The sequence below is a fragment of the Aquarana catesbeiana genome, linkage group LG06, assembly GCF_042186555.1.
Source record: "Aquarana catesbeiana isolate 2022-GZ linkage group LG06, ASM4218655v1, whole genome shotgun sequence".
NCBI lineage: Eukaryota > Metazoa > Chordata > Amphibia > Anura > Ranidae > Aquarana > Aquarana catesbeiana.
This window is the reverse complement of record NC_133329.1, coordinates 23,551,140-23,623,228: the sequence shown is the minus strand read 5'-3', so window position 1 is coordinate 23,623,228 and position 72,089 is coordinate 23,551,140. Positions and strand designations below refer to the sequence as shown.

At 42.5% G+C, this 72,089-nt stretch overlaps 1 protein-coding gene across 1 annotated transcript; it reads left to right on the top strand.

Annotated features, from left to right (window-relative positions):
• Positions 1-36,677: 36,677 nt before the first annotated feature.
• LOC141148228 (uncharacterized) lies at positions 36,678-66,970 on the top strand. The gene is made up of 11 exons (XM_073635476.1): positions 36,678-36,843; positions 38,773-38,799; positions 39,713-39,742; positions 47,654-47,797; positions 50,345-50,610; positions 50,689-50,811; positions 52,881-53,058; positions 56,287-56,448; positions 61,228-61,242; positions 63,288-64,235; positions 66,540-66,970. Exons 1-11 carry the CDS (start codon positions 36,780-36,782, stop codon positions 66,749-66,751), a joined length of 2,169 nt encoding a protein of 722 aa, XP_073491577.1. The 5' UTR covers positions 36,678-36,779; the 3' UTR covers positions 66,752-66,970.
• Positions 66,971-72,089: the final 5,119 nt, after the last annotated feature.

Genomic DNA, 72,089 nt, shown 5'->3' with positions numbered 1-72,089 from the left:
ACTCACTGATCACTGGCCGGCTGCAGAGATCCACTCTCCTCTCCGACAATTTCCGTGTGAGGAGAGGAGAGCCAATTGCCTAGAAAACGGCTCTCTATTTACATCACATGACGGCTTTGATTCGACACAGCCGTCATGTGATCAGGAGGGCCAATCACAGAGCCCTGCGGCCGATCGGAGATGCGCCGTGTTTAGGCACACGCACGATCCCCCTCCTTCTGAGGGATGTTCCTGAACGTCCACTCTGAAGGAGGAAGCGACCACCTGGCCGTATATGTGCAGTGGCCGGGTGGGATGTGGTTAAAGAGCAACTGTCATCTCTGTCCTGCAGCGGCTCCTCCTTTGACTCGCTGTTGACTCACTGACAGACCCATTCACTTTAATGGGACGGCTGGTGATGCGGCAGTGACACAACAAGTTGAGGGACGTGGCGGCAGCAGGCGAGTGGATGCCCGCTAACAGGCACTGCCATGATGGATCTGAGATGACAGGTGCTCTTTAAATGTAAGGAACCATTTTTGCTGGTAGTTAGAATCTTTGATATTTGCAAACAAAATGAAGGTTTCCTATTTAGAATAATAAGCTGTCAGGTTAGTAAAACAGCGATATCAGAACCGAGTTAATCATACAGTTTGTAGTGTATATAGATATGCAAAACAATGGGATAAGTAATATTCCTGAATTTTGTTCATGGTTACTGTGACATCAATGCAGTGCATATCTCAACTTGCAGAGTTTGGATTCATTGAATGAGTTTACCAAAAAACGAAAATATTGCAGAATATACAGCCTCTTTTTTTTTTTTCCTATTCTTTCCTATTCCTATCCATCTTAAAGCGGGATTCCGCCCCTGAAAAAAAAAAAATTAAAAGTCAGCAGCTGCTAACACTGTAGCTGCTGACTTTAAATAAGTACTTACCTGTCCTGGGTGCCCGCGATGTCGGCCGCCCGAGGCCGACCCGTCCCTCGGCTCTCGGGTCCCGGCATCGCCATCCTAAGTAAGGGAAACAGGCAGTGGGGCCTTGCGGCTTCACTGCCACTTTCCTACTGCGCACGCGCGAGCGGCGCGGCGCTTTGTGAAATGCATGGTTTTCCATTTTATGAACAAGAAAATAATGACGTTATGCTGTTGGGCTGGTATAATAATGCTATGGGGCTGGTATGACATTTTTTCCAGGTTTTTTTTCCTAGTCCGGCCCTGGTGTCCTCACACCTCCTGTCATCACTACCAGGGGTGTTGGACAAGAGGTACCAGAGAAGCCCCCTCTACAGCTCGATCTCCAGCAGGTATGTGAAACTCTTATCTCCAAATGACAACAACTGCCCTGAGCTCTTATCAGACTTGGCTTATACTGACCCTGCACACATAGGCTGTATGCATCCAGAAAAGTACAGAAACATGATTAAAGGTTCTGTTCCACCCAGGACACTTTGGAAACTTCAAATCTCAGGTCCCAATTTGGTATTACAAAACCCAGAAAAGCTTAAAGCACTGCTTCCTCCACTCATAACAAACACCCTGGAGCTTTGCATCAAGTCTTATTGGGAAGCCTATGTCATTTCTACCTACATTTCCTAAATTCACTTAGTGGCAGGGCCGTGCAATGTCACTATAGTTACAACTGGCCATGTACAGCTCCATCGAAAGCATGTGGATAAATACATTGATCCAATTTCTTCCATAGGCTACCAAGGCGCTATGTGGCTTCCTGACTGGAGTCCTTCTCTTTCTGGCTGTTCATAAAAGAAACTGCCAGTTATTTTATAGTTTTTTTTTTGCCTGGGGATTAAATTTCTATGTAGTGTGGGGGGCTTTTTTGGACAGTGTATACATCAGTGTCCTGCTGGTCTACATACTATCCATGTTCTATTGGGTTGTACTTTTGTGGCCTTCCTTTCTACTCTTTCCCATCATACTAGTTGGATAAGAACCTTTTTACTCCCAGGTTTTTGGTACTCCATATGGCCATTTGCCTCAGGCCCCTGGATTAGTAGGCCATCATTCATGGTGATTTTGTGGCATGAATCTTGAAGAAAACCACAGTCGTGAAACAATTCGATCTTAAGCGACATACTTGACTTAATGTATTCTATGAGATTGTGACCATCTCACATAGGTAAAGTCATACAAGCTATATTCAACAATTCTGTTTTACAGTACAGTAAAACCTTTGGTTTGAGAGTAACTTGGTTTGAGAGCGTTTTGCAAGACAAGCAAAATGTTTTAATACATTTTGCCTTGAAATACTAGCGATGTCTTGATATAAGAGTAGCGTCATGTCACACCTGAGTAGGGATGAGCCGAACACCCCCCGGTTCGGTTCGCACCAGAACCCGCGAACGGACCGAAAGTTCGCACGAACGTTAGAACCCCATTGACGTCTATGGGACTCGAACGTTCGAAATCAAAAGTGCTCATTTTAAAGGCTAATTTGCATGGTATTGTCCTAAAAAGGGTTTGGGGACCCGGGTCCTACCCCAGGGGACATGTATCAATGCAAAAAAAACTTTTAAAAACGGCCGTTTTTTCGGGAGCAGTGATTTTAATGATGCTTAAAGTAAAAAAAAAAAAGTGAAATATTCCTTTAAATATCGTACCTGGGGGGTGTCTATAGTATGCCTGTAAAGTGACGCGTGTTTCCCATGTTTAGAACAGTCCCTGCACCAAATGTCATTTTTAAAGGAAAAAATCTCATTTAAAACTGCTTGCGGGTTTAATGTCATGTCGGGTCATGGCAATATGGATGAAAATCAGTGAGACAAACGGCATGGGTACCCCCCAGTCCATTACCAGGCCCTTTGGGTCTTGTATGGATATTAAGGGGAACCCCGCACCCAAATTAAAATAAGGAAAGGTGTGGGGCCACCAGGCCCTATATACTCTGAACAGCAGTATACAGGCGGTGCAAACAAGACAGGGACTGTAGGTTTGTTGTTAAGTAGAATCTGTTTGTAATTTTGAACATTTTTAACGTGTTTAGCTCCAGCCAAAAAATCTTTTCTAAGCTTTTTGGAAAACATAGGGAAGGGTTATCACCCCTGTGACATTTGTTTTGCTGTCTTTCCTCCTCTTCAGAAGATTTCACCTCACTTTTTTGTCCCAATGAAAAATGTTTTTTGAAAATTTGGGTTTTTTTGTGGAACAAGGATTGGAAAGCATCAGTGGAAAGGAGAAATTGTTTTCCCATATTAACTCTTACAGGAGAGAATTTCCCTTCCTAGGGGTAGATTTCATCTCACTTCCTGTTGTCTCCTTCCGTTTGCAAGTAGGAGTCGTTTGTAAGTTAGATGTTTGAAAGTAGGGTCCTGCCCTATATACTCAGCAGAAATTTGGGCCTTAGGTGTTGCTGTGGCCACAACACTGTAAGCCCTCACAGGGCCCTGCTGTGAAATATTAGATCAAGAATTGTAATTACATGCCCCTGTTGAACAGGAGCTGAAAAATTAGGCCTTAGGCACTGGTGCTGGTGCCACAACACTGCAACCCCTCACAGACACTCTAGTTGGAACGCAGGAACGAGCCCTGCTGCAAATTATTGCTTCAAAAATTGTAATTACACGCCCCTGTTAGACAGGGGCAGAAAAATTGGGCCTTAGGCACTGGTGCTGGTGCCACAACACTGCAACCCCTCACAGACACTCTAGTTGGAACGCAGGAACGAGCCCTGCTGCAAAGTATTGCATCAAAAATTGTAATTACACGCCCCTGTTAGACAGGGGCAGAAAAATTGGGCCTTAGGCACTGGTGCTGGTGCCACAACACTGCAACCCCTCACAGACACTCTAGTTGGAACGCAGGAACGAGCCCTGCTGCAAAGTATTGCATCAAAAATTGTAATTACACGCCCCTGTTAGACAGGGGCAGAAAAATTGGGCCCTAGGCACTGGTGCTGGTGCCACAACACTGCAACCCCTCACAGACACTCTAGTTGGAATGCAGGAACGAGCCCTGCTGCAAAGTATTACATCAAAAATTGTAATTACACGCCCCTGTTAAACAGGGGCTGAAAAATTGTGCCTTAGGCACTGGTGGTGGCGCCCAGAACCAAAAATGTTCTTACAAGCTATCAGCGTGATGATTGAGGAGGAAGAGGATAATTACTCAGGGATAGTCACTCAGCATCAGCATAGGCAGTCTTTGAAGGGATCTGAGATTTCAAAAAAAATTATTCGGTTACATCAGCATCAGGTGCTTGGTAGCTGGTGGTGATCCAAGACTCATTCATTTTTATGAAGGTCAGCCGATCGACCGAGTCGGTGGACAGACGCACCCTGTGATCGGTTACCACGCCTCCAGCAGCACTGAATGTGCGTTCCGAAAGAACGCTGGATGCAGGACAGGCCAGTAGCTCAATTGCATACTGTGCAAGCTCTGGCCAGTGATCCATCCTCAAGACCCAGTAACCCAGAGGATTTTCGGTGGGAAAGGTGTCCAAGTCTGATCTTGCCCCTAGGTATTCCTGCACCATGTAAAACAGACGCTGGCGATGGTTGCTGGAACCGATCATACCTTGGGGCTGCGGACCAAAAAATTGTCTGAACGCATCGGTCAGACGGCCACCTTCTCCACCGCTCCTTCTTTGACTGACCGAAGCCTCAGCAACACGTTGTCCAGAAACAGGAGTTTGTAACCTCCCAGTCTCTGGGAACGCGTTGCACAGACCTTTCTGCAAGGCCTCCCGAAGATGTTTCATCCTCTGCTCCCTCTGCGATGGCAAGATAAGGTCCGCAACCTTACCCTTGTAACGTGGATCAAGGAGGGTTGCCAGCCAGTATTGGTCCTTCTCCTTGATACCACGAATACGAGGATCCTTACGCAGGCTTTGCAGGATCAGGGAGGCCATGCAGCGTAGGTTTGCTGAGGCATTCGGTCCGGAGTCCTCTGGGTCACTAAGAACGACATGGTCCGCAGCCACCTCCTCCCAGCCACGTACAAGTCCATGTGTTTCTTGGGACTGATCCCTTAAAGACTGCTGCTGATGCTGAGTGCCAGGCTCCACCTCCATACTGACACAATCTTCCTCCTCCTCCTCTTCCTCCTCGTCCTCTTCCTGTGTGATCGGCGGGCACGCAGGAACACTGTCTGGATAAAGGGGGCCTTGAGAGCTAAGGAAGTCCTCCTCTTCCTGCCTCTGTTCTGCCTCAAGTGCCCTGTCCATTATTCCACGCAGCGTGTGCTCCAACAGGTGGACAAGGGGGACAGTGTCACTGATGCATGCACTGTCACTGCTCACCATCCTCGTGGCCTCCTCGAATGGTGACAGGACAGTGCATGCATCCCTGATCATGGCCCACTGGCGTGGGGAAAAAAAACCAAGCTCCCCTGACCCTGTCCTGGTGCCATAGTCGCACAGGTACTCATTGATGGCCCTCTGCTGCGTGTGCAGCCGCTGCAGCATGGCCAACGTTGAGTTCCACCTGGTGGGCATGTCACAGATTAGGCGGTTCTTGGGCAGGTTAAACTCCTTTTGGAGGTCCGTCAGCCGAGCACTGGCATTATATGACCGGCGGAAATGCACACAGACTTTCCTGGCCTGCCTCAGGACATCCTGTAAGCCCGGGTACCTGCCCAAGAACCGCTGCACCACCAAGTTAAGGACGTGAGCCAAACAGGGCACATGGGTCATTTGTCCCTGTCGGAGGGCAGAGAGGAGGTTGGTGCCATTGTCGCAAACCACCATTCCTGCCTTAAGTTGGCGTGGCGTCAACCACCTCTGAACCTGCCCCTGCAGAGCTGACAGAACCTTTGCCCCAGTGTGGCTCCTGTCCCCCAAGCACACCAGCTCAAGCACCGCATGGCATCTTTTGGCCTGCGTACTTGCGTAGCCCCTTGAACGCCTACGGAGCACCGCTGGTTCCGAGGAAGAGGCCATGGAGGAAGAAGAAGAGGAGGGGGTGGAGGAGAGAGGTGTGTCACAATCAGCATTTTGGAGGCGTGGTGGCAGAACAACCTCCAACACTACTGCACCTTGTCCTGCATCCTTCCCAGCTGCCAGCAGAGTCACCCAATGCGCCGTGAAACTTAGGTAACGTCCCTGTCCATGCCTGCTGGACCATGAGTCAGCGGTAATATGCACCTTACCGCTGACCGCCCTGTCCAGCGAGGCATGGACATTGCCTTCCACATGCCGGTAGAGAGCCGGAATCGCCTTCCGTGAGAAAAAGTGGCGTTTGGGTACCTGCCACTGAGGAACCGCACATTCCACAAACTCACGGAAGGGGGCAGAGTCTACCAACTGAAAAGGCAGCAGTTGAAGTGCTAGCAATTTTGCCAAGCTAGCATTCAACCGCTGGGCATGTGGATGGCTGGGAGCAAACTTCTTTCGGCGGTGCAGCAGCTGGGGCAGGGAAATTTGCCTGGTACAATCTGACGTCGGTGTACCAAAAGCAGATTGCCCACAAGTACTTGGCTGTGACACACCTAATTCTACACCTTCATTCCTCTCACTGCAGGTCTCAGAGAGGACTGAAGGTCTAGTGGGGTTGGAAATCTCAGCTGATGAGGAGCAAGGAGAGATCCTCTTTGTTCTTTGGTGTGGGTCTTTTAGATACGCTTGCCAACGAACTGCATGGCAGGTCAACATATGTCTGGTCAAGCATGTGGTACCCAAGCGGGAGATATTTTGGCCACGCGAGATACGCTTGAGACATATGTTGCAAATAGCAGCGGTGCGATCTGATGCACTCGTCTCAAAAAAGGCCCACACCAAAGAACTTTTTGAATAACGCGCAGAGACTGCAGCGCCCTGCACATGTGGAGCTTTGGGGTGTGATGCAGTCAATGTGTTGCCCTTAGGCTGGCCCCTGGAGGGCATCCTGCCTCGTTGGTGATGTGCTGCCGCCTCCTCCTCCTCCTCCTCCTCCTCCTCCTCCTCTCTCCTATCAGGCACCCACGTTGAGTCAGTGACCTCATCATCCCCTCCCTCCTCATCACTGGAGCAAACCTGGCAGTATGCTGCAGCAGGGGGAGCATGACTGCCAGATTGCTGTCCTTCTTGGGCACCCCCTCTGTCCGCGCTCATGTTACTGCCTTCATCGAGCTCAGTATCGTCATCAGAGCCTTCCAAACGCTGGGCATCCTCCTGGAGCATGTACCCAACACTGTGGTCAAACAGTTCGAGGGAATCCTCATGAGGACATGGTGGAGCTAGGGAAGGAGTCACTGATGACATTGAGCTGAGGGAAGAGGCCGCTGCTTTGCCAGACAAAGCACCCTGGGCATGGGTGAGAGAGGATGAGGAGGATGAGGACGGCTTGGTCATCCACTCGACCAAGTCTTCCGCATGTTGCGGCTCAACATGGCCAGCTGCCGAAAAAAAGGCCAAGCGTGTCCCATGGCCACGTGCTGATGAGGATGCACCGTCTCCACGACCAGCACTAGACACAGAGCCTGCTTGCCCTCTCTTATTGGCTTGTGACTGTCTGCCTCTCCTTCTTGGCCTTCCAGACATACTAATGGCCTGTAGCTGCACTAAGCTGGGATAGAACACCTGTAATTTTCTTCAAGTAGCTTTATATACTGTAACCAGACAAGCCTGCCTGTCAGTAGGAAGATAACAGGAACGGATCTAGCTGAACACTGTGAGCAGGACGCACTGTACTAAATGTAAATAGTCTAGCTGCCTGACCGTGGTACTAATAGGATCAAATAGAACACCTGTAATTTTCTTCAGGTAGCTTTATATACTGTAACCAGACAAGCCTGCCTGTCAGTAGGAAGATAACAGGAACGGATCTAGCTGTACACTGTGAGCAGGACGCACTGTACTAAATGTAAATAGTCTAGCTGCCTGACCGTGGTACTAATAGGATCAAATAGAACACCTGTAATTTTCTTCAGGTAGCTTTATATACTGTAACCAGACAAGCCTGCCTGTCAGTAGGAAGATAACAGGAACGGATCTAGCTGAACACTGTGAGCAGGACGCACTGTACTAAATGTAAATAGTCTAGCTGCCTGACCGTGGTACTAATAGGATCAAATAGAACACCTGTAATTTTCTTCAGGTAGCTTTATATACTGTAACCAGACAAGCCTGCCGGTCAGTAGGAATTTAACAGGAACGGATCTAGCTGAACACTGTGAGCAGGACGCACTGCACTAAATGTAAATAGCAGGAACGGATCTAGCTGAACACTGTGAGCAGGACGCACTGCACTAAATGTAAATAGTCTAGAAGATAACAGGAACGGATCTAGCTGAACACTGTGAGCAGGACGCACTGCATTAAATGTAAATAGTCTAGATAGAAGATAACAGGAACGGATCTAGCTAAACTGAATACAGTGTATATATATATATGCAACACCTGGGATGCATATATATACACAATACACTGTAAGTGCAGCTAACTGACTGACTGTTCTGCCTAATCTATCTAACTCAAATCAAATAACACTGTCTCTCTCTCTCTCTATCTCTCAGCACACCGGAACACACACTACACAGGGCCGCCGTGCAGGCGGCCTTATATAGTGTGGGGTGTGTACTAAATGCCCTGAGCCGTAATTGGCCAAAGCCACCCTGGCTTTGGCCAATTACAGCTCTCTCTACTGACAGCGCTGTGATTGGCCAAGCATGCGGGTCATAGTGCATGCTTGGCCAATCATCAGCCAGCAATGCACTGCGATGCCGCAGTGAATTATGGGCCGTGACGCGCCACACGAATTTAGCGCGAACGGCCCATAACGTTCGCAATTCGGCGAACGATCGAACAGCCGATGTTCGAGTCGAACATGGGTTCGACTCGAACACGAAGCTCATCCCTACACCTGAGTATAAAAAAGAAGAGGAGCCTCTAAGTGTAGCATTATGGTTACATTTAATGAAGGTACAGCATTTAGCAACGTATTGCTACACTTAGAGGTGCCTCTCTTCTCTTTTATACCTTGTAAAAAAATGCTTTGCTATAGAAGTGCTTTGGATTACAAGCATGTTTCTGGAATGAATTATGCTTGCAAACCAAGGTTTTAGTGTATATTAAAGGTGTTAAAATTTACAAAAAGTGACCAGTCGCAAAGCCAGGTACCAATGGCATGCTTCCATCCCGGGTTATTTGTATAAAGAAACAAAGAGGGGGCAAATGGGACTTTAAATGAAGAATGTCATTGTCAAGTAAAATAATGAATACATGTGAGTAGGGATGAGCATAGACTGTTCCCCGTTTGCCGAATTTGCGAACGATATGGGCCGTTCGCGCCAAATTCGTGTGGCTCGTCACAGCCATAATTCACTGCGGCATCGCAGTGCATTGCTGGCTGATGATTGGCCAAGCATGCACTATGACCCGCATGCTTGGCCAATCACAGCGCCGTCTGAACAGAGAGCCGTAATTGGCCAAAGCCAAGGAGACTTTGGCCAATTATGGCGGCTCAGGGGATTTAGTACACGCCCCACACTATATAAGGCCGCCTACACGGCGGCCCTGTGTAGTGTGTGTTCCAGCGTTGAGAGAGATAGACAGAGAGACAGTGTCATTTGATTTAAGTTAGATAGATTAGGCAGGACAGTCAGTGAGTTAGCTGCACTTACAGTGTATTGTGTATATATATATGCATCCCAGGTGTTGTGTATATATATATACACTGTATTCAGTTTAGCTAGATCCGTTCCTGTTATCTTCTTACTGACAGGCAGGCTTGTCTTGTTACAGTATTTACAGCTACCTGAAGAAAATTGCTGGTGTTCTTTTGATCCTATTAGAACCACAGTCAGGTAGCTAGACTATTTACAGTTAGTGTAGTGCGTCCTGCTCACAGTGTTCAGCTAAAGCTACAAGTTAGTTTAGTGTGACCTCTGCACAGTGTTCATCTAAAGCAATAAGTTAGTGTAATGCGACCTCCTCACAGTGTTCAGCTAAAGCTACAAGTTAGTGGGGTGCGTCCTGCTCATAGTGTTCAGCTAAAACTACAAGTTAGTGTAGTGCGACCTCCTCACAGTGTTCAGCTAAAACTACAAGTTAGTGGGGTGTGTCCACCTCAGTGTTCAGCTAAACCTACAAGTTAGTGGGGTGCGTCCTGCTCACAGAGTTCAGCTAAAACTACAAGTTAGTGGGGTGCGTCCTGCTCACAGTGTTCAGCTAAAACTACAAGTTAGTGCTGTGCGTCCTGCTCACAGTGTTCAGCTAAAACTACAAGTTAGTGCGGTGCGTCCTGCTCACAGTGTTCAGCTAAACCTACAAGTTAGTGGGGTGCGTCCTGCTCACAGTGTTCAGCTAAAACTATAAGTTAGTGCGGTGCGTCCTGCTCACAGTGTTCAGCTAAACCTACAAGTTAGTGCGGTGCGTCCTGCTCACAGTGTTCAACTAAAACAACAAGTTAGTGCGGTGCGTCCACCTCACAGTGTTCAGCTAAACCTACAAGTTAGTGGGGTGCGTCCACCTCACAGTGTTCAGCTAAACCTACAAGTTAGTGGGGTGCATCCACCTCAGTGTTCAGCTAAACCTACAAGTTAGTGGGGTGCATCCTGCTCACAGTGTTCAGCTAAAACTACAAGTTAGTGCAGTGCGTCCTGCTCAGTGTTCAGCTAAAACTACAAGTTAGTGCAGTGCGTCCTGCTCACAGTGTTCAGCTAAAACTACAAGTTAGTGTGGTGCGTCCACCTTACAGTGTTCAGCTAAACCTACGAGTTAGTGGGGTGCGTCCTGCTCACAGTGTTCAGCTAAAACTACAAGTTAGTGCTGTGCGTCCTGCTCAGTGTTCAGCTAAAACTACAAGTTAGTACATTGCGTCCTGCTCACAGTGTTCAGCTAAAACTACAAGTTAGTGGGGTGCGTCCTGTTCAGTGTTCAGCTAAAACTACAAGTTAGTGTAGTGAGACCTCTGCACAGTGTTCATCTAAAGCTACAAGTTAGTGCAGTGCGTCCTGCTCACAGTGTTCAGCTAAAACTACAAGTTAGTGCTGTGCATCCTGCTCACAGTGTTCAGCTAAAGCTACAAGTTAGTGCTGTGCGTCCTGCTCACAGTGTTCAGCTAAAACTACAAGTTATTTTTTGCGAGCTCTGCACAGTGTTCAGCTAAAGCTACCTGTAGAAGGTTGGTGGTGTTCTCATACTACAGGCAGGCAGTTGATTTTGCTAGCTGCAGTATCAGTACATATATATATATATATATATATATATATCCCAGCTTAGTGCAGCTACAGGCCATTAGTATGTCTGGAAGGCCAAGAAGGAGAGGCAGACAGTCACAAGCCAATAAGAGAGGGCAAGCAGGCTCTGTGTCTAGTGCTGGTCGTGGAGATGGTGCATCCTCATCAGAACGAGGACGTGGGACACGCTTGGCCTTTTTTTTGGCAGCTGGCCGTGTTGAGCCGCAACATGCGGAAGACTTGGTCGAGTGGATGACCAAGCCGTCCTCATCCTCCTCATCCTCTCTCACCCATGCTCAGGGTACTTTGTCTGGCAAAGCAGCGGCCTCTTCCCTCGGCTCAATGTCATCAGTGACTCCTTCCCTAGCCCCACCATGTCCTCCTGAGGAGTCCCTCGAACTGTTTGACCACAGTGTTGGGTACATGCTCCAGGAGGATGCCCAGCATTTGGAAGGCTCTGATGATGATACTGAGCTCGATGAAGGCAGTAACATGAGCACCGACAGAGGATGTGCCCAAGAAGGACAGCAACCTGGCAGTCATGCTCCCCCTGCTGCAGCATACTGCCAAGTTTGCTCCAGTGATGAGGAGGGAGGGGATGATGAGGTCACTGACTCAACGTGGGTGCCTGATAGGAGAGAGTAGGAGGAGGAGGCGGCACATCACCAACAAGGCAGGATGCCCTCCAGGGGCCAGCCTAAGGGCAGCACATTGACTGCATCACACCCTAAAGCTCCACATGTGCAGGGCGCTGCAGTCTCTGCGCGTTATTCAAAAAGTTCAGTGGGAAGAATAGTGCCCCATCATTGGTGCCAATGGGAGGAATAGTGCCCCATCATTGGTATCAGTGGAAGGAATAGTGCCCCATCATTTGTGCTAGTGGGAGGAATAGTGCCCCATCATTGGTGTCAGTAGGAATAGTGCCCCAAGGCCGCAGTTTGGAGACCACTAATACAGAGTATTGTACTATATAAATCGGTGGAGGTGAGAACTGTTCCATCATATATGGGATTATTACATCACTAGTATAGATGACGGTCTACTGAGCATAATGAAGTCATAATACACAGAGGGGGAGAGTCGGCCTCCCTGACACATAATACTATATGAATGGAGATCAGAGAGACTCCACCACTGCAAGACACCATTACATCACAGCTCTGCAGTAGGGATGAGCTTCGTGTTCGAGTCGAACCCATGTTCGACTCGAACATCGGCTGTTCGATCGTTCGCCGAATTGCGAACGATATGGGCTGTTCGTGCCAAATTCGTGTGGCGCGTCACGGCCCATAATTCACTGCGGCATTGCAGTGCATTGCTTGCTGATGATTGGCCAAGCATGCACTATGACCCGCATGCTTGGCCAATCACAGCGCCGCCTTAACAGAGAGCCGTAATTGGCCAAAGCCAAGGAGGCTTTGGCCAATTATGGCTCAGGGGATTTAGTACACGCCCCACACTATATAAGGCCGCCTGCACGGCGGCTCTCTGCAGTGTGTTCCGGTGTGCTTAGAGAGAGAGAGAGACAGTGTCATTTCATTTGAGTTAGCTAGATTAGGCAGGACAGTCAGTCAGTTAGCTGCACTTAAAGTGTATTGTGTATATATATGCATCCCAGGTGTTGCATATATATATATATATATATATATATATATATATATACACTGTATTCAGTTTAGCTAGATCCGTTCCTGTTATCTTCTAGACTATTTACATTTAGTGCAGTGCGTCCTGCTCACAGTGTTCAGCTAGATCCGTTCCTGTTATATTCCTACTGACAGGCAGGCTTGTCTTGTTACAGTAAATACAGCTACCTGAAGAAAATTGCTGGTGTTCTTTTGATCCTATTAGTACCACAGTCAGGCAGCTAGACTATTTACAGTTAGTGCAGTGCGTCCTGCTCACAGTGTTCTGCTAAACCTACAAGTTAGTGGGGTGCGTCCGGCTCACAGTGTTCAGCTAAACCTACAAGTTAGTGGGGTGCGTCCACCTCACAGTGTTCAGCTAAACCTACAAGCTAGTGGGGTGCGTCCTGCTCACAGTGTTCAGCTAGATCCGTTCCTGTTATCTTCTTACTGACAGGCAGGCTTGTCTTGTTACAGTATTTTAAAGAAAATTGCTGGTGTTCTTTTGATCCTATTAGTACCACAGTAAGGCAGCTAGACTATTTACAGTTAGTGCAGTGCGTCCTGCTCACAGTGTTCTGCTAAACCTACAAGTTAGTGGGGTGCGCCCTGCTCACAGTGTTCAGCTAAACCTACAAGTTAGTGGGGTGCGTCCACCTCACAGTGTTCAGCTAAAGCTACCTGTAGAAGGTTGGTGGTGTTCTCATACTACAGGCAGGCAGTTTATTTTGCTAGCTGCAGTATCAGTACATATATATATATATATATATATATATACATATATATATCCCAGCTTAGTGCAGCTACAGGCCATTAGTATGTCTGGAAGGCCAAGAAGGAGAGGCAGACAGTCACAAGCCAATAAGAGAGGGCAAGCAGGCTCTGTGTCTAGTGCTGGTCGTGGAGACGGTGCATCCTCATCAGCACGTGGCCATGGGACACGCTTGGCCTTTTTTTCGGCAGCTGGCCATGTTGAGCCGCAACATGCGGAAGACTTGGTCGAGTGGATGACCAAGCCGTCCTCATCCTCCTCATCCTCTCTCACCCATGCCCAGGGTACTTTGTCTGGCAAAGCAGCGGCCTCTTCCCTTGGCTCAATGTCATCAGTGACTCCTTCCCTAGCCCCACCATGTCCTCCTGAGGAGTCCCTCGAACTGTTTGACCACAGTGTTGGGTACATGCTCCAGGAGGATGCCCAGCGTTTGGAAGGCTCTGATGATGATACTGAGCTCGATGAAGGCAGTATTATGAGCACGGACAGAGGGGGTGCCCAAGAAGGACAGCAATCTGGCAGTCATGCTCCCCCTGCTGCAGCATACTGCCAGGTTTGCTCCAGTGATGAGGAGGGAGGGGATGATGAGGTCACTGACTCAACGTGGGTGCCTGATAGGAGAGAGGAGGAGGAGGAGGAGGAGGAGGAGGAGGAGGCAGCACATCACCAACGAGGCAGGATGCCCTCCAGCCTAAGGGCAGCACATTGACTGCATCACACCCCAAAGCTCCACATGTGCAGGGCGCTGCAGTCTCTGTGCGTTATTCAAAAAGTTCTTTGGTGTGGGCCTTTTTTGAGACGAGTGCATCAGATCGCACCGCTGCTATTTGCAACATATGTCTCAAGCGTATCTCGCGTGGCCAAAACATCTCCCACTTGGGTACCACATGCTTGACCAGACATATGTTGACCTGCCATGCAGTTCGTTGGCAAGCGTATCTAAAAGACCGGCACCAAAGAACAAAGAGGACCTCTCCTTGCTCCTCATCAGCTGAGATCTCCAACCCCACTATACCTTCAGTCCTCTCTGAGACCTGCACTGAGAGGAATGAAAGTGTAGAATTAGGTGTGTCACAGCCAAGTACTTGTGGGCAATCTGCTTTTGGTACACCGACGTCAGATTGTACCAGGCAAATTTCCCTGCCCCAGCTGCTGCACCGCCGAAAGAAGTTTGCTCCCAGCCATCCACATGCCCAGCGGTTGAATGCTAGCTTGGCAAAATTGCTAGCACTTCAACTGCTGCCTTTTCAGTTGGTAGACTCTGCCCCCTTCCGTGAGTTTGTGGAATGTGCGGTTCCTCAGTGGAAGGTACCCAAACGCCACTTTTTCTCACGGAAGGCGATTCCGGCTCTCTACCGGCATGTGGAAGGCAATGTCCATGCCTCGCTGGACAGGGCGGTCAGCGGTAAGGTGCATATTACCGCTGACTCATGGTCCAGCAGGCATGGACAGGGATGTTACCTAAGTTTCACGGCGCATTGGGTGACTCTGCTGGCAGCTGGGAAGGATGCAGGACAAGGTGCAGTAGTGTTGGAGGTTGTTCCGCCACCACGCCTCCAAAATGCTAATGATTGTGACACACCTCTCTCCTCCACCCCCTCTTCTTCTTCCTCCATGGCCTCTTCCTGTGCTTTGTTCTCGGAACCAGTGGTTCTCCGTAGCTGTTCAAGGGGCTACGCAAGTACGCAGGCCAAAAGATGCCATGCGGTGCTTGAGCTGGTGTGCTTGGGGGACAGGAGCCACACTGGGGCAGAGGTTCTGTCAGCTCTGCAGGGGCAGGTTCAGAGGTGGTTGACGCCATGCCAACTTAGGGCAGGAATGGTGGTTTGCGACAATGGCACCAACCTCCTCTCTGAACTCCGACAGGGACAAACGACCCATGTGCCCTGTTTGGCTCACGTCCTTAACTTGGTGGTGCAGCGGTTTTTGGGCAGGTACCCGGGCTTACAGGATGTCCTGAGGCAGGCCAGGAAAGTCTGTGTGCAATTCTGCCGGTCATATAATGCCAGTGCTCAGCTGGCGGACCTCCAAAAGGAGTTTAACCTGCCCAAGAACCGCCTAATCTGTGACATGCCCACCAGGTGGAACTCAACGCTGGCCATGCTGCAGCAGCTGCACATGCATCAGAGGGCCATCAATGAGTACCTGTGCGACTATGGCACCAAGACAGGGTCAGGGGAGCTTGTTTTTTTTTCCCCACGCCAGTGGGCCATGATCAGGGATGCATGCACTGTCCAGTCACCATTTGAGGAGGCCATGAGGATGGTGAGCAGTGACAGTGCATGCATCAGTGACACTGTCCCCCTTGTCCACCTGTTGGAGCACACACTGCGTGGAATAATGGACAGGGCACTTGAGGCAGAACAGAGGCAGGAAAAGGAGGACTTCCTTAGCTCTCAAGGCCCCCTTTATCCAGACAGTGTTCCTGCGTGCCCGCCGATCACACAGGAAGAGGACGAGGAGGAGGAGGAAGAGGAGGAAGATTGTGTCAGTGTGGAGGTGGAGCCTGGCACTCAGCATCAGCAGCAGTCTTTAAGGGATCAGTCCCAAGAAACACATGGACTTGTACGTGGCTTGGAGGAGGTGGCTGCGGACCATGTCATCCTTAGTGACCCAGAGGACTCCGGACCGAATGCCTCAGCAAACCTACGCTGCATGGCCTCCCTGATCCTGCAAAGCCTGCGTAAGGATCCTCGTATTCGTGGTATCAAGGAGAAGGACCAATACTGGCTGGCAACCCTCCTTGATCCACGTTACAAGGGTAAGGTTGTGGACCTTATCTGGCCATTGCAGAGGGAGCAGCGGATGAATCATCTTCGGGAGGCCTTGCAGAAAGGTCTGTGCAACGCGTTCCCAGAGACTGGGAGGTTACAAACCCCTGTTTCTGGACAACGTGTTGCTGAGGCTTCGGTCAGTCAAAGAAGGAGCGGTGGAGAAGGTGGCCGTCTGACCGATGTGTTCAGACAATTTTTTGGTCCGCAGCCCCAAGGTATGATCGGTTCCAGCAACCATCGCCAGCGTCTGTTTTACATGGTGCAGGAATACCTAGGGGCAAGATCTGACTTGGACACCTTTCCCACCGAAAATCCTCTGGGTTACTGGGTCTTGAGGATGGATCACTGGCCAGAGCTTGCACAGTATGCAATTGGGCTACTGGCCTGTCCTGCATCCAGCGTTCTTTCAGAACTCACATTCAGTGCTGCTGGAGGCTTTGTAACCGATCACAGGGTGCGTCTGTCCACCGACTCGGTCGATCGACTGACCTTCATAAAAATGAATCAGTCTTGGATCACCACCAGCTACCAAGCACCTGATGCTGATGTAACCGAATAATTTTTTTTTAAATCTCAGATCCCTTCAAAGACTGCCTATGCTGATGCTGATTGACTATCCCTGAGTAATTATCCTCTTCCTCCTCAATCATCACGCTGATAGCTTGTAAGAACATTTTTGGTTCTGTAATTGCAATTTTTGATGCAATACTTGGCAGCAAGGCTCGTTCCTGCGTTCCAACTAGAGTGTCTGTGAGGGGTTGCAGTGTTGTGGCACCAGCACCAGTGCCTAAGGCCTAATTTTTCAGCCCCTGTTCAACAGGGACATGTAATTACAATTCTTGATCTAATATTTCACAGCAGGGCCCATTTCTGCACCCACCAAGAGCGAGTGAGGACTTAGTGTTGTGGCACCACCACCACCACCAAAGGCCCAATTTTTCTGCCCTTGTTCAACAGGGGCATGTAATTACAATTCTTGATCTAATATTTCACAGCAGGGCCCATTTCTGCACCCACCAAGAGCGAGTGAGGACTTACAGTGTTGTGGCACCAGCACCATCACCAGCACCAAAGGCCCAATTTTTCTGCCCCTGTTCAACAGGGGCATGTAATTACAATTCTTGATCTAATATTTCACAGCAGTGCCCTGTGAGGGCTTACAGTGTTGTGGCCACAACAACACCTAAGGCCCAAATTTCTGCTGAGTATATAGGGCAGGCCCCTACTTTCAAACATCTAACTTACAAACGACTCCTACTTGCAAATGGAAGGAGACAACAGGAAGTAAGATGAAATCTACACCTAGGAAGGGAAATTCTCTCCTGAAAGAGTTAATATGGGAAAAACATTTCTCCTTTCCACTGATGCTTTCCAATCCTTGTTCCACAAAAAACCCCAAATTTTCAAAAAACATTTGTCATTGGGACAAAAAGTGAGGTGAAATCTTCTGAAGAGGAGGACAGACAGCAAAACAAATGTCACAGGGGTGATGCCTGGAGCTAAACACGTTAAAAATGTACCCGTTCAAAATGACAAACAGATTCTACTTAACAACAAACCTAAATTCCCTGTCTTGTTTGCACCGCCTGTATACTGCTGTTCAGAGTATATAGGGCCTGGTGGCCCCACACCTTTCCTTATTTTAATTTGGGTACGGGGTTCCCCTTAATATCCATACAAGACCCAAAGGGCCTGCTAATGGACTGGGGGGTACCCATGCCATTTGTCTCACTGATTTTCATCCATATTGCCAGGACCCGACATTACATTAAACCCGCAAGCAGTTTTAACGGGAAACACGCGCCACTTTACAGGCATACTATAGACACACCCCAGGTACGATATTTAAAGGAATATTTCACTTTTTTTTTTTTTTACTTTAAGCATCATTAAAATCACTGCTCCCGAAAAAATGGCCGTTTTAAAAAGTTTTTTTGCATTGATACATGTCCCCTGGGGTAGGACCCGGGTCCCCAAACCCCTTTTTAGGACAATACCATGCAAATTAGCCTTTAAAATGAGCACTTTTGATTTTGAACGTTCGAGTCCCATAGACGTCAATGGGGTTCTAAAGTTCATGCGAATTTTCGGTCCGTTCGCAGGTTCTGGTGGGAACCGAACCGGGGGGTGTTTGGCTCATCCCTACATGTGAGTAGGTAAAATGATTTGGATTTAATTTAAAGTCAATGACCCCTAGGGGTAGTCCATGATTTAGAAGCACACAATAACAATAAAGTAGTATAAATACAGATATATTCAAAATAAATTAATATATTAGTGGTAATGATCAACAAACAGTATAAATACAAATATAATCAAAATGAATACACTGGTAGTAATGATCATCAGAGAATCTGGGGTGCAGACAAAATCAATGGAAATACATGAATGCAGTTCATAACAGAAATACATAAATTAAAATTACCAATCAAAATCACAAAATCACATGGAATGAGTAAAAACTCAATAAGGCAAAGTAATTAATTTTGTAACTTTGCCTTATTGAGTTTTTAATCATTCCATGTGATTTTATGATTTTGATTTTGTGATTTTGATTGGTAATTTTAATTTATGTATTTCTGTTATGAACTGCATTCATGTATGTCCATTGATTTTGTCTGCACCCCAGATTCTCTGATGATCATTACTACCAGTGTATTCATTTTCATTATATTTGTATCTATACTCCTTGATGATCATTACCACTAATATATTAATTTGTTTTGAATATATCTGTATTTTTTTAAATCGATATTTTTTTATTGAAAGATTTTTTGCATATTTTTACAAAAATATAAAACATATAAACAGAAAGAAAAAAAATATCAAAAAGTTAAAAAATCACTTAGACATTACTTTCTTCAATTTAAGTTACAAATCAGATGTAAGTGGGTTATTCATAGTTGAATAACTTAAAAGTGCGTTTCATACAATCAACTGTATTCTCATATAAAATCCATACTATGTATTGGGGTGAGGTGCACCGCTCCCTTTCCCAAGCACCCCAACTGGGAACATCTGTGCTCAGGGAGAGAGCCGTACCCCCCCATTGTTCCCTATTGTGCAATGTCCTCAAAAAGGTAGGTATCTTGGTGTCAGTCCAAGCATTAAATTACAATGTATAAGATAAGGAATAAAAGTAATAACAATAATGATAAAAAAAATAAAAAATAAAAATAGATTAACATAAATTTAGGTAGAAAGAAACATACTCACAGTCAGAACATTCTTTCCCTTTGGGTATTGTAATGAAGCGTATAATTAAGTCATTTAATTTTGATGTGTTTTTGCGTACCAGTTTATCCATTTCCCCCAAGTTTTATTTGCTTTGTTATGGTTGTTTTGGATTGATGCATATATCATCTCATACGCTGCGTGGGTGTTGGTTGTGTTTATTGCCTCTTGTAGAGACGGAAACTGGATGTCTCTCCAATGGCGCATTATTGTTAGTCTGGCGGCTAAGAGAATGCTGACTACAATAGTTCTATCTCCTAGTGGTATTAAGTCAATGTCCAGGGATAGCAGTGCTGTGCCTGGTGATATATATATCTTACTATTCATTATTTGAGCAATCGTATCCTGCTGTATTCCTCTCCAAAAGTGGAGGATCTTAGGGCAGGACCATAGCATATGATATAATGTTCCCACCGCCCCGCATCCCCTCCAGCATGTGTTAGTACTCTGTGGAGAAAATTTTGCTATTCTGTGGGGGGTTAGATACCATCTGAGAAGGATTTTTTGTGACAATTCCCACAGGTTTACACTTTTGGTTGCAGCGTACGTGATGTGTAGTGCCTCCCTCCATTGGTCTAGTGAATAAGAGAACCCCAAATCTTTCTCCCAAGCTAACATATGGGTTGTTTTAGACAATATGTTTTTGTTGTTCAGTAAGTTGTATAATAATGATATTCCTTTAATCTTGGTCATAGGGTTGGTGTAATATTGGAGCGCTCTCCAAGGCATCTCCAATGACGTGTTCATATTGGTGCCTAGTAAGTGTGTAATCCTTTGATATGTGTAATATTCCGAATCAGCTACAGTAGATTAAATTCTATTTGTAGTTACCTAAATGTTTTAGGTGTCGGGCCAATCAATACATCTGCAATATTGTTTATCCCATTTGCAACCCAATGTGAGATATGCAGATCCTGAATAATGTGGGTTAAGCTTTGGATGGGTAATTCTAATGTTGATGTGGTCAAGTCCGGATGTGAGATCTTTGCTAGTGCTGCCCATGCATGAAGAGATGCTACTATAGTGGGAGAGATCCCTAAGTGCTGGAGGTTATGTTGTGAGCTAGCCAGAAGGAAATGATAGAGATTGCCCCCTGTAATTTGTAGTTGTTCCAGTTCTTTCCATCTGGTGTTGGGGTGGTGGGGGAACCATGCTTTAATTTGTGCCAGAATCGAGGCAGTATAATAATCTTTGAGAACTACCAATCTTACTCCACCTGCTTTTGAATATATCTATATTTATACTACTTTACTGTTATTGTGTTCTTCTAAATCATGGACTACCCCTAGGGGTCTTTGACTTTAAATTAAATCCAAATCATTTTACCTACTCACATGTATTCATTATTTTACTTTTAGCCCGGGTTCACACCTATGCGAATTAGATGCGGCTTACACCGCATCTAATTCGCAGGACATTTTAAAATACATTCATATGAATGTATCTGGTTCACATATGTGCGTTGCATTCGCACTGCGCATTGCACAAAAAACGTGTGCGTTTTTTGGGCATTGCGGTGCGAGCTACAAGCCTATTATCTCCTATGGGAACGCATCTGATTCGCAGATGCATTGCGTTCTGAACAAGGATTTTCTCTTTCTCCTCACTACACCTCCCCCTCTCCCCCTCCCCTCCCTCCCCCTCTCCCTGCTCTCTAATCCTGAGCAAAAACGCAATGAATCTGTTGAACAGGAGATTGTTATCTCCCCAGTGAAACCTGAGATTCAATTCGCACCGCACATGTGTGAAACCAGGCTTAATTGACATTCTTCATTTAAAGTCCCACTTGCCCCCCCCCCCCCCCCCCCCTTGTTTCTGTATATTAAAGGTGTTACTTGAATTGCTTTTAAGGTCCTATTTTACATAAGAGATATAATGAAGTTGTATGTTGAGCCCATTGAAAGGTCTGTGGGTTTGTTGTCTCAAGGTAAAACAAAAAAAGTCCCACTATTATCCCTCCCCTCCTTTTTTCTTCAGTTTAGGAGGCCTGGAGGTGTTCTTTCTTCTTTGTTGTCAGACAGATCCTTCTTCTCTCTCCCACACGTGTCTCTGCGTGAAGATTCAGTTTAGACAGATATGGTTACAAAGTGAGCGGGGCAGTTTTTCAATTTTTTAACATTCACATATTACTTTTCCCTTTAGGCAATAAATATGTAACATAAACAGGTTTGTTCAATCGAAAAGAGCATATGATTGCAAAATTTGCTGGCAGAGGTTTGAAACTACAAAGAGGAAGTTTATCTCGGCATAAAGACATTGAGAGGGAAGTTTGGCACTGCTTCCGCTAAAGTGAATAATATGAACCCTACTTACTGGATGGTAGCCAAAGTGTTGAGCTAGACTTTAGGAGGGATAATCATACAATTGCTGGTTAATGCTGGCCACGTACAGGTCCAGCTAAAGCATGCGGGTAAACACTCCAATCCAATTTCCTCCAAAGTCTAAGCTGCATTCTAGTATACAAAATCCATACAATTTTTCACTCCCATTTGAGTAGAATAAAACGTACTCAAGCATATTTTTATTTTTGAACAGGTGAACAAGAACAACCTCCCGTGCTCCATTGTAGTGTGGCGTTCAGAGACAGATGTACCACCACTGTTCCACTCCAGAGAAACGTTAGGCCACCATGCTTTGCTGCCCTCTTAGAACTGGGGAAGTCCCGAACTCAAATGAACTAACAAAAATAGGCAAACAGTGGGAAAACCAGCCTAGTGCATTATCTTTGCAAACAATTTATTAATTTAATAGAAACAACTGTTATGCCCCGTACACACAATAGGATTTTCCGATGGAAAATGTGTGATAGGACCTTGTTGTCGGAAATTCCGACCGTGTGTGGGCTCCATCACACATTTTCCATCGGATTTTCCGACACACAAAGTTTGAGAGCAGGCTATAACATTTTCCGACAACAAAATCCTTTGTTGGAAATTCCGATCTCGTGTGTACACAAATCCGACGCACAAAGTGCCACGCATGCTCAGAATAAATTAAGAGACGAAAGCTATTGGCCACTGCCCCGTTTATAGTCCTGACGTATGCGTTCAGAACAATCGGATTTTCCGACAACTTTGTCCGACCATGTGTATGCAAGATAAGTTTGAGCCAACATCCGTCGGAAAAAATCCATGGATTTTGTTGTCGGAATGTCTGAGCAATGTCTGATCGTGTGTACAGGGCATTATGCTCACAAACACAACTTTATATAAACTCATCAATGATTCTCAAATCCAGAGATGTTAGTTCCTATGCACATACTCTCTTTCATTGGAAGACGCCACTCTGGTTGAATATGGCTGATGCGTTTCAAGGGGAGTCCCCTCTTCATCAGGGCCAACTAGTCCACTACCTATAGCAAGATTTATATACCTCCTTGCTATTGTGAAATATAAGTTCTGATCATCTGATCCTGTGGACTGAATGCCACAGGAGGAATTCAGTCCACAATTTAGAATTCAGAGGATTTCCACGCACGCGCCCCCTAGCGGCCACAGGGTGAAGCGACGTTACATAACATTGTTTCGCCCGGCTGTGCCATTCTGCCGCAGTACAACTGCAGCGGCTGGTCGGCATGTGGTTAATCATCTATAAAATCACTGCTCCTGGAAAAATGATCATTTAAAAAAAACATTTTTGCATTGATACATGTCTCCCAGGGCAGTACCCGGACCCCCATACCCCTATTATGGCCAATTACTTGCATAGAAGCCCGCAAAATGGGCACTTTTGATTTTTCCTGTTCGCCTCCCATAGACTTCAATGGGGTATGCCGTTCGGGTTAGGACTTTTCCCCCGGGAGTTCTGCTGCAAACCGAACAGAGGGTCCTTTGGCTCATCTCTACCTCCTATCTTTTACAGCCAAGGACGCTGCTTCTGTTTGATCTATAACCTCCATGGTGCTGAACGTGTGATCAGTTATGACACCAGCCAATTGATGGTTTGACAGTTTGGTTGAGGACACAAGCAAATGTGACAGTTAGCAATCCAGGAATGTAACAGTTTTTTGAAACCATTAAATCAATTGGTTTAGTTCCACTTTATGATTTACTGCTGTTCAGGGGCTCCAAACTTCAGCAAAATGTCGGCCTCCACAAAGAGGAAACAGGAACAATGCGGGAGGCAATTTACTGCGTACGCTAATTTTGGTAGCATAATTATTACATAGTTACATAGTAGGTGAGGTTGAAAAAAGACACAAGTCCATCAAGTCCAACCTATGTGTGTGATTATGTGTCAGTATTACATTGTATATCCCTGTATGTTGCGGTCGTTCAGGTGCTTATCTAATAGTTTTTTGAAGCTATTGATGCTCCCCACTGAGATCACCGCCTGTGGAAGGGAATTCCACATCCTTGCCGCTCTTACAGTAAAGAACCCTCTACGTAGTTTAAGGTTAAACCTCTTTTCTTCTAATTTTAATGAGTGGCCACGAGTCTTGTTAAACTGTCTTCTGCGAAAAAGTTTTATTTCTATTGTGGGGTCACCAGTACGGTATTTGTATATTCAAATCATATCCCCTCTCAAGCCTCCCTTCTCCATGGAATACACGTTCTTTGCTAAAGAACATTATTTTTATCAAGTTTCTTTGGGTAAAGTTCTTTAACCGTTAATTGTTTTAAAAAGTCCTTCAAGGAACTTTTGTCCCAGGCACAACTCAATACACGTCCAAGAATTTATAATCTAATGAGCACTCCATTTGTCGCTATCAGAGAGGTAGCAGCCTAGCACAAGAACGGGGTCCACCAATACTATATTTCAATGGTGAATCTGTTTCTTTGAAGGAAAAATCACTTTACGGTGGATCCATGGAAACCAACTTTCACTTCTATTGGTCTAGCGCTATCACACACATATCTGACATCACTCAGATGAAGGTGAAAACATCCTGGGAAAGCATAGCATCCCAAATCCCATGTGAATGCACCCATTGAGAGTGCTGTAGCATCTTATATTGGCATCCTCAATCTTCCCAGGATCTTCAGTGGTACCTACAGGAAGCATCTGGAAGACCAGGAATAAGGTTAGCATTTCTTTACATTTTTCTTTTAACTTTATTTTTTATTGTTTCATTTAGCTTTTTTAATGGAGGATGAGTGGTTGTAAGATATGCCTTCCAAGGTCCACCTTAAAAAAATACTTTACAAAAGTATGGTCTACGTAAAATTCTACATAGATTTTTGGCATCTGTCAATGGGAGGTAAACATTGGCTTGCAGTAATATAAGCACTTAAACACACAAAAAGTTTCCACACTTTTTTAAACTCTTTTTATTAGGAATTTCAAAAACAAATAAAACTTATAATTATACTAAACTGCAAGGTCAGCCGGCTTACCAGACAGACTAGTCACATGAAACTCTCAGACACGACCGATTACTACTCCTCCTGCCCTCACAGTTTCTAAGGAAAATGTAAAAGTGCAGAAGCTTTTTGAAGACCCCTGTACAAAAGTAATGCAATAGTGGGCATAACTTTTTAATTAACTTACTGTACATAGGTCGTTCAAATTTCACATGTTGGTAAAGTAACTCTTCTTCTTCTTCTTCTTTTTCATTGCAGGTAAATAATGGATCCCAAGCAGAAACAATCAATGATGATGGAGAGGTTCAGGTTGTCTGACATCCACAGAAGGCTACAGAAAGCTTACAGAGATTACACCATTGGCAAGAGCATTGGGAGACCATCAATGTCAGACAGCCTGTACCTCTCTTTCGGAGGATTCAATGGCTTCTGCTTGGAATCTATTATTTACCTGCAATAAAAAAAAGAAGAATAGATATTAAAGAGAAAGAGTTACTCTTTCAACATGTGCAATTTGAACAAACTATGTAAGTTAATAAAGCGATGCCCACTTTTTGCATTACTTTTGGTACAGCCCCAGTATATGCCAACATCATCTAAATGACTTTACCTCTTGTACTGCTGTACTGTTCCCACTTAAGGACTGGGCCATTTTTTGCGATACAGCACTGAGTCGCTTTAACTGACGATTACGCGGTCGTGCAATGTTGTACCCATACAAAATTGATGTCCTTTTTTTCCCACAAATAGAGATTTCTTTTGGTGGTATTTGATCACCTCTGCGGTTTTTATTTTTTGCGCTATAAACAAAAAATCGACAATTTTGAAAATAAAACACTATATTTTTTACTTTTTGCTATAATAAATATCCCCCCAAAAATTTAAAAATAACTAATTTTTTCCTCAGTTTAGGCCAATATGTATTCTTCTAGATATTTTTGTTAAAAAAAATCGCAATACATGTATATTGATTGGTTTGTGCAAAAGTTATAGCGTCTTCAAAATAGGGATGGATTTATGGCATTTTTATTATTTTTTTGTTTACTAGTAATGGCAGCGATCTGCGATTTTTAGCAGGAATGCAACATTGTAGTGGACAGATCGGACACTTTTGACACTTTTTTGGGACCATTGACATTTATACAGCCATTAGTGCTATAAAAATGCATTGATAACTGTGTAAATGTCACTGGCAGGGACGAAGCTAACACTAGAGGGTGATCAAGGGGTTAAGTGTATTCCCTGGGAGGTGTTTCTAACTGTGGGGGGAGGGGACTGACTAGAGGAGGAGGAGGAGAGAGATCACTGTTCGTAATCACTAGGAACAGCAGATCTCTTGCTACTTCCCTGTCAGAACAGGGATCTGTCTGTTTACATTGACAGATCCCCTTCTGGATCTCTGTGGAGTGATCGTGGGTGGCCGGCGGACATCACGGCCATGTGCATCGCCTCCGGTGTCAGCGCCCCCTATCACTCCTAAAGCGGCCGACGTACACCTATGGCAATTCGCGCAGGAGAGCCAACCTGCCGCAGTATAATGACGGCGGTTGGTCCTTAAGTGGTTAAACATCAATAAAGAAACATTGTAAATAAATAAGTATATATATAATTTTTATTTAGTGTACATTTTTCTTAGCATAAGCTTGGTCCGCTTGAAGCTAGGCATGTGCAGAACGGGAAAATTTGTTTTGTTTTGTTTCAGATAGATTCGTTATGTTACTAATTTCATTTCATTATGGAATTCGTTTAGTTTGGTTTTCTGAATTTGTTTCATTTTGGTTAAATTTCGTTTTCATTAAAATTTGTTTCATTTATGAATTTTTTAACAAATTCCAACTTTTTAGAACGATTAGAATTTGGATTGGTCGAAAAATGATTGCCGGCCTATGTTAATGAGTATCGGGTACCTGTGATGTCATGTGAGGTCAGAAGGGGGTGGTGCAGTGTTGCCAACCGTCAGTATTTTTACTGGCAGCCAGTAAAAAACAGGCAATTTTCTCCTGCCAGTAAATGCCAGTAAAAGTAAAAGGTTGCCAGTAAAAAATATGGCTGTGACGCTCTGCTTGGTCTGGAGCCGGCCGAGACCATCCGAGTGCCTTTTAAAGTGTGATCGGGCGGCTCTGGCGGAGGTGATGCCTGAGCATGTCGTGTGATGTCATGGTGCAATAGAGCCAAGCAGAGCGGCCAGAGCTTCGTGTGTGGGTCTGCGGTATGGGAGCAAGGCAGGCTGGGACCGGGACCGTCAGTGCTGTTTAGACTGGAGGGACCGCTTGGTTTGGAAAGAGACTGTCACTGTGATTCAGGAGGGGACGTGTTGTGTCAGTGAGGTGTCATCATCATCTGTGCTGGTGCACACTGCTGTCAGTGTCACTGCGACAGTCAATTCTATGTATGTGCGCCTTCCTATTTTAATTTCTTGCCCTCCTGAGTCCTGTCCCTGAGCCACTTACTTACTATATCGAAAATAAAATAAGAAATATGTTTTTTGCCTTATTGTCTACCTTAAATCATATGATAATTGTATATTGTATTTGTAGCCTAAATACTCTCATTTGCATTTAAAACTGTAATTTTGTAACTTTTGGTAATGTCTGTAAAAACTTGGCTGTGCAGTAAATGTTGGGTGTTGTGTCAGTAAATTTCAATCTGGTAGGTTGGCAACACTGGGGTGGTGCCACCTGGTGACGTACCCGTGTGGTCCCACCCTTGCTATAAAAAAAAGCTGTCAAACCCAAACAGAGCTCATTCGTCTGGAGACCTCTTAGGAGGCGAAGCGTTTTTTACATTTTTTTCTATTTTTCAGTCGACGGGTGGCGTGATTGACGGTGGATTACATCGCGGGACACTATTTTTTTTTTTTTCTTTTAATAAAGGATTTGTCAAAAACTCTCTTCTGTTTTTCTTACATTTTCACACTTTTTGTGGTGAATGGGTACCGGGTACGATGTTTGGATCTGGGGGCCCCCTTAAGAGGCCCTTGTCCCCATCAACATGGGGACAAGGTGCTTTGCGATAAGGGTGCAGAGCCCCCCCTGCCCCAAAGCACCCACCCCCCTCATGTTGAGGGCATGTGGCCTGGTATGGTTCAGGAAGGGGGGGGTGCTCGCTGTCTGGTATGGGGGTCTGATATGGATTCTGGGGGGACTCCACAGTTTTTTTTACATTTTGGCGTGGGGTTCCCCTTAAAACACATACCAGACCCAAAAGGCCTGGTATGGACTGGGGGGGGGGAGGAACCCTATGCTGTTTTTTTTTTACATTTTTCTATTGCCGGGTAATTGCCGGCATTCTTTAACACATACTCTGTCAGTGGGGAAGCCCGCTGACAGATGAGAAATCATGGTTGTTAAGAACGCAGGCGTCTGGCTTCTCGGCCTGTTGCTTAAGAACCAGCTATTTCTTCACACAGAATTCAAATCGATCACTCGTTTTTTGACTGATCCAAACTCTAATTGTTCTAAAAAATTGTAATTTGTTAGAAAACGAATAAACAGCAAATTTCAATGGATTTCAACAAAAAATGTTACTATTTGTTTCTATTTCATTTCGGAAATTCGGATGTATCGGAATCTTCAAATGAAATAGTAATGAATAGTAACGATTTTCGTTGAAATCTGTTAAAATAGAGGGGCAGGAGGCGGAGCCTAGCAGAGCAGACATGCATTGTTAGAGCTCCACACCGCTGAGGAGAGAAGAGAAGGACAAAGCGGAGCCTGCAGGCTCAAAAGGTATCCATTTGAACATTTTTGCCCCAGGGAACAAACTGTGAAAGTTTGGGCAGGAAATATGGTACTGGGAGGAAACCGTGGCAGAAATAAAAATCACCTCACAAAGAGCTCACAGGCACTCACTGCAGCTGAAGCAGCTCCAGTCACCTCACAAGATACAGCATCAGGGCGCTCTCACAGACAGAAAATGTCACAGCAAGACTCTCCATTTGAGTCAGATACAGAACAAATCCTCTCACAAACTTCTCCACAAGCCTCCTCAGCATCCTCAGCAATATTATTACAATTTGAAAAGATGCTTCATAAGGCTTTAAAACAAACATCAGACCAAATAACAAAAAGCCTAACCAAAGAAATAAGAGAGCTGGGAAACCGCACCGCAGCCTTAGAAATAAAAATGGATGAAATTGAAATTACAACCCAAGAAAATATAACAGAATTGGAACAATTAAAAAAAGAGAATTTAATACTTCAAACTAAGCTTGAAGATTACGAAAATAGAGCCAGACGTTCAAACTTGCGCATAAGGGGAATACCTGAAACTGTGACAGACCTGCAATCTACTATTACTGCTCTATTACAAGAACTAAAGCCAGATATCCCTATTGAACGTTTAGAACTGGACAGAGTACACAGAGCCCTCACAGCCAAAAAGAAAGATGGACCCCCACGTGATATAATCACAAAATTTCATTATTACAGAACGAAAGAACAAATACTAATTGCTGCAAGAGAAAAAAAAGAACTTAATTTTCAAGGACACAATTATCAAATTTTTGCTGACTTATCCCAACTTACTATTACTAAAAGACGATCCATGAAACCCCAACTAATGGAACTGCAACGCCACAACATTATGTATCAATGGGGCTTCCCCTTTTCAGTCAGATTTAACTACCAAGGTACAATTTACAGAAGCAGATCAGCAGATGAACTACAACAAACCCTTTTAAAATTAAATCTGACAGAACCCACAAGCAGCAACACTCCCACATGCAGAAGAATGGCGTCATCTTCACCTTCAGGCAGCACCCAGAAAATTTCAGAACAAAATGGGAATCATCATTCTCACAAAAGAGGCCGTTATGCCACATCATCCATGGACCAAGAAGATTCAATGGACTGACATCCTAATTCCTGATATCTCTTCATTTATTATACTAAGAGATGGTTCTCTATAAAAAACCTATATTTATAACTGAATGTAACTGCATTCTGATAGTCACACACTGTATGGGATCATGTTACATTCCAGTTATATTTCTTATTACTTCTGATTCATATAGCCTTAGAATATATAAGTGAAATAAGGAAATTCTTGTTCAGTTATATATTATCAGGTAATAACAATAGATTTATTACTTTTTAGGACAAACATGTTCAATAATCCAGAAGTAATGGAAGCTTTTTCTTTCTTTTCTTAAAACAAATATATTATTACCTAACTAGTTCCTAGAATTATGTTTTTGTTTATTCTAATCTGAAGCAATACAACCTTAATTTTATGAGTTAACATATCTAAACAGTTACATATGAATAAAATATGTAATTGTTTACTCTAAAAGGGTTAAAATCCCAAAATAATTCAAACTATCTTCATCAATACCAAAGTTATTAACAGTACCTTTCTAACTGAATTATTTAGCCTAGGGCAAGACTAACCATATACAACCACCCTGGAATAAATAATTTCAACAAAAACTATATTCTGCACTCCAATTAATGAAACATCATTTTGATGTCTTTTGACATAGCACTTCTCTCCTGTAAGCGGAAGATCCGTGTACCCCCATTAGCCCTCCTCATTCTCCCAACCATATTATGTGGGAGTGTGACGAAGGCACTTATTCCCCTGAGAGAGATATTTATTCTCTTTCACGGGTAAATTGTGATTACTTGCAAAAAATAATTTATACAATGTATCATCTAATCTCATATGTTTTTTGTTTACTCTTTACTCCAGAATTCACTGGTTTCTTTTCTATCTATTCATCTCTTCAGTCCACACAGGTTGATCTGCGCAGTCAGCTCTGCATAACAAAAAGTAAGTCAAAACTATTTGATCTATTGCCATGGCACCACTGAATATACTTTCCCTGAATGTTCAGGGAATAAATGTCCCTCAAAAAAGGACCAAAGCCTTCCGTACTTTCCATAACAAGAAGGCTCACATAGTATGCCTCCAAGAAACACACTTCACCAAAGATTCTACTCCAAAATATATTTCTCCTTTTTATCAACAAATTTACACGGCTTCTGCCTGTACCAAGCAAAGGGGAACTCTAATTGCATTTCACCGATCCACACCATTCACCTTATCATCAGAAATTAAAGACCCAGAAGGTAGATACCTGATACTCATGGGTTATATAATGGATACAGCAATCACGGTGATTTCCTACTACGCTCCTAACAAACAACCTACACCATTCCTCTCACATATATTACAAGTGATTAATACACACAAAATAGGAACAGTGATAATGTGTGGGGATTCGAACCAGGTCCTCCTCCCATTTCTAGATAAATCACCTTTTACACCATCCAAAATAACCTCTAGATTACCTTTTTCTCAACTTCTTTCCAAATACAATCTGGTAGATTCATGGAGAGAAAGTAACCCAATGAAAAAGAAATTCACTTATTTCTCGCACCCTCATCAAACCTTCACCAGAATAGATCATATTTTTCTAACAATAGGAATGATACCAGAAATTATTGCATCAGATATAATTCCGATTCCGTGGTCTGACCATAATGCAGTATACACTACTATAGCCTCAGCCATACCAAAAGCGCATGACCCAACGTGGTACTTACCGGACATAATGCTCAAACACCCACTACATCAGATGGCCATTGAACAAGCTTTAAAGGAATACATATCAATTAATAATACAACAGACATCTCCCCAATAACACTGTGGGAAGCTCATAAGCCTGTCTTGCGTGGTACAATACAAAGACAAATGGCACTATTTAAACGGGAACGCAAAAATCTAGCAAAAAAACTAGAACTCAATTTTAATGCAGCCTACATATCATTTCAAGATAATCCATCTCAGAGTACAAAATCTCATCTGGAAAAATCTAGATTGGAATACGATCTATTTCTCACTGAGTCAGTTGATAAATCCCTCAAACGCTCCAAACACAATTTCTACATGAATACAAACAAACCAGGTACATATTTGGCTCGGGCACTAAATTCAACTAACAAATCTTTCAAACCAATACGTTTGAAATTATCAAAAAATGTTTACACTTGTAATCCAGTTAAAATAGTCCATAAATTTCACTCACATCTCGCAACTTTATACAAGACAAACAATGAATTTAATCCTACAGAAGCTGAATCCTTCTTCTCAAAAATAACCTTACCTGAGTTATCTCAGAATCAAAAAAGCAGTTTGGATGAGCCTATAACTATAGATGAAGTTGCTAATGCCATAAAAGACCTAAAACTTAACAAAAGACCAGGCCCAGACGGCTACTCAGCTTTATACTATAAAACATTCTCAGAAATACTCTCTCCCATTCTCACTGAAACTTTTAACAAACTTCTAGATGGACATTCTTTTTGGCAAGAAACACTAATGGCAATTGTTTGTATGATCCCAAAACCCCTTTCTGATGATACTTCCTGTGTGAATTATCGGCCTATCTCTCTGTTAAACCTCGATATTAAATTATTAGCAAAAATAATAGCAAAACGCCTCAATAGCATTATAGGAAAATTAATACATAGAGATCAAGTAGGCTTCATGCCAAATAGACAGGCAGGCGATAATATACGCAGGGCAGTGTTATTGGCACATATTGCTAAAAAACGTAAAATCCCTTTATGTTTTCTATCTCTCGATATTAAGAGGGCATTTGACACAGTATCCTGGCAATATATGCAATATTCATTACAAAAATGGGGTTTTGGACCCCACTTTTTAACATGGATCAAAGCATTATATAATAAACCCAAAGCCTATATAAAATATGCTGGATACAAATCTGAAGCCTTTAATATCGAAAGAGGTACCCGACAGGGTTGCCCATTATCTCCCTTATTATTTGCCCTTATACTCGAACCCATGGCCCAATACATCAGAACAAACCAAACTATAACTGGCATTGAAGTAGGAGGTATTACACACAAATTATGTATATTTGCAGACGATATATTACTTTTTCTATCATCACCACAGGTCTCTGGTCCTAACTTAATACCAGCTCTTGATGGATTTGCAGCCCTATCCGGCCTTATGATTAATCCTAAGAAATGCCTAGTGCTTAATATTTCACTCACAAACATGGAATTGATCCCGGCTAGGGCTGCACTCCCATTCACATGGGCAGAAAAATCAATCCCATATCTTGGAATTCATTTAACAGCATCTCGTTCTGACTTATTCTCAACCAATTATCCTCCTGTATTAAGACAGATCACAAATCTAATAAAACAATGGTCGCAACTTCCTTTATCCTGGATAGGGAAGATTAATGCAATCAAAATGACTATTCTACCCAAATTGCTTTATCTATTCAGAGTCCTCCCTATTCCAATTCCTTCCTATTTTTTGAGAATAGTACAAAAAAGAGCAACTTCGTTTATATGGGGCTCTTCTAAACCACGTATACCTATACACACACTACATCTTCCCAAAAATAAAGGAGGCCTGGGATACCCTAATTTTACTAACTACTACAGAGCAGCACATTTGGCCAGTCTGTCCAAATACCATGCAAAACAGGAAATCCCATTATGGGTATTTATAGAGGCTTCAGAAAATGACCCTCTATTAATATCAAATTTATTATGGCTTGATCCTAAAGACCGCTTTAAAATTCATAATCCCATAACTAAACACTTCTTATCTCTCTGGGATAAACTAAAAACCAAATATCAGTTACAATCTCCACACAATCCTCTCCTTTCTTTTATCAGAAATCCGGCCTTTTATCCGGCATGGATCTACCCAAATTCTTTTAAAGCTTGGACAACATCAGGCATTCAGACACTAAATGACTTCATAGCATCTAAATCATTCCTTTCATTCCCATCGCTTAGAGAAAAATATGATCTACCAAACTCTGAGATATTTAGATATCTCCAAATCAAAAATTTCTATACACCATTCCTAAAGGGGGATACACCATTATCCCAATTATCCATTTTTGAATCAATCTGTACAAAAGATCCATTTGCTAAAGGTACAATTTCATCACTTTATAATCAATTATATGGAGTAGCAAATCTTAATAGACCCTCTTACGTTCAGAGGTGGGAGGAGGACCTGGGACGAACTTTAGAAGACACGGACTGGTCTAATATATGGCTCACATCTAAGTCATCTTCACCCAACATCTTGGCACTAGAGACAAATTATAAAGTCCTAACTTGCTGGTACCTTGTACCCGCTAGAGTGGCAAAATATTCACCTAATACCTCAACTCTTTGTTTTCGAGGATGCCCAGAAATAGGCACATATTTACACATATGGTGGACGTGCCCAGTAATCCAAACCTTCTGGAAGGAAGTCTTCGTGATTGCATCTAAAATATTTAAAAAAATAATACAACCAGATCCATATTTAACTTTACTTAATCTAAAACCGGAATGGTTAACACTCTCTCAATTCAAACTTATGATCCAACTAATAACGGCTGCAAAACAAACAGTGGCCAAGGCATGGAAATCTCCTACATTGGTACTAGCAGAAACAATTCACAGAATGAATAATACAATGTCCCATGCTAAGATGGTAGCCATCGATCAAAATCAAATTCCAAAATTTGAAAAACTTTGGCATCCTTGGATAAAACAACAGTTCCTGTCAAATTTCAATGACTCTGTCCTGTTGCCATGGTAACAGATTAAATGACTTACAGAGACACCCATTCTAAGGCTTCAAAGAGAACTAAAAAGAATAATAAACTGACGAGCGCGACAACCTTGTGGACCATACCTCTACCTTTCAACCCTTTTTCTTCTTTCTCTTTCCTTTTCTCCACCTTACGATTAAAGCTCATTATCAGAACTTATTTGACCTATATACACTCTACTTGTAAACAATATGTATAGTAGGTATAAATCATTTAAATACCTACAAAAGTAACTAAAGGAAATGATATATATCTTTAATTTAGGTTTACGTGAACCCAATGTTTAATATTTGAAATTTCATGATATTTACCTATATAAACCCTACTGTAAAACAATGAGCTTACTTTATAGATCCTTGTAAACTTACTTTATGTATATTTATGTATCTTTATAACATTGTATACTCAATAAACTTCTTTTGACAAGGAAATCTGTTAAAATTTGTTTAGATTTATTTTCTAACCAAAAATTTGTCCAAATTTGCATTCGGACTGAAACGAATTGCACATGTCTACTTTAAACCCCACATAGATTTGTGGCATCTGTCAATGGGAATAAGCATCACCTGGCAGTAATACAGTGCCTTAAAAAAATATTCATACCCCTTGAAATTTTCCACATTTTGTCATGTTACAACGCTAAACGTAAATGTTTTTTGTTGGGACTTTATGTGATAGACCAACACAGCATTGCATTTAAGTGTGAAGTGGAAGGAAAATTATAAATGATTCTCAATTTTTTTTTTTACAAATAAATATGTGAAAAGGGTGGCGTGCATTTATATTCAGCCCCCTTTACTCTGATACCCCTAACTAAAATCTAGTGGAACCAATTGCCTTCAGAAGTCACCTAATTAGGAACCCCCCAGACAGGTCAGGGATAAAGTTGTGGAGAAGTTTAAAGCAGGGTTAGGTTATAAAAAAATCTCCCAAGCTTTGAACATCTCACGGAGCTCTGTTCAATCCATCATCCGAAAATAGAAAGAGTATGGCATAACTGCAAACCTACCAAGACATGGCCGTCCACCTAAACTGACCGGCCGGGCAAGGAGAGCATTCATCAGAAGTAGCCAAGAGGTCCATGGTAACTCTGTAGGAGCTGCAGAGATCCACAACTCAGGTGGGAGAATCTGTCCACAGGACAACTATTAGTCGTGCTCTCCACAAATCTGCCCTTTATGGAAGAGTGACAAGAAGAAAGACATTGGTCAAAGAAAGCCATAAGAAGTCCCATATGCATTTTGTGACAAGCCATGTGGAGGACACTGCAAACATGTGGAAGAAGGTGCTCTGGTCAGATGAGACCAAATTAGAACTTTTTGGCCTAAAAGCAAAACACTATGTGTGGTAGAATACTAACACTGAACATCACCCTGAACACATCATCCCCACTGTGAAACATGGTGGTGGCAGCATCATGTTGTGGGGATGCTTTTCTTCAGCAGGGGCAGGGAAGCTGGTCAGAGTTGATGGAAAGATGGATGGAGCCAAATACAGGACAATCGTAGAAGAAAACCTGTTTAGAGTCTGCAAAAGACTTGAGACTGGGGCAGAGGTTCACCTTCCAGCAGGACAACAACCCTAAACATACAGCCAGGGCTACAATGGAATGGTTTACATCAAAGCATATTTATGTGTTAGAATGGCCCGGCACAGTCCAGACCTAAATCTAATTGAGAATCTGTGGCAAGACTTGAACATTGCTGTTCACAGATGCTCTCCATCCAATCTGACAGAGCTTGAGACATTTTGCAAAGAAGAAAGGGAAAAAATGTCCCTCTCTAGATGTGCAAAGCTGGTAAAGACATCCCCCAAAAGACTTGCAGCTGTAATTGCAGAGAAAAGGGGGTTTTACAAAGTATTGACTCCGGGGGGCGCAATACAAATGCCCCCCACACTTTTCACATATTTATTTGTAAAAAAATTTAAAAGCCATTTATCATTTTCCTTCCACTTCACAATTATGTGTCACTTTGTGTTGGTCTATCACATAAAATCCCAATAAAATACATTTATGTTTTTGGTTGTAATATGACAAAATGTAGAACATTTCAAGCGTTATGAATACTTTTCCAAGGAACTGTAAATATACACAATGGAGCAAAATGTTGAAAATGTGACAAAAAATGTAATTGATAACTGAACAGACATGCAAAAATCTCCTCATGCTTCAGTGATTCATCTTTATTTTGATATGACTATAAATATTGGTAATAAGGAAGTGAATCTGAAATCTGCTGTGGCATTAAACCAAGGGCGTGCTGATTTTTTTATTTATAAAGAGGGGAAGTAAAGCTGATTCGTAACACCTATGAACAGAGTGTGTTGGCAGCAGTTTGTGTTGGTGAGCGATTGACACAGAACATAGAATTCCATAATGAGAGGCCGAACGTCTCTCCCTTTCCTCCTGGTCCTGCTGTGTGCTTCTAATGGATGGACACGTAAGTGTTTTTAGGAGTATTTAACATATTCTCTTGATGTGAATTATATATATATATATATATATATATATATATATATATATATATATATATATATATATATAAAATGTGTGTGTGTATATATGGATGTCTGTGTGTTTGGGTACACTCTTTGAAGAAGTATCAACTCCTTATAAGCTATAAGAATCAGAAGTAAGTAAGATCACTTAGAAGAGGAATTAGACTAAGGATGGGCGAACGGTTCGGCCCGAGCATAAGTTTGAGGCGAACTTTGGTTGTTCGGACGTTCGGCGAACAACGAACATTATGCGGCGTTCGCGGCCAATTCGAAAGCCGCAGGACCCCATTAAATTCTATGGGACACGAACATGAAAAAACAAAAGTGCTCATTTTAAAGGCTAATATGCAAGTTATTGTCATAAAAAGTGTTTGGGGACCTGGGTCCTGCCCCAGGGGACATGTATCAATGCAAAAAAAAGTTTTAAAAATGGAAGGAAATATTCCTTTAAAAGCCGTGCCTATAGTATGCCTGTAAAGTGGCGCAGTTTTCCCGTGTTTAGAACAATACCACAGCAAAATAAAATTTCTAAAGGAAAAAAGTAATCCAAAATTAATCGTCGGGTCTCGGCAATATAGATAAAACTCATTGAAAAAAACGCCATGGTTCCCCCCCCCAGTCCATTACCAGGCCCTTTGGGTCTGGTATGAATATTAAGGGGAACTCCAAACCAAAAATAAATAAATTGCGTGGGGGTCCCCTTAAAATCCATACCAGGCCCTTCAGGTCAGATTAAAAAAAAAAAGGCGTAGGGCCCCCCAAAATCCATACCAGACCCTTATCTGAGCACGCAACCTGGCAGCCCGCCCACCCACGTGGTGTCAGAAGGGGGCGTGGTCACCCGTTTACATCACCGGGTGGTCCCGTCCTCAGCTAAGTAACAGCTGTCACAGAGAAGAAGCGTCTCTCGGTGGGAGGTTCCAATAGTGGTGGAGCTGTTGCGGCTTTTTTTTTTCTCTTTTTTTCGGTCTGTCAGGTGGACTGAGATGGATTTACATTGTGGGACATTTACATTTTTTTATCTTTTAATAAAGGACTTGTCCCAAAGTGTCTCCTGTCTTTTTTACTATTTTTGACACTTTTTTTGTGAAATGGTAAAGGTACAATGTACCCATTACCAATTAACATAGTGGGGGAGGCTGGGATCTGGGAGTCCCCTTGTTAATGGGGCTTGCAGATTCCACAGACCCCCACAACCACTGGGCAAGGGTTGTGGGGATGGGGCCATTGTCCCCATCAACATGGGGACAAGGTGTTTTGGGGGGCTACTCCAAAGCACCCTCCCCATGTTGAGGTCATGTGGCCTGGTACGGTTCAGGGGGGGTGCTCTCTCATCCCCCCTCTCTTTTCTGCCTTCCAGGTTGCGTGCTTGGATAAGGGTCTGGTATGGATTGGGGGGGGGACCCCTGCGCCATTTTTTTAAATTTGATGCAGGGTTTCCCTTAATATCCAGTCAGTGTGAGTTATGAGAGTCGATCACCGTCACATCCGTGTTTACATGTGACCGGCTGTGAATAAACACAGCCGATCAAATGATTAAAGAGCCGTGTTATCAGCTCTTTACAGAGATCGGGGTCGTGCAGTGTCCTAGCAACACTATCTGGCCTTTTTTGCCGTGCTGCGCACCCCCACGGGCATGTGAGGGGGGGTCATTCTGGGGCGACATCATATGACATGACCTCCACCCAGAATGAGAACCACACTGTCCCTCCATCATTTGACAGTGGGCGGGCGGCAAGCGCTCATTTATGAATTTGATGGAGAGATCACACTCCAGGAAAAAGTTCATTTGTGCTGAGAACTTTACTATTAAGAGAACTTCCAGACTTACAATTTTATTTTTTGTTTTTTTTTTCTTCTTTTATTTCTAGATACCACCAGCTCTCCAACCTCTCCTGGTAAGTGATCTCTTTTTGTAATTGTCTTTTTTTTTTTATCTCACTAATGAGAACACTATACCTAAGGCAGATGGCTTTAAAGTGATATTGAACCCAAAACAAAAAATTAATTGTATTGCTGCTCACTGATTCTTAGATGTGGTGGCTACATTCGTTTTCTTTTTTTGGGGGGGGGGGGCTTTTTTCCCTTATTTTTACCTGGTAAGTCTGTTATCTCACATCTTTCTTTAATAGACCAAGCTGTCCAGCAAAAATTGCAGTTATAGAGTTGAGACAAACCATTTAACACTGACAGGGTTGCTTACAATGGTCAGTTTTTAACTTATTTATGTAAAATATCCCAAATGCAAAAAAAAGATGTTGCTGTAATTGCTTATAAATTGTTACTTGTTGTTCAGCTTCAACTTATTAGTCAAGTCCATAAAGGTCCAGTTTATTTATCACCACCCTTTCCTCAGATCAACAATGCTGCTGTCAAATGGTGTCTCCATTGTTCCTCCTTCCAGAATGCAGACACCCTGAGACAAGAAGTGTATTGCTGGCTGGATCAGTAGATGAAAATATAATAAAAATTAAAAAAAAGAAGCTAAAAAAAAAAGAAAAAAAATGCAACCTCCGCATTTAAGGATTGGCAATATTAAATTGTAATTTTGCTTTATAGCTGGATATTGGATGTTGAGTGTTTTAGAGCTTTGAGCTACAAAAGAGCTCTTAATCTTAATGTTAAATAATCTTTTATCAGTAACCCAAATGTTAGTCCTAATCCTAAATATTAGACTAAATTTGTCGTATCCCCAACATTTACTCTTTTAATGAGGTTATTCTTTGACTGGAACAATAAACTTTTACATGAAATCACTGGCTAATCCATGCGGATGACTTTTTGTTTATACTGATGTTTTTTTCTCTTTAGATACTAAAGTCTACAACTGCACACAAAGAGGTAAGACTAGACACTCTGTATATAGAGAGGTAAGACTAGACACTCTGTATATAGAGAGGTAAGACTAGAGACACTGTATATAGAGAGGTAAGACTAGACATTCTGTATATAGAGAGGTAAGACTAGAGACACTGTATATAGAGAGGTAAGACTAGACACTCTGTATATAGAGAGGTAAGACTAGACACACTGTATATAGAGAGGTAAGACTAGACATTCTGTATATAGAGAGGTAAGTCTAGACACACTGTATATAGAGAGGTAAGACTAGACACTCTGTGTATAGAGAGGTAAGACTAGACACTCTGTATATAGAGAGGTAAGACTAGACACTCTGTATATAGAGAGGTAGGTCTAGACACACTGTATATAGAGAGGTAAGACTAGACACACTGTATATAGAGAGGTAAGACTAGACACACTGTATATAGAGAGGTAAGACTAGACACACTGTATATAGAGAGGTAAGACTAGAGACACTGTATATAGAGAGGTAAGACTAGACACTCTGTATATAGAGAGGTAAGACTAGACACTCTGTATATAGAGAGGTAAGACTAGACACACTGTATATAGAGAGGTAAGACTAGACACACTGTATATAGAGAGGTAAGACTAGACACACTGTATATATAGAGGTAAGACTAGACACTCTGTATATAGAGAGGTAAGACTAGACACACTGTATATAGAGGTAAGACTAGACACACTGTATATATAGAGGTAAGACTAGACACTCTGTATATAGAGAGGTAAGACTAGACACTCTGTATATAGAGAGGTAAGACTAGACACTCTGTATATATAGAGGTAAGATTAGACACACTGTATATAGAGAGGTAAGACTAGACACACTGTATATAGAGAGGTAAGACTAGACACACTGTATATAGAGGTAAGACTAGACACACTGTATATATAGAGGTAAGACTAGACACTCTGTATATAGAGAGGTAAGACTAGACACTCTGTATATAGAGAGGTAAGACTAGACACTCTGTATATAGAGAGGTAAGACTAGACACACTGTATATAGAGAGGTAAGACTAGACACACTGTATATAGAGAGGTAAGACTAGACACACTGTATATAGAGAGGTAAGACTAGACACACTGTATATAGAGAGGTAGGTCTAGACACACTGTATACAGAGAGGTAAGCCCCAAGACACTGCACACAGAGATTCTAGTGGATGATCACTGATACAAGAACGCAATCTGTACTTATTTATTTTGCATGCTGGCAGCACCTAAACCTTTCTTTTTATCTTCTCAAGCCACCAAAGTGAATAAAAAAGTGCATGTAAGCACACATACAAAAAATGCACAAGGGGGTGTTGAATGGTTCCCTTTCCAAAGAGGTAGAACCTTTAAATGACGGCCCCCTCGACCCCCCAGGTCGCATGATTCTTGTAAGGCACACTCAGGTCCACCTAGCCTAAAAGCCTGGTGGCCCACACTTCTCATGATCGTGATAGGCCAAATGAGTACTAGGTGGGAGACTCCTGAAGAGACACCCTACCAAGGCAGAGGAGGAAAGAACCTGAAAGAACCTGATGACCACACATCCTTCTCCTAGACTTGCCCTAGAGGGTAGTCCCAAAGACCCATACCCTGCAATACTGAGTGAAAAATTGAAAGACCCATGGAGAAAAATTAAATAAAAAGCACCAAGACAATGGCTAGGCCCTCCAACACCTTGTGGATGTCATCAACAGACCTGTCTTATTTCTGGAAGAAAACATATAAGAATCTGTACATATACTGTATGTGTACAGAATAACTAGAACATCAGGAGTTTGTATATAGTGTATATGTCTACAGCAGTGGTCTCAACTGCAGCCCAGGGACCGGATGTGGCCCTTTGCTTACTTTTATCAGGCCCTTGGTAGATTATATCACCCACTGTCAGCAACAGTGGGGCATAGTTCCTGACACAGACACCAACAATGGGACACTAGTCCTCTCACTAACAATGACGATGAAACACTATTTCTCCCATTGATACCAGTGATGGGGCACTATTCTTCCCACTGATACCAATGATGGGGCACTATTACTCCCACTGATACCGATGATGGGACACTATTCCCCCCATTGACACCAGTAATGGGGAACTATTCTTCACCTTAATATCGATGATGAGACATTGGGGTTGATTTACTAAAGGTAAATAGACTTAGTTTGCATATTGCACACTGCAAGAGCAGTTGCTCCAGAGCTTAGTAAATGAGCAAAATCTTTGCTGATTTCCATTATTATTATTATAATACAGGATTTATATAGCGTTGCAGTTTACGCAGCGCTTTACAATGTGAAGGTAGACAGTACAACTAGAATACACTTTAATAAAGTAGGAATCAGAGAGCCCTGCTCATTAGAGCTTACAATCTAATCTATCATACAATCACGTGCAAGCAAAAATGCTGTTTTTTTTTTTAATTTTCCTTGCATGTGATTGGCTATTCTTTCAAAGTGATGCTTTAGCTCATTTAATAAGCTCTGGAGCAACTGCACTTGCAGAGGGCAACTGCACATTGCAAAGTGCACAGTCTATTTGCCTTTTGGTAAATCAACCCCAATGTCTTCCTCCACTGGCCACAGTCCAGCCCCCCTCTAAAGTTTGAAGGACAGTAAAATGGCACTTAGTTTACAAGGTTTGGAGACCCCTGGTCTACAGTATACTCATACAGGTTATAGTGAGAAGGGACTAAAGGAACCAAAAAGCCCTCCAACTGAATCACTGCATAGCACAGCAAAGTCTTCTTAGAGCAGATGATATTCACATGTCTCATTCCATCACACCTCCAAAAAATAAGAGGTGTAGTCCTTATTCCAGGACAGTGGGCAAAGCCATGCAAATCATTATTTGTATGCACCAAAGAGCCAAATTAACATCTAGGTTGGCACTACCACTTCTCTAACAACCATGGACAGAAAGGAAGCTGTAATTTATAGTAGTAGTAGAAATACTGTACCTTTACTATGTATGATGTTCAGTCAAATGGGTTAAAGTTCAGGATTTTGGGTTAACGTTTGAACAAACACTGAGCACATCTATAACAGTCACATCAAATAAAATAATCAATGGAAGCCTGTAGGGAGAAGGGCTCTGCAGTTCAAGTAAGAGGGTAGGTGGTTGGAGGATGGGGGGGGGGCTGCAGAATGGCACAATGTTCCATGTTACACCCTACATATGTTATTTAGTATAAAAATATGGGATAAACATGAAATAATATGGGAATATAGAGTTAGGGTATATTGGCGCTACCTACAAAATGATATACTGGGACAGCCTCAATACTAGCAGCCCTTGCTTGTAGTAGTAAAACTATACGCTATACACCGTATACAAATCCCCCTTTGTAGTATAAAAGATATCACAGCTATTGAGTATATATCCAGTAGTCATATGCTGTAGAGGGTATATGACAAATTACAGGTGTCGCACAGCCTAATTAGTCCTACAACCTCTGGGATAAAAGCCAGAGACTATATTGCATAGTGTGTATTTAATAGAAACCATACACCGATGCAGTAATGTGCATATAAATTGTGCTATCCTGAGCAGAATACATATGCGTATCAGATATAAAATAAAATAAAAATTACATGCACAAAAACCACATATTAATAGCACAGAAAATCCAGCAGTTAGATCTCTAACATATATTATGACAGTCCATATATTGCTGTTATGTAGCTTATTCAGATTCCCAATGGTGACTTTGGTGTTGCAAACAATTTGTCAGGTGACTCTCGTGCTCCCCCTTTTGGTTGCCTACTCACCAGCTCCCAGAACCCCACCAGGGGTATAGCACCTGTGGTATAGTATGCTGGGTCACTTCACCTGCTGTTTCATCTGATGGGTACTTGTACTGTATTCGGCTCCCCAGGCCCCACGCCGGGGTAATACGCCTGTGTTGAAAAATGGATCGTCTGCTGCTATGTATTGTGCTGGTTGTCTCCTGTGCTTTTCAATCCATAGAGGTGTTGTTTCCCCTCATGATTCAAGGAAAAAAAGGAGAGCTTCCATAGCATAATAAAGTCTAACCACTTTATTTAAAATCATATATGCCCCCACAAACGGGGTATAAGGCATAAAAAACTCAGCCAGCAACGATGATTTTTAAAACATAAAACAATTAAAAAATACAAATGAAACTGTAAAGTCCAGGTACTATTAAGTGTAACTCTGTCCAGATGGAATAGGACAGCGCTAATTGCTGGGCATTATATAAGTTTAAAAAGTTTAAAAAGTCCCTCCAGGCAAACATAAACAACGAGGTGGGGGTATGTAACTACCAGCCGCTGAACAGCTGAACAGCGTACTCCTCTCTCGTAGTCCTGGAGCTGACTGACAGAGCGTGATGCCGTTGTGCACGCTTCGTCACATGACGTCCTCAGCAACCGTTGCTGAGGACGTCATGTGACGAAGCGCGCACAATGGCATCACGCTCTGTCAGTCAGCTCCAGGACTACGAGAGAGGAGTACGCTGTTCAGCTGTTCAGCGGCTGGTAGTTACATACCCCCACCTCGTTGTTTATGTTTGCCTGGAGGGACTTTTTAAACTTTTTAAACTTATATAATGCCCAGCAATTAGCGCTGTCCTATTCCATCTGGACAGAGTTACACTTAATAGTACCTGGACTTTACAGTTTCATTTGTATTTTTTAATTGTTTTATGTTTTAAAAATCATCGTTGCTGGCTGAGTTTTTTATGCCTTATACCCCGTTTGTGGGGGCATATATGATTTTAAATAAAGTGGTTAGACTTTATTATGCTATGGAAGCTCTCCTTTTTTTCCTTGAATCATGAGGGGAAACAACACCTCTATGGATTGAAAAGCACAGGAGACAACCAGCACAATACATAGCAGCAGACGATCCATTTTTCAACACAGGCGTATTACCCTGGCGTGGGGCCTGGGGAGCCGAATACAGTACAAGTACCCATCAGATGAAACAGCAGGTGAAGTGACTCAGCATACTATACCACAGGCGCTATACCCCTGGTGGGGTTCTGGGAGCTGGTGAGTAGGCAACCAAAAGGGGGAGCACGAGAGTCACCTGACAAATTGTTTGCAACACCAAAGTCACCATTGGGAATCTGAATAAGCTACATAACAGCAATATATGGACTGTCATAATATATGTTAGAGATCTAACTGCTGGATTTTCTGTGCTATTAATATGTGGTTTTTGTGCATGTAATTTTTATTTTATTTTATATCTGATACGCATATGATATCTGCTCAGGATAGCACAATTTATATGCACATTACTGCATCGGTGTATGGTTTCTATTAAATGCACACTATGCAATATAGTCTCTGGCTTTTATCCCAGAGGTTGTAGGACTAATTAGGCTGTGCGACACCTGTAATTTGTCATATACCCTCTACAGCATATGACTACTGGATATATACTCAATAGCTGTGATATCTTTTATACTACAAAGGGGGATTTGTATACGGTGTATAGCGTATAGTTTTACTACTACAAGCAAGGGCTGCTAGTATTGAGGCTGTCCCAGTATATAATTTTGTAGGTAGCGCCAATATACCCTAACTCTATATTCCCATACGCTTTGCAAAGAACCTTACCAGGGACTTTGTGTGAGGGAGGCAGCAACCTGTGGTTTCTGACCCTATATACGTACCCTAAGCGCAGTTTGTACCCATATAAACATGAAATAATGTTGGAAAGGTGGAACCAGCCTTTACCAGGATCAGCTACAGGGCTTCCTACCACGCTGAAGTGTTGGGTAGATCTCCACCTAGTTGTCTTACATGGAAAAAAAATGTGCAAAGAACATTTGTGAATACAAGTTTTTAATATTTTTATTAAAGGTTTTTTAGAGAATGTGTGACGCTATGTTTGTATACTTTCTTTTGTTCTATAGTGTTTATAAAATATCTCTGATTGAAGGAAGTAGCAAAGAGATGTGTATAAGGAAGGAACAAAGCCATGGATATTGTGTATAAGGAAGGAACAAAGCCATGGATATTGTGTATTGGGAAGGAACAAAGCCATGGATATTGTGTATTGGGAAGGAACAAAGCCATGGATATTGTGTATTGGGAAGGAACAAAGCCATGGATATTGTGTATTGGGAAGGAACAAAGCCATGGATATTGTGTATTGGGAAGGAACAAAGCCATGGATATTGTGTATTAGAAAGGAACAAAGCCATGGATATTGTGTATTAGAAAGGAACAAAGCCATGGATATTGTGTATTAGGAAGGAACAAAGCCATGGATATTGTGTATTAGGAAGGAACAAAGCCATGGATATTATGTAATACAATTACAACAATAAAAGAGAACATTTATCTGGAAAGATATACTCCAAACTTTCCCTGCACCGAGACTGAACCATTTCTTCCCATCCAGGGTCACCATCTGCTTCCTGGACTGAGTTACCAGCTCAGAAATGACACAGTCATGGTCACACATGTCTAACACTGATCAGCCCCCTGCAGAGCAGTCCCTTACCTTATGCTTTTTACAAAGTTACAATTTTGCAGTCTGATCACTGAGGGAGGGGAGACTGAGGAAATGCTTCCTCCTGCCTGCACCTAGTGAAATCACCTCAGCCTAGGCAAAGTCACTGATTAGAGCATGTTTTTTTTTTAATGGTAACAAGTAGTGTTTATACTAAAAACAAAATGCTCCGGCATATTATATTTATTTATTGCAGGCTTTTACATGGTGCCATCATCTTATGTAGTACTTTCCACATATTGTACATTCACACCAGTCCCTTCCCCAAAGGGATCTTACAATCTAATATCCCTACCTCACATGCATACACATTCTAGGGCCAATTAATCTATGAGAATGTCTCATGCTGGTAGAGTAAATGTCCCTAGAATGTGTATGCATGTGAGGTATGGGTTTTAGATTGTAAGCTATTGCCCTGCAGCACTAGGGTCATCAGCTCAAATCCCAACGATGGTGCTACCTGCATGGACTAATGCCGCGTACACATGACCGGACTTTACGGCATACTTTGCCCGGCTGACTTTTCTACGGACTTTCCGAATGAACAGAATTGCCTACACACGATCAACCAAAGTCTGACGGATTCGTACGTGATGACGTATGACCGGACTAAAACAAGGAAGTTCAAAGCCAGTAGCCAATAGCTGCCCTAGCGTCGGTTTTTGTCCGTCGGACTAGCATACAGATGAGCGGACTTTTCGACCCGGACTCGAGTCCGTCGGATAGATTTGAAACATGTTTCAAATCTAAGTCCGTCAAACTTTTGAGAAAACAAAGTCCGCTGGAGCCCACACACGATCGAATTGTCAGACGAAATCTGGTACGCCGGACCAAGTATGCCGTAAAGTCAGATCGTGTGTACGCAGCATTACTAGCACTAAACAGAAGGAGAGGACCCCAAAGACATTCTCATGAGAATGTCTTTGGGGTCCTCTTCCTTTCTGTTTAGTGCTAGTCAGTCCATGCAGGTAGCACCATCATTGGGAATTGAGCTGATGACCTTAGTGCTGCAGGGCAAGAGCTTACAATCTAAAACCCATACCTCACATGCATACACATTCTAGGGACAGTTATCCTACCAGCATGTCTTTGGAGTCCTCTCCTCCTGGTAAGTGCTGGTTAGTTTTTACAAGTAGCTCCATGGTTGGGATTTGAGCTGATGAACTTAGTTCTGCAAGGCAGGAGTGCTAACCAATAAGCTACTGTGCTTTTAGAAGATACCTGTCAATCTATGGTCAGCCTTAAACTCCCCAACAAAATGTGGTCTTACAGAAATTCTGTATGGAAGTGCAACACCTGAACTTACCAAGATGACGCGTAAATTATTTTACCAGTGATTCTGATTGCATACTACAGTAAATGTTCATGAGCAATTGTTTTCATATAACCATTTTTTTTTACAGAAGGGACCTCCCTTACGGTACTGATAGAAGAATGTATGACCTATTTTGGTTTCACATATTACTTTGAACCAGTCCTGAATTATATATCAGCAAGATTTCCCTGTGTTACTCAACAATACACTTCTATCCTCCTAAACTATACAGGTAAATGCAAATCCCAGGTCTTTGATAACACATAATTCAAACATTATCATTACTTCCTCAAAGATCGGGTATGGATTGTATCTTTCCATCAGTATATGCAAGGTTTCATTTCCCAAAGAAATATCTGTAGCCGAGATTATTCCATCTCCTTACATCTATTTTTCTGTGTTGTATGGAACTACTTTGGTTTATTATTGTTCAGTTGTATGCAGACATCTAACAGCAGTTTTGGGGGCCACTACAATTTGTTTACTATATGATCTGGTTTCTCTGTCTGTCCTTCCTGTTTAGTGCTAGTTGGTTTAGTCCTAGCTAGACCCCCCCCCCCATTTCTACCATGTTCCATCAGTGTCAGGAGTCTGCCGGGGTCTTAAGCTCTCGACTGGAGTGTGACTTGTCTTTCCTGCCACTCCAGTTCTCGCGTTTAACTATCGGAATTGTCATAGTTCTGCATAACTACATTTGCTGTGAGTCTCACCTCTCACCTCAATCTGATCATGTGGGCAAACAGGGTAAACATCTTATATACAAGGATGGCACAACCTTGATTAATTCAAGTTCTTATTTAGTGCCCAAAAACAACTATTAATAATATCCTAAAAAAGCACAGCTGTGGCCAATGGGAATGCTTTGGACTGCTACTCCTCTCAACTAAAGGAACTTGGGTAGTCCCGTAAATGTCCTCAAAAAAAAGAAAGATGTCAGCATGCCCACAGGGCCGCAGGGCAATTGTTTTACTGAATGCCTGAAGATATTTGCATATTTGTAAGTGCATTACTATTTTAATAAAGCATAATTTTATTGGAAACTGAGCGATTTATATTCCTCTCTCCGTATATGCCTGGCTGATGTATTGTGCCTGACATTTGACTGGCTGGTTATCTGGCTGGTTATCTTGGAAATTCTTCTGATGATCTATCTGACATGTGTGTTCCTTGAAGAAAGTTACATGTTTATGCCTTTGAAGACAATCTGTGTGTAGCACCTTCTCTGTCACAGGCCCTGGAAATGGGACTATCTTATCTATTTTATGCCATTAATTATATAGAGATTCTATTTATGGTGGTATTGGCATTTGAATGAACTTTTTATAATCACAATGATTTGGCACTTTGTGTGTATATAATTACCATTTTTTGCCAATATAGGCACTTTATATAAGAGCACTTTACTATTTTTTTACTATTTTGAGGTATTTCACTTTATTAACAGTGCAACACTGTGGTTTGACTATTTAGTTTGGGTATTTTTATATGCAGTACTGTGAGTGCAGCTTTTGATTAATACTTTATAGGAAATTACACGTAGCACACAATAATCCCTTTTTAGCACAAATATAATGCACTCATTTAGTAATAGTAAATGCTGGCATGTAACAAAGATCTGGTCAGATCAGTCAATCCTGGCAAAGATCATCTGCTGGGGAAGGAGAACTCGATAAGTGTTGCAGGTGGCCTCCCAGGGATGCCTCAACCATTAGGCTGGGTCTTACGTCCCCAGGAACAAAAGAAAGCTGTTCAAAGCCCCAGCCTATTTGTACCCATATCAGTCTCCTGCTGGTCACTCACCTGACTGGGATTGACTGCAGAGGCATAAACATGCAGGCCAGGGTCTGACTCTTCCACTAAATATATCCCAAGGTGCAGTGGGATGCAGGGGAAATTAGCTGAATCTGTACCAGCAGAGCCTAGAACCGACCTAAACCAATGATTGCTACTCTCCCTGATTACCAGGATACCAAAAACTAAATTTACCCTATCACTAGTGCCTACTGAGGGGTGCTACAAACTTCTGTGTTTATTGAAGAGTTAATGTAGTTGTAAAGCCTAAAGGTTCTTAACCTTCAGTATGCAGCTCCCCCTAATACTTACCTGAGCCCGATCTAGTGATGTGCATGAGAGCAACTGCTGTCTCGGCTCTCTGCATCATTGGCTCAGAGACAACAGTGGGGTTTTGGAGTGGGCACACACCAGGGAGGGGGGGCAAGTAGGGCCGGCGAGGGGCCTGAGAAAAGAAGGATCGGAACTGCACTGTGCAAAACCCTTGCACAGAGCAGGTAAGTTTGACATGTTTGTTTAAAAAAAATGAAGCCTTTAGTATCACTTTAAGCTGTTTGTGGATGGTCCAAGTCAGCAGGTGACCATAGTGTCTGGTCAGATTGGTTATAAGGAGGTATGTCAATGCATAAAGTGGGATTTAAGACATAACACAGATGCTGATAACCTCAGCTCCTGGGCTTAGTGCTTGATGTACGGGGTTACTGACAGACAATGTTTCCATCCTACATGCTGGGTAGGACCTGAAAGATCTGCTATGTCTGTGTATTATTTTAAAAAGGTGCTTGGAGGAATAGCCAGTGTCCATGTATTGTTATAAAATGGTACCTGCGACTCAAGTGGTTTGTTTAACATCCAGATACTTAACCTAAACTTTTCTCTAAAATCTTTAACAAAGCTGCCTAAAGCTTGCCAAAAGCCTTTGTAATGTTTTACAACAGACTAAGTACAGTGACTTACTAAAAAAAAAAATCAATCGTTTTACTTTCAGAAACAAAGGAATCAATCACCACTGACAAAAACACTTTCTTGCAAAGCTTAATAGGAGGTGATTGGCGATCTAAATTTGGTGATTTTGATTTGTATGACCAAATGGCAAAATGCAATCAGTCCCTCCTCCATGGGCTGAAGAGAGCTCTACAGATTTCCCCTGCTGAGTCTATTATTGCCATAGTTACTTCTGGCTCCATGGCAGATTACAAAGACACTCAGCTCCTGTCTGAGGTTTATACATTGCTGGAGGAAAAGAAGTCCCAAGTAAGAACCTTTCAGATAAAAGTTTACATCGTCTACGTATCTATTACCCATGGGTAAATCTTTGATCTTTCTCTGCAGGTACATTTTGTGTGGCACTTTGGGTTTTGTGCAGTGAACGATGACCAAAAAGATATATTCAATAAGTTGTCATTTCTTAGTTTTGGAGAATTTATCAGTGCACCAAATATACAATACTTCAAGGTAGGAAGTCATCTTTACATGCATATTAGTGAAGATTATGGCTTTGGTGTGGACAGCCTCAGAATACTTTAGAAAATACTTTAACGTTATATCGAGATTCCTAATGTATGTGTTTGCAATAAGAGTGACAGAAGGTCGGGAAGGATTTCAGAACAAAATCTTGCTTATTCATCCCTCTACTTAAATGGGCAATTGGTCAGTTTTTCCCAGATAATTTTTTCTTGTTCCTTTTAGATATGAAGATATTTACCCCCATTTGTCTGGGTAGTTATAATGTTTCCCAGTGGTAGCTGGGAGCTAGAATCCTTATTTGTAGGGCAGCTATTCTTGACTTAGAGTCAATGTAGTCCCAAAAGGCTTGTTCACACGAGCCTTGCTCTCTTAAGAGCAAACTGCATTTGAATCCCTCTTCAGAGAGTGTTACACAGGCAGTGAGGAGGCAATGTATAGCATCTTCATTGCCTGTTTTAACCCCATGAAGCTTGCCCCCAGAATATAATTTATGCCGCAACTGTAAAGTAATTATGACCACAGCATGTTTACACCCCTCACCGTTACCTCTGCAGCTAAAGGGGGAGTGGTGGGGGGGTTCAAAAACATGGCTCAACCACTGGGTTTTAGGAGCCCCCCATTACCTTACAATTAGCAGGTGTGCTGTTAACCTGCCGTTTGTTCTCTTTCAGTTGATCATTGGGCTGCCTTTCAGGTCTATTGGATAGGCTTCCAATAGTCAAATGAAGGGGTGCACATGGCAGTGGCAAAGACAGAGGCTTGGCACTCTCAGCCTGAACCTAAGCTGTTGCCTTACAATTAAAATAGCAGCATTGTCAACCTGCCATATGTGCTCCATTTGTTAACCTTTTGTCTGCCTATCAAGTCTATTTGATAGGCTCCCAATGGTCAACTGAAGGGGTGCACATGGCAGTAGCAGAGGCTCAGCACTGTAAGTCTGCACCTAAGCCATTGTCTTCCAATTAGCATTAGAATTATCAACATGCCATATGTGCTTCTTTAGTTGACCATTGGTTTGCCTATCAGGTCTATTGGATAGGCTACCAAAGATCAATGGAAGTGCCCTAACCTGAGCTTGCTTCCTGTGTTTTCCTTCAATTTCCTGCTATTGTACTCTGCATATGCTAGTTGTCTCCCCATTCTCAGGTGGGCATACCTTGGGGCCGCAACCTGGTTCCAGCTTGTTGCAAGTCCATCCCCATCATCAGGGGGCCCTGGTGAAGAAGCAGGCTGGGGCTTAGACTCCTTGCCCTGGGGAACTCTGAGTTAGTGAACTACAGGCGCTTGATATCACAGACTCCTGACACATGTATTATTCAAGAAAAAACATCATCATTAAAGAACTGGGCAATAGTCACCCCCAACAAATCCTATACAGGTTACTATGTAGCTAATGAACTATATCTATATTGACATGGCAGATTGGGGGAATTTTTTTTCCATACACAGAAATAATAATTTAAAAAACTGCTGAGTAGTTTCTTCTATGCTTTTTATAATGATCTTCATTAGGAAGATTTGCTACATAAGAGATGTGCTGCTCCCCACTAAGGGCGTCAATGATCCCAGGGCAAGCAAAAAAAACAAAAACACCAAGGGTATGCACAAAAGGGGATGCAGAGAAAGTTACAGAACAAGGCATACACCTTATCAGCAATGACCACATGAATATGGAAAGGTAGTTGATTAAGACTGGCAGCAAGAGAATGGAGCAGCAATAATAGTCTGACAGTCCTACGAGAACAACCAGAATTGCTCCACATGCAGCTGCATCCACTGACACCGACTTTTAGTTAATAAATTATACCAGAAATTGTGTCTAATTTTTAAAACATTTGAATATATTCATTTTTATACAGGCTTTATATAGTGTGAACAGTTTTCTCAGAGTGTTTTCACTTTTTTTTTTTTTTTTCCCTGAGCAGACTAGGCAGTTAAAGTAAAACAGATTTACCACAATCAATAGCCCATACTGCTTTATACTCAACCTCATTTTATTATTTGATTTTTTTTTTATGGTTGAATAAAATACTTTTTTTTGTTTTTTTATTTTACAGTTTATTCAGTCTCTGAAATTACTTATGTCTAAACCTCTAAATTCCTCTGTGCAAATCCTGCATGCAAATGCAAGTGTTACAGGCAATTATACAGAAGCATTTAATGTTACAAAATCCTTAACATTTTTACTGATCGCAAGAGATGAAACCTTTGCCCTGCAACTCACTGATCCAAAAGGTAAGATTGTTGTAGAGAACCGGCTAAGAGTGATGAATTTTGTTAAAATATTATGAATTTTATGCTCCTGGGTCCCCAGACACTAAGGGCGTTATATAAAGATTCAGTATTTTTTCTTTTAAAACATTCTTTAAACAAAGATTCAATGTGAGAATGTTTCAGCATCCATGTGAAAGGCACAATAAATCCCCATAATATTGTAATATGTGTGAAATGTCAGTTTCTATTTGTTGCCTTTCACAGGCTGAGTGTAACATTTCCTAAAAATCATTGCGAATAGAAAATAGCCTTAGAACATTCAACCAGAAAAGGCAAAGAACAGTTGACAAACACTATTAGGTGCTCTGATCTTTATATCCCTCCAAACTCTGGTAGACACACTTTATAAGTGCTCAATGGTACAACACATTAGGTAGTTACAGTTACAGTTCCTCCCACCCTCTAGGACCAAAGACAAAAACAAGAGAGAGTGCCCTCATCCTAGCGTAAAAAAAACATTTATTACCCACTTAAAACAATATCCAATGCACTCACATTTAGGTGAAGGAATAAAAGTACATCAGTGAGCTCCTGGTCACCTCTCCTCGATAAGACACAATTTCAATCCATGGGGGAGAAGACCATGTGTAATGATATGGACAAACTGCTGCAGAGACTCCCATATACAGTGGAACCTTGGATTATGAGCATAGTCTGTTCCAGGAGAATGCTTGTAATCCAAAGCAAACGAGTTTCCCCATAGAAGTCAATGGAAACAAAGATAATTTGTTCCGCATTGACTTTTATTGCATGCAATACCACATGTGGCAAGAGGTGGGGGGCGCCGGAGAGCCTCAGATACTCTGGGACAGCTCGGCTGAACTCGGAAAGCCTCAGGAAGCTCGGAAACTCTCGGGAACGGAGTATCTCTGAGGGTTTCCGAGTATTTCCAAGTGATTTCCAAATGGCTCCGAACCGTTCCGAATGTCACCGTCAACCCGCACCTCTGGCCAAATGCTGTACTGCACACCCCATTAGCTTGAATTCTGCTCGTTTTGCGAGACACCACTCAGAAGTTTAACAAAAAAAGTTGCTTGTCTTTCAAAATGCTCGTTAACTGCATTACTCCTTAATCAGGGCTCCACTGTACTGAAGTTTAAGGCTCCTTCACACCTGAGGGTATTGATTCATTGGCATTTTTCAGGCGTTTTTTAAAGCTTTTTTGCAGCTTTTTTTTTGTTTCAATATTTTTTATTCAAGATTTTCGCAGAACAAAAAAAAAGATTCCAGCATTGATTTGGAACAATACGTAACTTCCGCAATATGAATTGCATACTGTATAAAAATAGAAAGTCATACTTTATAACTACAGGATTACAAAGCGAAGGACATATTACAACAATCTGTAAGGAGACAACTAGTCTTATATATTTCAGGGGTATATATCCACAATCTGTAATAATGATGCTCTATTAACCACAGTCTTATTTTCTAGTTTCCAAATGGACCATAAAAACGGACTGTAAAACCTAGAAGTCTCAGTATGTCTTTCTACGTTATGGTAACAACGCAGTTTAATGGGGTTCAGAGTATGTCCTTCACACTAGGGGATGTACATCCCCTCAACCAAATAGCTGAGGATGCTCCATCCCCCATGTCTTGGAGAGATTTGGTTATATGCTATACATAATCAATCTCACCTGCGCTAACATGCGCCCTTTCAGCATAATGGTATAATACATCTCTAAATAACCCATGTCTCCCGCATTTCACCAGTAAACAGACATGACCATACCTACGTCCTCATCTCAGCATCACTGCCTACCGAGCAGTTCACTGGTTCTTTTATTCAAAGACAACAAAAGAAATGACAATCAGGAAGTCCTGGCTCCAACAGCCAATCACCTCCTACACAGGATGTGACCTCACAGGATATGACCAAAAGATGTGACAACACAGGATGTGACAACACAGGATGTGAATGTCAACACAGGGAAAATTAATTTATACAACAACCAATGAACACAGTTCCTGCTGATGGGAGCTTATCTGCATCTGTATGCCCATGGCACCACAAATATGTTGATCAGGCATACAGGGGTGACACGAGCACACATCCGCTAAACCGAGAATGTCTTTGCTGAGCGGACACATCCTCCCAGACGAACGTCTGTGCATCACACAGGGGCCCCTTTTCCGGCAGACATATCCTCACTCCGCAAACACCTCTCTCCAACTTCAGGAAGTTTTCCACTACCTAACGGATCTCAACCAGCATCAGTCTGCCCCAGTCAGCTCTTTAGAGAGGGTTGTGGGAGAACTAACACTGGGAGACACTATGACAATACATAGTAAAATATATCTTCATAAAATTTCCACAACACCCATAAACATCGAGTTACACAGTCCGAGTCACTCAATAAATAAATCAAGAGAAAAGACCAAAAAGAACAAAAAAGGGATTTTTTTTTAGAGTCCATTCTATGCTTTTCTTTTCTATTCCATTCTTTTCTTTTCAATTTTATTATATTCTATAAAGCAGCCTAATTAGGAATCATTATCTTATTTCACTTTTAGCCCTTACCATATTCATTGCAATCTGCTTCCATTTCTAATGAATGAGTACGGGATCCAATGTCAATCACACTGTTTAGTGATGTAGATGCATTGTCAGTCATGATGAACCACACCCTGAAAACCCGTAGACATGGCGACCTTTTACTGCTGGATTATTTGTGCCTAAAGACAATTTTTCCCGATGTTGCTGAAATTGAATCAGCCGAGGAACTTGGATGATGTCTTTGGTCGTGGTGTCACTTTGAATCAGTCCCCTGATTTTTTTTTTTTTACGTTTGAGACAGAGAAAGAGATTCTTCTCTACAGCCCTGCACTCTCTAACATTGATCAGGAAGGGCTCATTTTGGTAACTGGTTTGGTAAAATTATGGACATACAGTAATATTTTCAACCTTTTAAAATATAAGACCAGGACAATGTATCAGATATTCATGTTGGCATCATTGATGGTGGGCTTTGCTGGGGATTGACCTCCACGCAGAAATTCAGCAGTTTCAAAACCTAGTTTTTGTCCTAAATTGTTCAACTGTAAAACAGTCCAGAACTCTCCCTGGAAAGAGGTATAGAAACTAGAGATATACAAATCTGTAAATAGCATTGTTTTTAAGTTACGTAAGCGTACATACGCAGTTATTTATTGATTGATTCATTTGTTTATTTCATTTAATTTTAGGAAACATGGTCAAATTTGAAAAAGTACCTTCCGACTATTACAAGAGACAGAAATTTTTAGATTCTGTAAGTTATCATTTGGTAAAAAGTCCGGCTGCGGGAACTTGGACTCTTAATGCTCAGGGGGAAGGGTCACTTACTGTTCGAATATTAGGATTTTCTGGTAAGTTTTACTAGCTTGGAATATGAAAATAATGACTAATACACTAAACAATAGAACTTCATTAGTTCTTTGCCCTGTCTGCTAAACTCATGTCTTTTAGGGCTTGTTCACGTGTAGGTTGATCTTGTTTGGGTCACTCTTCAGAGAGCATTTTACAGGCAGTGAGGATGTATTGTATTGCCTCCTCCTCGCCTGCTTTGACTCCTTTGTATCGCGCACTAGCACTCTGCAACAGCGCGCATTGCATATGGTTGCGGGCAGTGTTAATTTCGTAGACTAAAATATGTTAGTCTAATATATTAATATTATTATAGATAACTAAAATACAACTAAAACTAAAACAATTCAGGTGACTAAAATACAACTAAAATGACATTTTAGTAAAGAGACTAAAATATGACTAAAACTAAAATGACATTTTAGTAAAAAGACTAAAACTAAATAGAATTTATATAACAAAATTTGTGTCTGTGGTGCATGTTCAAACCTTAATATTATAAATAAGAAGGTTATTAGATTTTTACTCCAGGAGTATAGAATGTTTTGGCAGTTCTAAAGAAATAATACATTAAAATTTTAACTAAACCCATTCGATTTTAGTAGACTAAAATGTACTGGAGGTTTTAGTCGACTAAAATACGACTAGAATTAAAACAACTCAGATGACTAAAATATGACTAAAACTGCATTTTAGTCAAAAGACTATAACTAAAACTAAATGAAATTTGCTGAAGCAAAATAATGGACTTTAACCAGTTCAATACCGGGCCTATTATGGCACTCCTTTCCTACATGTAAAAATCATCATTTTTTTGCTCGAAAATTACTCGGAACCCCCAAACCTTATATATTGTATTTTTTTAAAAGACACCCTAGGGAATAAAATGGCGGTCATTGCAACTTTTTATGTCACACGGTATTTTCTGAACAATTTTTAAAACGCATTTTTTTTGGAGAAAAAAAATGTTTCATGAATTAAAATATAACAAAGCAGTAAAGTTAGCCCAATTTTTTGTATAATGTGAAAGATGATGTTACGCCGAGTAAATAGATACCCAACATGACACACTTAAAAATTGCGCACATTCGTGGAATGGTGCCAAACTTTGGTACTTAAAAATCTCCATAGGCGACACTTTAAAATTTTTTACAGGTTACATGTTTAGAGTTACAGAGGAGGTCTAGTGCTAGAATTGTTGCTCTCACTCTAACTCATGCGACGATAACTCACATGTGTGGTTTGAATGGCGTTTACATATGTCGGCGGGACTTGCGCATGCATTCGCTTCTGTGCATGAACACACGGGGATGGGGGGAGCGCTTTATTTTATTTTTTTTTACTGTCTTTTTTTTTTTACACTTTTTAAAAAAATGTTTGATCACTTTTATTCCTATTACAAGGGATGTAAACATCCCTTGTAATAGGAATGGTGTGTGACAGGTCCTCTTTATGAAGAGATATGGGGTCTATAGGACTCCACATCTCTCTCCAGGCTGGAAAGCATCAGATGAAAAAAAAACAATTACAGATCTGATGCTTTCCAGCCGAGATCGCCGCTTTGTTGACATCCGCGGCCCCGACGTGACGTTATAACGTTGCTCCCGGGCCTCTGACAGTCATAGAGATGACTGATGACCATCTCTATGCTCTTTATCCGTCAGCGGCGGATTCTTTCTCTGGGTCCCTGATGGCGCGGGAGAGCCCGGAGAAGCACAGGAGGGCGGCGGGGGGGAGTGTCCCCTCCCGTCGCTTGTAAGAACGACCGAGCGGCTGAACTGCCGCTATAATCATTCTTACGGTGCACAGAATCACCAGCTGAGAAAGAAGATACCTGATGCAGCTGCAGGCATCATTCAGATATCCCCAATGAAAGCCAAGGACGTCATATGACGTCCTTGGGCTGGAAGTGGTTAAATGCATGTATAATCCTTTTTTTTTTTTTTACAATTAATTAATACTTCATTAAAAAGCATATATTTCCACAACACAACAAAATGACATCTAATGAACACATAAAGCATCTAAAATGTCGGTAGGACTCAATGTGGTTCCCCTACAGGGTATGATACCATATATTTGTGTGACAATTCATTAAATGTATCCACATGTGTACGCCTCTCAAGTAGGGGTTCCCTAATACATTTAATGAATTGTCACCCAAAATATATGGTATCATACCCTGTAGGGGAACCACGTGGAGCCCTACCTACATTTTAGATGCTTTGTGTTCATTAGATATAATTTTTTTGTATTGTGGAAATATTTCGGAACTGGATACAGGTGGCGCCAACCCTACGTATATCTATATAAAACTTGTAAACTTTAAATCTCTGTGACAGCTGCCCCTTAAAAGTGTAAAATACACTATCAAACACAAACAAACATTCAAGGTAGGTGCTATTCCTCTACAGTGGAACCTCGGATAATGAGCATAATCCATTCCAGGAGAATGCTTGTAATCCAAAGCACTCGCATATCAAATCGAGTTTCCCCATAGAAGTCAATGAAAACGAAGATAATTAGTTCCGCATTGATTTCTATTGCATGCAATACCGCATGTGGCCAGATGTGGGGGGGCACCGGAGAGCCTCGGAAATACTCGGGGACAACTCGGGTGAACTCGGAAACACTCGGAAATGGAGTGTTTCCGAGTGATTCTGAGTATTTTCGAACGGATGCGGATGGCTCCGAACTGTTACGAGTGTCACCGGCGCCTCTGGCCAAATGCGGTACTGCACACCCAATTAGCTTAAATTCTGCTCATTTTGCGAGACAACACTCGCAAACAGAGTCAGAATTTTCTTTTAAAAAGTTGCTTGTCTTTTAAAACGCTCATTAACCGCGTTACTCGTTAACCAAGGTTCCAAGGTTTATATAGAGGAATAGTGCCTACCTTGAATGTTTGCTTGTATATATTTTTTAATGTAGATCAATAAATTGTAAAAAAAAAAAAAATTGTATTATACGTGTCTTTAAAGTCCATTATTTTCCTTCAACAAATTTAATGTAGTTCTCGGGATGTGGCACATGTTTATTTTAGGCGCCCAATAGCCACCAAAGGGCACTATAATTATTTAACTAGCATAACTAAAACTAAATCGAAAATTTGATGTCAAAATGGACACTGGTTGCGGGGCATTTGCAAAGCAGCCACATTAAGGCTGGCCATACATTATACAATTTTCTTACAATTTTCTGTACAATTTTCTTTAGATTTACCTTCAACTATGTAGTTCAAGGGCCTGCCTGATTGGATACAATTGAAAGTGTTGTTGAGATTTGACCTCATGGTATATGTTTTTTGGTAAATCTAAAAGAAATTGAACATGTGTGGCCAGCTGTACTTGAATAGGTCATGTTCAGAGGCTGCTACACTCGTAAAAAGTGACAGGGAGTATAATTCCTGCCACGCCCATAAAGCAAAGTATTGCGCTTTTGCCGCGTGTACACCCCTGTTTGCTGCCCCTGCAGCTAAAGGTGGTAGTGGTTGAAAGTGGTTGCAACACTTTTTGCACACCTCTTGTTTTGATACACCTGAAATGTATTTAGCTGATTTAAAAATAAAAAGTTAATTTAGGCTTTAAAACTTGGCAAAGAATCCCTGGAGCAATATGGGTTAGCTAAAAAGCTGACAAGGAAGCTGTTGCTTGCTTATAGTCAGGCTGGCTCTCATTGAAACTTGTAATAAAGTCATCTGATATGGGAGGAGTCACTGCTGTGAGAAGGGTGTCTTCAAACCCCCTCCCCCTCCCTTTTTCATATTTGAAAAATATATTTTTTATTTAACCTCATAGGGTTTTTATGTTGCAATACAGCACTTCTGTCTTTTTCCCCTAGGCAACAATAATGATTCTTTATGTCCGCAGATGTGCCACAGGGCTTCAGGTTCTAATAGAGCCCTGCATCACCCCTGTGCAGGTTTCTCATGCATGTGCGGAGACAGAGTGGCATGGAAATCCTAAACCTTGATGAGTCTGTGCACACATGGAAATCCCCTGCATGTGTGTGTGCAGATGTGCCGCAGATTCCAACGCACTATTCCCAAAGCACATGTTCCTGTAGAAATGGCTGTATGTATAAGTGGGTGCTGAAGTGACCACCAACTGGAACCGTGAGTAGTCAGAGTGAGAAATGTCACCAGCACACCATGGATCTCCAGAATGGATCCAAAGCTTTGTTCAGTGATTACATCATTACAGCAACATTTCATAGCCATGCAGGACCCCTTCATCAGGCATGTGACGATGCAGAGGTCCTGTGTGGCTCCGAAACGTTGCTGTTTGCTGTAATAAAGTGATCATTGAATAAAGTTTTGGACCCAATTCTGGAAATGAAAGGTTTGCTGGTGACATTTCTCATTCAGATGTGCCACGGGGCCCTGTCGGGACCTTAAGGCCAGGCAGGACCCTTCGGCACATGTGAAAATGTACTAGAGTGACAAAGATGGTGGTGCTGGAGAGCAGGTGGAGCCAAAGCAAAAAAAAAAGACTGAAGTTCTTCTTTAAGCAAACAACAGGCTTTATTCAGCAGGTGGTTAGGAGACAAAGGAAAAAATGAATAAACAAAGTCTTAAAAGGTTTTGAACTCTGAAGCTCTATTCTGCAAGGAGCCTTTGCATTCTCCACCATACAGTAAAGCAACATGTGCATAGTGTGTAAATTAGGAATTTTTTGTAATTGTTGTCATAAAATATTAATTGATATAAAATCACGACATGCAAATTGAAAGGGATACAACGGAAACAATAACTAATTCTCTTATCTTCACATCTTTTTCAGGGTTGAACATTTCAGGTAAGCCTGGTGGATAATGGTGTTGTGATCTTCATAGATGATATGGTACTTTTTTCACAGATCAGCTTTACCTTGCAGTCCTATAGACAAGGTGACGGCTTCTACCTAGCTTTGGCTGTGAACTTGAACTATTACTAATGGTCCCATTGACTGATGACCTGTTCTTAACTGCCTCTTGCACTGGTCTGGAAGCCTTAGGTGATGCCTAATTCTACCTTGCTGTGTGATATAGGACCTGCCTTTATCCAGCCTGGCAATCAGTTTCTCTATTTAAGCTGTGCTCAGATCAGCCATCCCGGCCCGAGTAACATTTTTTCAATATGTCAGCAAACCCCATACTTTGTGATCGTCTCCACTGTCTAAGCTCTTACTTGTCCCTGGAAATCTTGTATGCCATACACTCTCCAGTCCCCTGAAACCATTGTACACTTCCTAGTATTCAGTCCCTCATTTCCTGTGTGCAGTACTGATCCACCACTCATCATTCCAGTGACAGGCACCCCACCAGAGCCTCACCTTGTTTTGGCTAGTAGTAATTGAGGTAGGTCCCTGGGTGGGGGAAGCAACCAACCCATCTCAACCATCAGGCACTCTAGAGAAGGCTGCCCATTCCGTAGACTTTGGTCCTTGATGAACCCAACCATGGTCCAGCTGTGGTCACCAGGTCTGTGACAATACAAATACAGTATTTCAGGGCTGTACCACATGTAATGAAATAGTGGGCATAACTTTTTATCAACTTACATGGGTCATTCAAATCTCACATGTTGAGAGTAATTCTTCCTCTATAGTAACTTTTTTTTCTTATTATAGTAGGTAAATAACGAATTCCAAGCAGAAGCAATGTGCCGTCATTGAGTTTGTGATGAAGGAGGGGTGCCAGCTGTCTGACATCCACAGAAGACTACTGAATGTTTACGGAGATGAAATTATTGACAAGAGTCATGAATTCCAAGACATTGCTTTTGTCTGTGGTGCCATCTCCATAAACATTCTGTAGCCTTCTGTGAATGTTGAACAGCCTGCACCACTCCTTCATCAAGAACTCAACGATGCCACATTGCTTCTGCTTGGAACCCATTATTTGTAGTCAGAGTCTTTAAGTGTGAAATGCAATTCTCTTAATAACCAAGGCCTGAGGTGTGCCTTGGCCTGACTGGTCAGTATGCCTGAAAAGAGGGCATACCCTGAATGTAAGAATAAGAAAAAGTACTGTGAGTATGTATGAAGGCTGGGGGAAACGGCTGGGTGGGAACCCAGAAACGCAGACAACCCTGGCCCTGACAGAGGAGGAGGCTTAAATAGCCCTCTCAGACTCCTCCCACAAATACAGGCTGGCCTGCGGCCAGCCTTACACTTACCTGCTATGAAAAGAAGAAGAGTTACTATAGAGGAAGAATTACTCTACCAAAATTAAAAATTTGAATGACCTATGTAAGTTGATTAAAAAAAAACTTAAATATGAGAGCTGTTAAAATGTGTCTATAAAAAAAATATACACTGCCACTGTACTAATGACACTGGCTGGGAAGGGGTTAACATCAGGGGTGATCAAAGTGTTAACTGTGTGCCTAGCCTGTGTTTTACTAAACTGTGGGATGTGCTTTTACTAGGGGAAGATTTGGATCCTTGTCCCTGCTTTGCACAGACACAGGATCCATGCCTTCCCTCCCGTCAGAACGGCAATCTGCCTTGTTTACATAGGACTGCCATTCTGCCTCTCTGCCGGATGATAGGGGGTACTGGCGAACATAGTGTGTGATCACAGTGGGAGTGAGCCACCGGCAGCATGCATGAGCGGCCCCTACCCCGAGGAGCAGGGGCAGGTATATATATACGTGATCTGGCGCAGAGGTGGCACCCTGTAGCAGTAAAACTGCTATAGGGCGGACCTTAAGTGGTTAATATAAATGTTTGCCCACTTTTGCATCACCTTTGGTACAGCCCTCGTATTTGCAACGAATCAACCTATTTTATATTTCTGCTCAAACAAATTATTCACCTTCACTTTGAAAAATAACAAAAAATAGTTTCTTCTTTCTTAGGAAACTGCTCTGACTCTGACTGTCACCCGAATGCAACGTGTGGAGAGTTTGGTGGGGACCAACAATGTACGTGTAAAGAGGGATTTGCAGGAGATGGGTCGTCTTGTGAGGACATGGATGAATGCCAGGATCAATACGCCAACAACTGTAGACGTTATGGTGGTACCTGTGTGAACACTATTGGATCTTACACCTGTAGATGTAACAATGGATTTGAGTATAAAGAAGGAATTGGCTGTGTTGACATTAATGAGTGTGCGGACAGCTCTCTGAATGACTGTCTTCCACCAGCAATATGTGTCAATTATTATGGATATTACTTCTGTAAATGTAAGTCTGGATTTGAGCATGAGAAAGGAATTGGCTGTGTTAACATGAATAAATGTGCGGACAGTTCTCTGAATGACTGTCATCCACTAGCCGTATGTACCAGTTATTATGGATCTTACTACTGTACTTGTCCTTATGGATATTACGGAGATGGAAGACACTGTGAGGTCAATGAATGCCAACAAGGAACACCGTGTACCTCTAATGAAGAATGCATTAAGTACATTGGATCCTATTCCTGTAATGACCCTTGTGCCAACCACACCGTACTTAATGACTCCTGGCGCAGCACTTCTAATGTACATAATTATAGTGACTATTCCTATGATTGGGTTCATTGTGACTCTGCTCTAAATGGCTGGTATCGGCTTAATGGAGAATATGGTCAGCAGATGCCAGAATATTGTGTGCCTGAATACAGCTGCGGAACACACCTTCCTATGTGGCTAAACGGCAAACACCCAACAATAGAAGATGGCATTGTTAATCGTACAGCCTGTGGCAACTGGAATAAAATTTGCTGTTTTCGGTCTATTACAATTTCGGTGAAAAAGTGCGCTGAAGGATATTATGTCTATAAACTGCAGCGGGCACCAACTTGTCTGGCCTACTGTGTAGGTAAGTTGTTCACACAAAGTCAGGTCAATGCAATACATTTTGTCTTAAAGTGACACTAATGCCCTGTACACACAATAGGATTTTCTTGACAACAAAACCGTGGATTTTTTTCCGATGGATGTTGGCTCAAACTTGTCTTGCATACACACGGTCACACAAATGTTGTTGGAAATTCCGAACATCAAGAACGCGGTGATGTACAAGACGTACGACGAGCAGAGAAAAATTAAGTTCAATAGTGTGGCTCTTCTGTTTGATTCCGAGCATGCGCGCATTTTTTGCTTCGGAATTGTGTACACACGATCGTAATTTCCGACAACAAGTTTTGTTGTCGGAAAATTTGAGAACCTGCTCGCAAAGATTTGTTGGCGGAAATTCCGACAACAAATGTTCTATGGAGCATACACAAGGTCCAACAACAAGCTCACATCCAACATTTGTTGTTGGAAGATCCTATCGTGTGTACAGGGCATAAGAGGTCTATGTATAAAAAAATTTGTTGTGTGGATGTCACAAACATTCGTACAGTCAGAATGAAAATTGCCATACTTCCCCTATTATGTGTAATTGATATACAGTACATGGTCAGCGCCATCTAGTGGCCACGATACATTTTGTTCCTGCTTGAGGCATTTCTAAATAAATATTTCAATTCATTAATTAGCCACCTCAATACCGGACACTTCAATCCCTTCCTGCCCCGGCCAACTTTCAGCTGTCAGTGCTCTCACACTATGAATGACAAACACTGCACCCAAATTAAACTTTTATACAGCCATAATAGCTATATAAGCAATAATTTCTGATAGTTCTAGGCTGCATTAATGCAGCCATTGAGAACTACTGTGATAGCTGTGTTTGTCTCTTACTTGGCGATGTTTGGCCCTGTATCATGTGATCACTGTTACCAATCACATATCACCAGATCACCATAGTTCTTAATGGCTGTATGAAAGACAATCATGTTTACTAATGGACATGTGATTGCTGTGATTGGTCACAGTGATCACATGGTACCAGGGTGGAACAGAACTGCTCGGTACTCCAATCATTGATCCGCTGTGTCCAGTGGAAACAGCAGTCACAGGATTGTAAACATGTGAATAAATGGGAGTGCACTGTATAAGTCCAAAGTATACAAAAAAAAGTCCAAAAATGTATGATTCTGAAGTGAACAAAATGTCCCTCTCACTATAGATGAAAATCTAATTTGTGCTTGAATATAAATGTGTAGTCACCACCACCACCTTTGAGTGAATTGGCCGCTCACGTCAAAGACAGACCCACCGGGTCCAGTCAAGCCTTGTAAAAAATAGAAAGACCCTCGGTAGCCAGGAACGCCAGCTCCAATAGTATAAGACACACACTTTCTTTAGGAAACCTATTTCTTCAGTAATACTCAGAATATATAAGAAAAAATCATTGCGCAATACCATTTAAAACAATTTATTTAAACATAACGATTGTGCATTCACACTTTCCACATCTTGTAAAATTGCTAGTAGTATATCCAAAATGCAAGCTCCTTGCCTCCTCATCGCTAATTCCGTTGCATGAGACACTGGCAATGACATCACCAGCTCCACCCGATGCGTTGCGTCACTTGTCACGTGACTTTTTCAAGTCACATGTTATGCAACGTGTCAGGTGGAGCTGGTGCAATCATTGCCAGTATATATGCCCAGTCACATACAAACAGGAAGCAGCTAAAAAAAAAATATGGCCAAAAGGGAAAAACCATGAGTTAGGAATCGCATATAATAAAGACGGCACTAAATGTTTTGCCTTGATTGTGTGAATGTGTATCACGTTTTATACAAAGACCCCAAAATGATATCTCTGAAATAATAGACCCCGAAACGATATAGTTTGATTCCACAAAATTAATCCATACACATCCACTAATTAATGGCCTTGTAATCTACTTTTCACGAAAATGTTTCTTTGTTGAGTTCCTGCCTCCTTTTAATGTCCTCCGTGAGCATTTGAAGGATTTTTCCTTTCAGTTCTGTTTGTTTAGAAGGAGCTGCGCACCTTTGCTGCAGTTGTGTGTAATGCTCTATGCACATTACACATCCTATAGTCCATAGTCCATCTGGGAAGTGAGAACGTAGCCACCCTCTAATAGGAAGTCAGATAGCAGCAACAAAAATACGTTATCTGGAGATTTGGAGGATTCTGAGAGCAATAGAAGAGACTTTTCTGAGTTAAGAATACATACTATAATAAATATATTTTTAAATCAGGGTTTAGTATTTAATGTATAAAGTGTAATAAACTCTCATATTTCACATTCTATTTCAGAATCGTATAATAGCTGCTCAGCGGTGGACTGCGCTTCGGATAAGGAACGTAAGATTGTGGATGGACATGGCAATGAGCCTGTTTTAAAACCTTCCAGCCACCCTCCATCTTCCACAGGTGCCCGAGGACTGCCTCCTCCCCCTTTTTTTATTTTTCTATGTTTATTTTTTTTAGTTTTTATTACTTGCCTTACACCCATGTTCATTGCCTAACTCGCGAGGACATATGGGGAGGGGCCTGGGCCTTAGCCGACCAGGAGACTGATGCATCTGCCCAACTATCAACGTACCGATACGTACCACTGATTACAACCAGTGCTCAAACCCGTAATGGCCTGCCCCTCATCCGACATTCCCCTGGCTGGATGTGGAAGTCTCCCCGGCATGGGCCAAGGCTGCTCTCATGTCCCTATTATGTGTATTGACATGGCGCTGGAATGGAGTAGGGTGTTTCACAGCGCTCCTAGGTGTGTGGGTGGGGGGTGGGGAATGGCACGCATACTGTGAAAACCCGCTCCATAGGAACCACTGACAAATACTCAGAACAAACGACTAGATCACCCTGCTTTGCTAACCCCACCAGGGACTTAACCAAAATGACCTTTCTTGCTTTGGTGTCATTGGTGACTCCCTCCCCTCGCAACCCCCTGCTACTCAAGCTCAATATCTCCAAGAGCTTGAAAAACGAACCTGCATTTGCCAGCCCAGTAGTAAACTTATGCGTGCCCTGTCTGAAAAACATAGGCTGTAGACACTGGGCACCTACAACTCTCACGCTCTGGTCCAATCTCTAATGTGGGAATCTCTGAGCAAAAGTGAGCTAGGGCCATACCATAGTGTTTCTAAACCGCGGTATAAGGGTCTTCACTCTTTACGGTGACTGCTCCCTAGAAACATACTTATATACCCATAAACGCGAACCCACCGCACTGCGCCAGCCCCCTTGAAACACCAAAGAGCTACATGATATATTTCCGGGGATATTCATAAAGGTTTACGTTCAGCCCATGAGGCTAAACAGAGTTGTAGGGTTGTTTATTTGTTTGATTTTCTATATTTTTCTGGTTTATTTGCCTGTTACCATACTGATTATCTCATGTTTAACCCCATGTAACACTGGTTAAGAAATTACCTTAAAAAATAGTTGTTGTACCCTAGCAATTACCTAACTCTCAAGGTCACCCAGAAACTTGAACCCTCCTCTTATATCTCATGCTTTTTCTGCTTATCCCTCTTGTCCTCTTCTGTGCAGTGACACTTGATTCCCTTTCACTTCACTGTCCCCACTCAGCAGTCCTTCTGGGCACTGGCTGACACTCCAGAGACTCCCCAACAGGTGGAATAGAATACCTGCGTCCACCTCTGGTATTTCCCTATACACATAATTAAATTAAATAAAGAAGAAATGAGAAACACCCAATAAATCATTAATCTCCTCATTCCCCTCCCTTCCCCTTCCCCCTCCTCTCCCCTCCCATCCACCCCTGAAACAACATTTAGCTTCTACCTGAGGCCGCTCTACTTCTTGACCACCCATCCGACATGGCTATATCACCACCAAACACTGTCAAGGTGACCATACTAAAATTAAGAGAACCCAGATACTGCTGCAGTGTTACTTAACGTAGTACACCATGCAAACGGAACCGACACTCAAACAACGACTAACCTTGAAATGTGTTTCACTCAACGTAAAAGGCCTGAACCTCCCAGAAAAAAGGTCACAGGTAATATTGGCACTGACTAAGCACAAGGCCCATTTCCTCCTCCTTCAGGAAACACATTTCCAATCAGACACAGTACCTAAGCTAACTAACCATGTATACTGAACGGCAATTCATGCCACAAACCCCAGTTCCAAGAACAAAGGGGTATCCATTCTCATATCCAAACAGGCTGACTTTCAGCTATCAGATTCCCTGGTGGACCCGGAAGGCAGATACATATTTATCAAAGGCACCTACGCATCCAAACCTATCACATTAGCTAATATATATTGCCCTAATACTCACCAAGTCTCCTTCTTTAGGAAGACATGTGATATACTGTCTTCATTTCAGGAGTGTATGGTTTTGCTAGGTGGAGACTTTAATGTCCCACTAAGTCTGACTGTGGATACATCCTCAGGCACAACTACGCTTTCATTCCAGGCACTCCGCCAGATCAAATTGCAACTACAGAACCTATCACTACATGACACCTGGTGTACCATGTTCCCAAAAGGCAAAGATTATACCTTTTACTCACCAACACACCAAAAAAACTCTAGAATAGATTATTTTTTCCTCACTCAGACAGAGCTATCGCTCGTCACACGAGCCTCAATAGAACCAATGTTCCTCTCTGATCACCATCCCATTACGGTAACCCTGACACTTCCTGAATCAACACATACGACCAAATCTTGGCAACTGAACCCTTCTCTAGTGAAAGATCCAGTCACCTTACAACAAATATGCTCCCGAATCCAATTATATTTCACAGAGAACCCCATCCAAGACATTACACCCATCACAGTTTGGGAAGCCCACAAGTGCGTCATAAGGGGGGAACTTGTATCCCTAGCTACGAAAGCTAAAAATACTCAACAGGAACAAATCAAATCACTGATCGATAAAATTAAAAGGTTAGAAATCTCCCATAAACAATCAGCCTCACAAGCTGCACTGTAGGACTTAACACACATGCGCATCACACTGCTAGATGAACTAGGGAAACATGCTAGGAGACGCTATATACTCAGAGAAAAAGTGTTCTACGAACACAGCAACAAAAGTGGAAGACTATTGGAGCGCACGATACAGGTGGCCAAATCCTTGTCCATGATCCACCACATACGGAACAAACAAGACACGCTTTTCGCAAAAAATAAGGAAATAGCCCAGCAATTTCAAACGTTTTATTTCAAACTCTATAACCTATTACATGACCAACCAAACTCCAATCCCCCAGAATCCCGTACCCCTCAACTACAGAGTTTTCTAGCCCAATATTGCCCAAAGCCAATTACCACCCAACAGGCCGAAGACTTTTAAAACCCTCTCTCTGCAGAGGAACTAAACACAGCTATAACCCAAATGAAAGTAGGTAAAAGTCCCGGACCTTATGGATTCCCACTTCAACATTATAAATGTTTCCTAGACGTCTTGTCACCTATGATGATAACGACATACAACAGCCTTGCCCACCCTCAAACCTCCCCAGGTAGATTGTTAGAAGCCCACAAAGCTGTCATCCCGAAGGGCGGTAAGGACCCAACATGAATTTCCAACTACAGACCCACCTCATTGCTCAATGTGGACATAAAATTATAAGCCAAAATGTTAGCCAGCAGGTTATTACCTCACATACCCAGTCTTATCTCCCTCGACCAAGTAGTTTTCATAACGGGTAGGGAGGCAAGAGATAATACTACAGACACGTTAAACCTGCATCACTGACTTACTTCATCTGAGACCCATGGCTTCCTGCTCTCCCTAGATGCAGAGAAGGCATTCGACAGAGTGGCTTGGGACTACATTCAAGCGGTACTGAAAGGAATCAGCCTCCACCCACGCATGTATTTCCACATAAATTCATTATATTCCACCCCCTTAATGAGGGTGAGAGTGAATGGCCACCTGTCGGATGATTTTACCATCAGAAATGCCCTGAACATCTCGCTCCCCCAACAAGAAGTTAGTCACTACCAGGAATCCTTTCCGTTCTTGTGGAAAAAGGACTCCATTCCCTACCTTGGCATACACATAACCAGGAGAATATCTGACCTATATCAACATAATTTCCTATCAACGCTCACCAAGATCCAACCAGATCTGAGGGATTGGGCTAGCTTCAACGTATCCTGGTTTGGACATTCAGCACTAGTAAAAATGATCATTCTTCCCCGACTACTCTACCTAATGCAGATAATCCCAATTTATCTTCCACCTTCCATTTTTGCACTATTCAAAAAGGCTTGCATGGCTTTCATTTGGAAGAACAACGCCCCGCATATCAAACACACTCGCCTCACACGTGCAAAAAAATAAAGGAGGGATCGGACTACCTGACGTTTACAAATATTACCTGGTCTGCCACCTGACCAGGATTGTGGATTTGAAAGCCCACAAGATAGGGAAAGCTTGGGTTACCTTAGAGAACTCATACACACTCACACACTCCAACACATATATTCCCCTGGCTGTCACCTTCACTCTGGCCCCTGGCCTTAAAGACACACCCCCTCATTTATCCCTCATTAATAGCTGTCAAAAAGGCCACAAGCTCTTTCAAACTCTCCTCACACCCAGGCCCGCTGACTTCTCGGCTGGGAAACTCTGACTCCCCCCAGGGAATCCAACTTGTTCCTACAACGGGAATGGCCCTATGAAGAAGTACTTGCACACCAATCCTTTCATAAAGGACACATACGTTCCTTTGAAGCCTTGGTGTCTTCTTCATGTACCGACTCGTTCCCCTTCTGGAAATACAGACGATTGAGACATTTTCTTACATTGCAAAATCCATCTACCACATGGAGCAGACAACTTACAGCCTTCGAATCCTTGTACTCATGTACAAAGCCACAAAGACTTCTCATATCCTACATTTACACCCTACTCCAGGAGGACCCCCCCAAACAGGATGCATCACGATTATCTTGGGAAAAGGACCTACAACTAACCCTCACTGATGAACATTGGGACGTTATATACGAATGCACACATAAAGGCTCACTGAACATTGCAATTCAGGAAAATTGCTACAAAATCGCAACTAAATGGTATAGAACCCCAGCTTGTCTGCACAAATTCTCCCCTACAATCCCAAATATTTGCTGGAGGTGTAAGAAAGCAGAAGGCTCCATGCTCCACATATGGTGGGATTGTACTCTTCTCCAACAATTCTGGAGGGAAGTGCGCGCTCTAACAATATGAATCACCACATACACCTTAGATTATAGCCCTGCACAATATCTCCTACACCACACGACTATACCCAAGAAGGACTATCATAAATCACTCGCCATGCACATGGTTAATGCAGCTAGACTCTGTATTCCTGTAAACTGGTGAACCACAGATATACCATCCATTCGGGAATGGCTAGTTAGGAGCTCCAAGATTGAAGAAATGGAGGAATTGATCCATACTTCCCAAGAACGTATACAAAAATTCACAACTGTGTGGGCATGCTGGACACATTTCAAGTCTACCGAGAGCTATAGCTCATACTTTCCGTCACCTGCCGTAGCTAATTAAACTTCCTGATAGGAGACTCTATGTGTTTGTCTTGGAGGGGGACTCGGGTCAGAGAGCGGCCCCTACCCCTTACCCTCACTCCTTATCCCTCCTTCCCTCACTCTCTTTTCTATCCCCCCCTCCCCTCCCCCCCCTTCCCCCCTTTCTTCTCTATCCTTTTCCTTATCTACACACACGACCGAACCTTATACCCTCTTTCACAATCAATTAGGAACTAAATTAAAAGATGGGGACCAAGTCTGCCAACATCACTATTACCACTGTCAGACCTGTTGATATTGGTCTCAGTGGATTTACTCCCTTTAGCT

Coding starts and splice junctions, on each gene's coding strand:
- LOC141148228 (XM_073635476.1), top strand. CDS start 36,780: ATGAGAGGCCGAACGTCTCTCCCTTTCCTCCTGGTCCTGCTGTGTGCT. Junction 50,611..50,688: donor TGGAGGAAAAGAAGTCCCAA/GTAAGAACCTTT, acceptor CTTTCTCTGCAG/GTACATTTTGTGTGGCACTT. Junction 53,059..56,286: donor GCAACTCACTGATCCAAAAG/GTAAGATTGTTG, acceptor ATTTAATTTTAG/GAAACATGGTCAAATTTGAA.